This window comes from Rhinoderma darwinii, chromosome 7 (assembly GCF_050947455.1).
Source record: "Rhinoderma darwinii isolate aRhiDar2 chromosome 7, aRhiDar2.hap1, whole genome shotgun sequence".
NCBI lineage: Eukaryota > Metazoa > Chordata > Amphibia > Anura > Rhinodermatidae > Rhinoderma > Rhinoderma darwinii.
Window position 1 is genome coordinate 64,129,741 of NC_134693.1, and position 64,729 is coordinate 64,194,469.

At 43.6% G+C, this 64,729-nt stretch overlaps 1 protein-coding gene across 2 annotated transcripts; it reads left to right on the forward strand.

The window, feature by feature from the left end:
- The first annotated feature begins 2,018 nt into the window (after window positions 1–2,018).
- LOC142657210 (uridine-cytidine kinase 2) lies at window positions 2,019–58,092 on the forward strand. Of its 2 annotated transcripts, none has more exons than XM_075832260.1 (7): window positions 2,019–2,148; window positions 18,813–18,972; window positions 24,433–24,529; window positions 34,672–34,814; window positions 42,163–42,260; window positions 47,676–47,724; window positions 57,123–58,092. In XM_075832260.1, exons 2-7 carry the CDS (start codon window positions 18,885–18,887, stop codon window positions 57,263–57,265), a joined length of 618 nt encoding a protein of 205 aa, XP_075688375.1. In that variant the 5' UTR covers window positions 2,019–2,148; window positions 18,813–18,884; the 3' UTR covers window positions 57,266–58,092. The 2 variants fall into 2 exon arrangements, with proteins under 2 accessions (XP_075688375.1, XP_075688374.1); XM_075832259.1 differs by lacking the exon at window positions 2,019–2,148 and adding an exon at window positions 2,155–2,283.
- Window positions 58,093–64,729: the final 6,637 nt, after the last annotated feature.

Genomic DNA, 64,729 nt, shown 5'->3' on the forward strand with positions numbered 1-64,729 from the left:
TACAATGCAAATATGCCACATGTGAGTGAACCCTAATAGAAGCACAAGATGACAGATTTCAATGGTGACGGATCAGGTGTAAATGATTTGCGTTTGTCATCGTTGTGTAAGGGTTCCTTTGCTTTGACGGAATGAATAGCGCTGTCGACTACGGTATTGATTCCGTCACAACAACGGAACCCTTACACAACGGGTACAAACGGAAACCATTTGCACCGGATCCGTCACCATTGAAATTAATGGTGATGCAAACGAAACCTATGGTTTCCGTTTGTTTGTATTTCGTTCATGGGTTCCCCTCACGGAAAGCTCAGACGGAACCCATGAACAGAGTCCCGACGCAGATGTGAATGAAGCCTTAGGCCTTATTCACACGAACTTGTCCGTTTTGCGCGCGTAAAAAACACCGCGTTTTTCCTGCGTTGCAGTTCCGTGTGACATGCGTGTACGGTGTGTGTCTGCGTTTTTTACGCGCGTATATGTCATCCGTATGTCACACGTCAGCAAAATAAACTGAAGGTGTTTTTCTTTTTCTCATCATTTCTTTAGCAACTGTTGCGTGAATCACGGACAGCACACGGATGTGCGTCCGTGTGCTGTCCGTGATTTTCACGCACCCATTGACGGATTAAATTGCATAGGTCCATGTGACGTGCGATTTTTTTAAAGCGCGTAACACGGACGGGAAATACGCTTGTGTGAATAAGGCCTTAGAGACACTCCAGCGATTTTTTTTTTTTTTTTTTGGCGGCCATCATATTTCTAAAACAACGTGCCCGGTAAGAGAATGGCCTGACCATCATTTTACCAGGTGTACTGTACAAACGGTAGCAATAATAATAATAATAATAAAAAAAAAAAAAGCTGGCGTGTCTCTTTAGTTACATACTTAAAAAACGGCGCTTAAAAACCACACGCAGAAGAAAAAAATTAAGTAACAACCATGACAAAAATGTCACTGGCAACATTATTGGCGTATTATATACCGGGTGGATGAAATACGTTGAGGTACAAAGGACCTCATGCAGACGACCGCATTGGTTTTGCGGTTCACAAAATCACGGGTTCGTTGCGGTCCACAGCAGTTCACCAGTATTGGTGTATCCGCAAATCTGGACCATAAAATGACATGTCCTGAGTTAGGCCTCATGCACACGACCGTAGCCATGTGCACGGCCATGATTTTCGGGTCGGCCAGCCACGGAGTGACAGCCGCGTGCCGTCCGCAAATCGCGGGCCGTGCACATGGCCGCGGCCATTATTTTCAGTGAGCCTGGACCGCAGAACGAGGCCGTAATAAGGCTTGCCCGTTCTTTCTGATGTGCGGGCTCCTGGGCCATGCACAGACCGTGGAAACCACGGTCGTGTGCATGGCCCCATAGGAATGAATGGGGTCGCAATTCTCCCGTAGATTTTCGGCCGCAAAAGCACGTTCGTGTACATGAGGCCCGTAGCCAAGTGCACGTCCGTGATTTTCGGGTCGGCCGGCAGCGGACTGTCAGTCGCGAGCCGCCCGCAAATCGCGGACCATGCACTTGGTTGTCGCCATTATTTTCAATCAGCCCGGACCGCAAAAGACGGCCGTAAATAAGACATGTCCGTTCTTTCTGCGGTGCAGGCTCCCGGGCCATGCACGGACCGTAAAAACTACGGTCGTGTGCATGGCCCCATAGAAATGAATGGGGCCGCAATTCTCCCGTGGATTTTCGGGGGAATTGCGGCCGCAAAAGCACGTTCGTGTGCATGGGGCTTTATTGCGGTCTGAATTTGCTGCCTCCACACGGAATCGTGTAAACCACGGTCGTGTGCATGAGGCCATAGAAATTAGTGGGTTCGCAAAAACGCTAATAAATTGCACACGCAAAAGCATGATTGTCTGCATGAGGCCCTGGAGCAGACCCTGCAAGCAGCCTACATCCTGGCAGCTACTTATCTCTGACATCTCCAGGAAAAGGAGGATGAAAGACAGTATGACCGCTGACATCCACATTCCCCACTCTGCCAGCAGCAGCCTGGCATTGTGCCGACCAGTCCGTGTATAGGGGGACACACTGACGGGGTCTAGATCCAGCCTCCACCGACTCCTCATATAAGAGATGAGGGCATCGTCATGAAGAGGAGGAGCAGGCTCACTCGTAGCGGAGAGACGTGAGTCACACACTGGAGGGAGGGCTCACTCGGGGAAGCATGGCCGGGGACAGCGAGCAAGTACTGCCCGAGCACGCGCCAAACAACGGACAACCGTTCCTGATTGGAGTTAGCGGGGGCACGGCCAGCGGCAAAGTGAGTTTCCTACTGCCCTGGGGCTGATAGTGTGCGGGATGAAGGTGGGCAGGCCTGGGGTAACCACATATGACAGCCGGGCACGTTGCTGGGTATCATGGAGGAGCGGGATGAATGGTGAGATCGCTCGGTGCTGTCATTATTGGCGCCTCCTGACAGTCACTGAGACACGGACGCGTGTTGTCCGCGCCGCAGAACAATGCGGAGCAGCGAACAATGCTCCTGCGCCCCTCATCATATAACGAGGTCACCGGGCAACAAAGGTGCTTTCCAGCAGTGTGGAGCAGCCGCACATGGGGGGTGGAGACAAGGACAGGTGTGAGGGCAATTACCGCAGACTTATATTGCGCCATTTATTATGGATTATTTGCAGACCGTATATATTTTCCTTGCGTTAAATTGTTTCTATCATATGTATGTGATGCCCACAGGGTGCCATCATGTGAATCGCAAATATCTGTTAGAAATGGTTGTGTCACTTCCACATGAATCTTTTTAGTGCTGTCTCTTGCACTATTTAATGTATCATTGCTCAATACGGTAACTTTTTTTGTAAATATTGACCGCAAGAACCGTAGCTAATGACGCTATTCTGCTACTATCAGAAAAATATGGAATACAATAAATAAAAAATAAAAAAACACCTGGTCGTAAAAACGATAAAGAGAGAGCCTGGCCGTGTGATGATGATGATGATGATGTGGTTGGAAATCTGAGTGGTTTCCCCAGTCTGCTAACGTGTGCGACACGCTGCATCCGGTGTCGTTGGAAGGATCTGGTTAACCCCATGTAGTCGGGCACATGAGACGCTGGTAGGGAATGCGTGAAAGTCTTTATACGTTTGTGGTATTGTGGCGTGGGCTCTGCTGCCCCTTCCGTATATCAGGTTTCATGTCCTTATTTCATAGTGTTGGCAGTGGCGCAGTGCCCCTGAATGAACACATGAGTAATCCATACCGGGAATGTGTGACATGCAGTGATGCCATTATCTCCCATGTCCACTCTAGTTATGAGAAAGTTACTTCAGAAGAAGTTCTACAACGTAGAGGGATTATTTTTCACTGAAGGTGGTATATATATTTTTTTTTTTAACATTCTCTTTTTCTCAGCGGATGCTCCAGCTGAAACTGCACCACAATTTGGCGCGACTTTTCGGCCGGAATTCTGTGTACTTTTATGCAGTGTATCCGCCCTGTGTTAACATACCCTTAGGCCGAGATCATGCACAGTTTTTGGCCCAAAACCAGAAGTGGATCCAAAAGCAAGAAAAGGTATAAGGGTATGTGCACACGCTGAGTCAAAAACGGCTGAAAATTCCGGAGCTGTTTTCAGAGAAAAAATTTGCCTGGAAACATAACGTGACAAATGCCTCCCATTGATTTCAATGGGAGGCGGAAGTGTTTTTTCCCGCGACCGGAAAAAACGGCTCGTAGGAAAAAGCAACATGCCCTATCTTCGGGCGTTTACGCCTCTGACCTCCCATGGACATCAATGGGAGGCAGAGAAAGCGTGTTTCGCTGCGTTTTTGCCCATCGGTGCTCAACGGCTGTGGGTGGAAAACGGCGTGCAGGCAGAGCAAAATCTGCCTCAAAATTCCAAATGGAATTTTGAGGCAGATTTTCTGCCTGCAAGCTTAGGCTTAGGCTGGGTTCACACTGAGTTTTTTGACGCGGAAACCGCGCCGCAAAACTCTTCAAAAACGGGCCGAAAATGCCTCCCATTTATTTCAATCGGAGGCGTCTTTTTCCCTCGAACGGTAAAACCATCTTGCGGGAGAAAGAAGGGACATGCTCCATCTTCGGGCGTTTTACGCCTCTGACCTCCCATGGACATCAATAGGAGGCAGAGAAAGTGTGTTTCGCTGAGTTTTATGCCCGCGGCGCTCAATGGCCACAGGTGAAAAACGCTGCGAAAATCGGCATGCAGGCAGAGGAAAATCTGCCTCAAACTTCCAAAATGAATTTGGAGGCAAATTTTCCGCGTGCAAAAAAACTCTGTGTGAACCCGGCCTTAGAGGGGTTGTATGTGAGATGAAAAAACATGATTACTTAAAAAAAAACAAAAAACTTTTCTCTCCTAAAACAGCGCCACTCTTGTCTGTGAGCTGGTATTGCCGGAACTCATTATAAGGGCGGATTTACACGAACATGATATACGTCCGTGCAACGCGTGTGATTTTCAAGCGCCTCACACGGACCTATGTTAGTCTATGGGGCAGTGCAGACTGGTCCTATATTTCTACGTTTTTCGCGCATCACGCACCGATTGATGTCAATGGGTGCGTGAAAATCACGTACACCACACGGAAGCACTTCCGTGGGATGCGCGTAATTCACGCAACAGCAGTCAAAAGTATGTTTGGAAACAGAAAAGCACCACGTGCTTTTCTGTTTACAAACATCCAAACTGAGTGTCCTAATGATGGCGGCTGCACGAAAATCACGCAGCCGCACATCCTTTGTGATGACACACGGAGCTGTTAAGTGCCTTTTGCGCACGCAAAACGGCGCGTTTTTTTGCGTGCGCAAGAACGCACACGCTCGTGTAAATCCGCCCTAATGGCTACAAGTTCAATATATAACTTTTACACAACTGTATCATAGTATCCCCAATATGACCGATCCCCGCAGATCTCATCAGGTGCTTGCTGCAATTTCAAGGTGCCTTGGTTCCTGGGGTTTGTATAGTATTGTCTTATGGCTGAGTTCTATGCCAGCGCGCAGCTAGAGTTCACTTCAGTTTGCGGCGCACAGACAGTCCAAGATGTTACTGATTTATTAAGAGGTGGGCACCTCTTAATAAATTTGTCACACCAGTGGGCTTCGGTCTAAGGCCTCATGCACGCTTACGTTAGCCGCTGAACGGCCGTTATTGACTGTCCCGTCACACACGGGCTGCACACGGATGGCTTCCGTGTGCAGCCCGTTGTTTCACGGACCAAATTCAATGAGAAGGCTGAGACTGTTCCGTCAAACGGGCAGGAGTAGGACCTGCCCTACTTTTCAAGGAACGGCCGCCCGGTTCCGTTAAAACAACGGAAGTGTGCATGGCCCCATTGAAATGAATGGGTTGCGGGTGCTATCTGTGACCACAACGGATAGCACCCTGAAGAATAAAACTAAAGTGGGCATGAGGCCTAAGACTGACATGAAACTATAGTCTTAGTAAATCTGGACCTATGAGTTTAGTTTTGTTTTCTGATGTCTTGTACAATAAGGGGTTTTCCTAGATCTGCTTTAGGGCATGTCACTAAGAACCTTGTCAGCAGAAAATGATGAATTTGCCTTTCTTGGTTATCTAAAATTGATTCTAGTATATGGCCAGCTTTATGCCGGGCACCCACAAAGCATAAACACTGCAGAATTCTGTGAAAATTTCGCAGCATTTACAGTAGCAGCAAAGTGGATGAGATTTCTGCAAATCTTCGCTACGTGCTGCGGAAACTGATCTGCGGTGCGGCTTTCAAATCTGCAGTATGTCCATTTATAATGCGGGTTCTGTGCGGCGATGCTACGTGTTTGGGCCATAGGCTTGAATGGGGAGCATAAATTCTGCACTAAAATACGCAAATTGAGTTTTGTACGGCGTTACACAGCGGAAACACCGTAAAAAACAATGGAAATCTGCCGGTATACATGAAGTTTTCTACATCCATGCTTCACACGAAATCGGCAGGAAAAAAAACGTGACAAATACAGTTTCCGCAGCAAAACGCATTTCTCTGACTGATTTACCTGCGGTTATTTGAGATGCCGCTGCAGATGTTGCAGAAAATCGACAGCGTATTCTGCCTGTGGGAACGTACCCCTACATCTAGTGAGATGCCCCAAGACATAAAGGTCTTGTGATGTAGCTAGGTAAGGGCCCTTTTACACCGGCAAACAAGTGTTCATATGAACGCTCATAGCCCTGTGTAAACAGGGCAACGATCAGCTGATGAACAAGCAAACGCTAGTTGAGGGGCTCATTGGGAGCTAGCGATCTGTGAACGCTCGTTTGCCCGATAATTGGTCCGTGTAAAAGGGCCTTTAGGTGGGCCTGTCCTGTGCGTTGTCACACTGTGTGTCAATATTGCAGCCTTGGGGAATTAGGTCAAGTCTTCACATTATTCCCTTTTCAGTCTCCTCCACCTCTGTAGAGACAAAAGGATGTGAGTGAAGCAGAGCTTAACCTCTTAGCTGCTGTATCAATTGCAGTGACACATAGAAGAACTTCAGAAGGCCTGATTTACACGAGCGTGTGCGTTTTTCGCACGCAAAAAACGCGGCGTTTTGCGTGCGCAAAAGGCACTTAACAGCTGTGTGTGTCATCAGTGTATGATGCGCGGCTGCATGGTTTTCGCGCAACCGCCATCATTATGACACTCCGTTTGAATGTTTGTAAACAGAAAAGCACGTGGTGCTTTTCTGTTTACATTCAGTTTCATAGCTGTTGCGCGAACCACGCAGTTCGGACGGAAGTGCTTCCGTGCGGCATGCGTGGTTTTCACGCACCCATTGACTTCAATGTGCGTGATTCGCGAACAGCGCACAAAGATAGGACATGTCATGAGTTTTACGCAACGCACTCGCGCTGCGCAAAATTCACGCACTGTCTGCACTGCCCCATAGACTAATATAGGTGCGTACGACGCGCGTCGCACGCGCATATATTACGCTCGTGTAAATGATGCCTAAGGCTGGGTTCACACGACCTATTTTCAGGCGTAAACGAGGCGTATTATGCCTAGTTTTATGCCTGAAAATAGTGCTACAATACGTCGGCAAACATCTGCCCATTCATTTGAATGGGTTTGCCGACGTATTGTGCAGACGACCTGTAATTTACGCGTCGTCGTTTGACAGCTGTCAAACGACGACGCGTAAATTGACTGCCTCGGCAAAGAAGTGCAGGGCACTTCTTTGCCACGTAATTTGAGCTGTTCTTCATTGAACTCAAAGAAGAACAGCTCAAGATTTACGAGCGTCTCAGACGCCTCGCAAAATACGAGGAGGAGCTTTTACGTGTGAAACGAGGCAGCTGTTTTCTCTTGAAAACAGTCTGTCTTTTCACACGTAAATGACAGCTAGCGTGTGAACATATACCCTAAGTCTTCATCAGAAAAGCCAGTTGACTGAAGACTTCAGATTTCTTATAACTGATACCAAAGTATTTTGCCAGCTGTATTGTCATTTAGTCATGTGTTCCTGTTATGTCGCACATGCTGAATTTTTCCTAACGGCTGTCACACGGCCGTTTTCAGAACAATTAAGTTCTATGGGTGTATTCACATGGCCGTTTTTTTAGCGGCCCGTGAAGATTAGCCATCTAAAATAGGACCTGTCCTATTTTTGGCTGTTTTCACGGCCAGACGGCTCCCATAGAAGTCAATGGATCAGTTTTTACTGGCTGTCTTTCAGGAAACGATCCTTGTAACGGCCGGTAACAACTGATCCTGGCCGAGGACTCCCCGCACACCGCTACTTTGAGCGCTGAGCCTGGGGAAGCCCTTGACGTTACTGTCCATGTAAGGAGAGTGAAGTCAGGGCTTTCAACAATGGAGTCCCCGGTCAGAGCATCGTAAGATCTCTGGCCGGGGACTTCAGTCTTGTAGATAGCGCCACTGTAGCTTCCTGTAGGAATGGAATCCCCGGCGTCACTATGCATATATGGACAGTGACGTCATGGGGTTACTCCTGGAGCTCAATCCCTGGCCCGCTCTGGCAGTAGATTCGGCTCCTGGAGAAGCCCCCGGCGTCACTATCCATATATGGACAGTTACGTCATGGGGTTACACCTGGAGCGGAATCCCTGGCCCGCTCTGACAGATGATTCCGCTCTCCTGACATCACTGTCAGGGGCTCAGTCTATGAGGAATCCTTGGCCAGAGGGATTTCAGAGTCCCATCATTATACAATTTCTTACTGATTAGGCCTGACGATAGTGGGGCAGCCACGTGACTGGGCAACATTGGCACCAAATGGAGCTATTTCTTTAAAGTAAATCTACAAATAAACTGTGTTTTATACTCCCTTTCATCTAGTTTAACGTACGTTCGGTAGGTTAGTAAGCAGCAAGATCAGACTACATAGGGTTTGCTGTTACCAAGGAGTCACTTAGGTCTGCATTGGAGCTATAGACCTAAAACAATAGAACATTTTTAATTAAATGGGTTTTCCTATATTGGACACTTATGGTATCTACACAAGCTATGCCGTAAATGTCCGATAGATGCCGGTCCCAACTCTGGAAACTGCTACGCTGTTTCTGTAACTTCCTTTGACGTGAATGGGAATTACTGAAGCAGCGTAGCTTGCTGTGTTACAATGTTTCCATAACTCACATTCACTTTTATGAGAGTTATGGAAACAGTTTAGCTCAGTGAGCTCGGCTTTTTCCGTTACTCCCGGCCACCTAACCAGGAAGTGTCCCTCCCGGAGTAAGCTAGAACAGCGTTTAGGGGGTCAAGTTCTAGAGATATGTGCGGGTCCCAGAAGTGGGACCCGCATCTATCGGACATTTATGGCATATCCTGTGGCTATGCCATAAATGTCCAAAATGTGGGGGAGGACCTTAAAGACTATTTGCAATAGGGATACCGGAATTTGGACTTCGATACCGATACTTCGTTTAGTATTGCGATTTCGATACTTTGCCAACAGTAATAAAAAAAAAAAGTTCTTTTGTTTTCTGATGTCAGGTGTGATGAATTTTGAATGTGCCTCACATTAATAGTAATTAATCCCATCAAGTTTCTCAGTCATAATGGGTTAATGTGCGAGGTACATGATGGGGCTAATTACTATTAATGTGAGGAACATGGAGGTTAAATTCATCACACCTCGTGATAGAAAGCAGTTTTTATTTTATTTTTTTACAGCGTACACATCATAAATGATGCAAATAAATTATTGTGCAGGTTATTATGGCCGTGCCAATACCAAATGTGTGTATATTTTATGTATTGAGACTTATTTTAATGTTTATTGTAAAAAAAGGTGTATGTGTATATTTTTTTTAATTTAACATTACCTTGTTTTCACTTTATTTTTAAACTTTAATGTACTGGCATATATCCGATATGTGCCAGTACATTAGGCTGTGTACTGATAGTACACAGGCAGTTGTTAGGACATACCTAAGTATGCCCTAACACCAGGAAATATGGTAGGACAGCCCTGGGGTCCTTCAATGGACCATGGGCTGTCTGCCCATATATGGTATGTCCCTCAATCGCATCACAGGGAATTTCTGTGACTCGATCCATCCCCCCCCCCCTTCTCACTTCCTCTTGAACGTTTCAGTCAGCTTTGAATGCTGCATTCAGGGGAATAGTGGCGGAGAGGAGAGGTTTCGCTGATCTCCGCCGGTATAGAGCGGGGCTGCAGCTGTGTAATACAGCCTTTGCCCCGCTCCTGATATAAGTGCGAGCGCAGTCAGCAGGAGATGATGCGGCCGGCGCTGCAGTAATGAGTGGCGGTTCAGGCACTGAAGACAGAACATGGGGGTGTTTTGTAGTGCGCCCGCCATGTTCTGTCTTCAGTGCCGCTTCTCATTACTGCAGTGCTGGCTGCATCGCATCATCCTGATGGCGCGCACTTGTCAGGAGCGGGGCAATGACTGTATTACACAGCCGCAGCCCCTCTATCATACATTCATGTGTTACTATACTTAGCTGTGCGGCTGCGCAGCTAAGTATCGAAATAACGGTATCGAACTTTTTGGGGATGCAGAGTATCGAAACAGTATCAAACTTTTCATGCATCGTGCATCCCTAATTTGCAAAGTTGCTTAATTCTTCATTTTGGAATGGTCACAAAGGCAGATGGAAATGCTGCGAATTTTACACCGCATTTCTGCAGCAAAATCATCGGCTCTTGCTGCGTGTGGGTTTCACTCGTACATTGACAAGGGTGTACATTTAGGCCGATTTCCCACACGTTGGATATGCTGCGTAAAAACTGTGCAGCGTATCTGACCTGGAACCCACAGTGCCTTCTGTCCGAAAAATCGCACCATTGTGGTACGCAGCGCTTAAAGAGAAAAAAAAACGTTGATCCTTACTGCCTCCCTCTTTTCTGCACGTAGTCCGGCCTCCTACGATGACGCTGCAGCCTATGATTGGCTGCAACGGTCATAAGGGATGAAACGTCATCCCAGGAGACAGGACTGCAAGAAAAAAGGAGAGCGTTCTGGGTATGATTTTTATTTTATTTCCGTGGTGTCGATTTTTGCAGCGTAGTCACTGTAATTGCGCCACAAAAGTCGCAACACTTGGCCTTCTGTTGCGGGTTTTCCATCCCCATTGAATTCAATGGGGAAGACCCACAACAGAAAATCAACAAAAACACCGCAAAAATCCACTGTGCTGCTACTGTAAATACTGCGGAATCTCCGCACAATTCCGTTGTGGAAATTCCGCAGCTTGTACGCTACGTGGGAACCCGGCCTTAGAACAGAATGAGCCTTCTGCGGATTTAAAATTTTCCATCCAGAAAATGTTCAGCAGCAAGTGGATGAGATTTGTTCAAATCTCATTCACATGGCTGGGACTAATCTGCTGCAGGTTTTCTGCGTGGAAAATCGGCATAATGTCTGTCGTGTGTGAATCCAGTTTAAAGCCTCCCATAGACCTTCAATTTCCTTGCACAAAATCTGATACAAAATTAATATTTATACAGCTGCTATATGTACTTTCCATTACGAAGACTGAATGAGTAGGTTAATATGAAGTTGTCTACATGTACAATTTTAGTCAGTATAGGGGGTTTTACACAGGACGATTATCGGGCAGACAAGCGTTAATATAACGCTCGTTGCCGATAATTGCCCTGAGTAAACAGCAGCGATCAGCAGATTAACGGGCAAATGCTCAATCATCTGCTGGTCGTATCGTTTTAAAAAGTACAATATTATCGTTGTCGGCAGCACCTCTCCCTGTGTAAACAGGGAGACGCGCTGCCAACATGATAATGGATGGGGACGAACGGAGTAACGACTGCTTGTCCCCATCCATAGCTCCGTGTGACGGGAGCAAGCAGTTTTTTTTTTTTTCTTCTCTTGGGGCGTGTTCCCACAGTCCGGATACACTGTGTAAAAGCATGCAGCGTATCTGACCTAGAGCCCGCAGGGAATTCTGTCTGAATTACTGCACCAAATTGTGGTGCAGGTTTTTGTCTGGAATCACCACTGCTGACAACAGGTTAAAAAATAATAATAATTGGCGTTGCCGTAGCAACACATCCCTCTGTTCAGCCCCAATTCTGTTGTGGAAATCCTGATTTGTTTACGCTACGTGGGAACCCAGCCGTAGGCTTCATTCACATCTGCGTCGGGGTTCCGTCAGACCTTTCGGTCAGTGGAACCCACGAACAGAAACCAAAAGGAAACCATAGCTTTCCGTTTGCGTTACCATTGATTTAAATGGTAACGCATACGTTGCTAATGGTTTCCGTTTGTCTCCATTCCATAAGGTTTTTGGCGGAATCAATAGCGCAGACGACTACGCTGTTGATTCTGCCAAACCTAAACCATACGAAACAGACAAATGGAAAAATTAGCAAGGGAAGTGTTACCATTGAAATCAATGGTAATGCGAATGAAAAGCTATGGTTTCCGTTCATGGCATTAAAAACAAAATAAAAATACCTTTGTTTCAATATTGGTGTGCCGGATATTCTTTTATATTTATGTCCTATATTTGGCCGTGTTTCACGCAGCACGCACCCATTTAAGTCAATGGGTGCGTGCAAATCGCGCTCGGCACGGTGAAGCACTTCCGGGTGCCGCACGTGATTCGCGCAACAGTAGATAGATAGATAAATGAATGAATACAGAAAAGCACCACGTACTTTTCTGTTTGTAAACCTAAAACCAGAGTGTCATAATGATGCCGGCTGTGCGACAATCATGTGCTGATGAGATACTGACCTTTTGCGTGCGCAAAACGGACACATCCTTGTGAATAAGGCCTTAAACTTGCAGAAGGTCCACAACCTTAGAATCCTAGTGCAGCTGATCGCAGAATAGAAAAGACGTTGAAACGTACTGCCCACAACTGTGCTGTGCATTATCTGAGGTGTTAAAGGGGTTTCCCCAGGCTTTTTATTTATGTAACATATATACCGTATTTTTCAGACTATGATGCAAGACGCACCCAGGTTTAGACCACAAAAAAAATTAGATTTTTTTTTTTTTTTTTTTTTTTAAAAACACATTTTTTACTACTTTTACAAAGCAAAACCTATTCGTTAAAAAAAATAATTGTTCTTTCACCACATTCTGAGAGCCATTTTTTGGTACATACGATTTTTCTTTTTTATCACTTATTTCATAACTTTTTTTACATTGTGCTTGGGGAAAAATGGGAAAGGTGTTGTTTGTTTTTTTTTTAACACGTTTTAGTAGTTGCCCTAGGGGACTTGAACCAGCGATCATTAAATCGCTGGTACAATACACTGCAATATATGGATGAATTACAGAAATCGCGTAGCTCAGCGAGTTACGCTGTTTCCATAATTCGACCACGAACTTCTGTTTCGTACTGTATAATTTTGTTCAGTGCAGAACAGCAGTTCCATGTGGAAGCAGAGACAGGACAGGGCCGACCAGGCACTGACACGGCGGCAGGGCAGCGCTTCTTCCTGCAGCACGACGTGACGTCGCCACTACAGAATCTATTCAACGATTCTGTTAAACAGAATTGTGAGAGCCCTTGAGGGTGAATTAATCGAATTAATTAGATCGCCCAGCCCTAGTTCATGTATGTCATTTTTGTTACTCAGTCTAGTAGAATCCGAGTATTTTACCCATTTCTGTATACATGTCTAGTTATTTGTAGTGGTTGAGAATTTCCTTTCACTACACTTTGTGCTCTTGCTTGAGAAAGGAAACATTGACTGTTTACCAAAACCGTGTTATTACGTTGGAAAAACAGGAAATTTGTACTATAAATTGCAATGTATTCCTGTCCTAAAACTGCCAATTTACAGACTGATTCAATAGGACCTGTCCCTGTCCTCACAGCTGTTGTCCCCAGAAGATGCTGGTGGCTTACACTGCCCTTATTCTCTGTAGATAATGGCGCTGCTCACTTTAGAGGTTAAGCTCGATGGAAAAGCGACTGAATTATGTTTGTAGCATGTTCATGCTGGAGGATGCTTAACAAATGCTATTCACCATGTGATTAAAAGTAAGCTCGTTTAGGTGGCTGTCTGCTGTGGACAGTCCTTTTTTTGTTGGAGGTCACCTATACAGACCCCTCCAGCCAACACCCCCCCCCCCCCCCCCCCCCCAAAAATAAAAGCTGATCGCAGGATGTCTTGCTGCCAGGCCGCAAAAGATCAGTGGTAATTTGCAGGGGAAACTGGGAGCGGGTATTGAATTCCCCAGTGGCACTGCCAAAGGGGAAATTAAGCATGAGTGTAACATGTCCAACCAGGAGCAGTAGGGGTAGGTAAAAAAAACCTCTAAGGCCAGGATCACACTCAAATTTGTTTTTGAGCCAAAGCCAGAAGTGGATCCTAAGGGAAGGAAAGATATGAAGAAAAGACTGCCGTATCTCCTTTCTTTTGTGTACACTTCTGTGTTTGGCTGAAAAAAAAAAAATATCCCAGAACTGCATCTGTGATCTTGGCCTGAAGCTGGATTCACCCATACTGTTTTTGTTGCAGTTTTTTTAATATGAGAACAGGAGTGGACGCAAGACAGATGAGGCATGTTAGGCCCCTTGCATACGGTCTTGGCCGTAATCTCGGTCCGTGATTACGGGGATGGCCACGGACAGCCACTCACATTTGCAGGCTGTGCTCCCATTATAAAGTATGGGAGCATGGTCTGTAAAATCAAGAAATAGGACATGTCCAATTTTTTCAGATCATTTCTACGGCCCTGACACCTTCCCGTAAATATACGGGAAGGTGTCCGTGGGCAATAGAAATGAATGGATCCGTATTTTGTTCCGCAATTATGGTCCGTGTGCATGGGGCGGTCAAACCCTTCTGCATCCAATGTAAAATTAAAGCTGGGCGTTGGTCTCTGTCATGCAGATCCAATTAAGTAAATTTTTCTGGTTAATGGAGGAATTGAAATTTTCCCAGTGATCCAGTCTGCACAGTTATATCTTCAAGTTTTCCTATACTGGGAAATGAAGGAAGCGCCACAGATAGTAAAGTGTTGCTAGGGACTTGTATTTCAATGAAAGATTTATTATACTCCCATCTAGGGCTAGGCAACCTGGGGAAAAAACCCGAAATTCAGCGCAGATAACCGAGGTCCTCTTGCGCATTTTTTTTTTTTTTCCGGCTTCCTATAGTCGAGCAGGGGGAACGTCCATCCCCTGCTCTACTACTCACTGTATAACACTAGCCACTCACAGCTCAGCTCGCATGTATTCAGAGTCCACTGCACAGCTTATGTCCACGGTCTCCTCCATGCCCACCTCCTTTACTTCTTGATTAGCCTCAATGTCCACGCGTTGCGGCGATCAGACCGCGCCCGTCCTAATGGTATATACACGGATGATGGGGATTATAAACCGGGATGATGGCGGACTGTGTGATGGGCAGCTTCAGGGGTATATTATATACCGTAGTAAACATCAGACTCAGGGTATATATATTCAATGACGTGGCATTCAAAAAGGATGTGGCCTAAAAACTGTTAATTAATCAAGGTTACATGTTCAATTAATCGTGATTTAGGTCCTGAGCCCGCTCCATCGAGCGAGTGTCGGCTGTGTGTTAAAGCCAACAATTCCAGGTAACGAGCGCGATCCCTCTTGTTTAAGCCGTTAAATGCCGCGTTCAACAGCCATCGCGGCATTTAAATGACAAAGCAGGGAGGCAACCCCCTGTAACGTCCCAATGCCCCCCCCATCTCTGCCATTGTTTGGAATGACAGCCTGGGGGCCTGACTAAGTCCCCCAGGTCCGCCGTCTTTGTACTCCTATGAAGCCCTACCACGGGTATATGACTATATATATCGTGCAAGCGATCTAAATATCGTATCGTATATCGTGCAAGCGCTGGTTAAAGTCCCCTAGGGGGACAAGTAAAAAAATAAAATTAAAAGCTCAAAAAAAATCCTTTTCCAAATTTCCTTCAAGCACAATGTAAAAAAAATTACTATTACAATATATCATTATTTAGTCCGCACGGAATTGCTGTTTTTTGGTCCCTTCATCTCCCACAAAAAATGAAATAAAGTCTCCCGTACCCCAAAACGGTACCAATATAAACTACAGCTAGCCCCGCAAAAACTAAGCCCTCACACTGCTAAATCGACAGAAAAATAAAAATGCCTCTCAGAATATGGCGACAAAACTCAAATTTTATTTTTAACAATCAGTTTTTTCCTTGTAAAAGTAGTAAAACAAAGAAAACTATATAAATGTAGTATCGCTTTAATCGTATTGACCCGCAGAATACAGTTAACATGCTGTTTTTACAGTACGGTGAACGCTGTAAAAACAATACCACCCAAAAGGTTGAAGAATTAGTTTTTTCCTATTCCACCCCACATGTATATTTTTTTTCCCATTTCCCACTACATTATATGGTATAAAAAATGGTGCTGTGAAAATCGACAACTCGTCCCACAAAAAACAAGCCCTCATACGGCAATATTGATGGAAAAATAAAAAAGTTATGGTTTTTGGAATGTGGGGAGGAAAAAACAAAAGTGAAAATCCGAAAAATGGCTGCGGAGGGAAGGGGTTAAAAAAACAAACCGTATATCATAAACTATCAGTTAGACCATTTCCCATTTCAGTCCTCGCAGCCCGACTCACACCAATGGCTTCATCTGGTGCTTAACAGCTCTGACACACGACCGCGAAAAACTGTTTGTGTGTCGGCCGGACCTCCCGATCTTGTTTACAATGGGAGGCAGAGGCATGGTTGGGGTGTTTTTGTTTTTTGTTTTGTCCCTCCCCCCCCCCCATTACTCGTTTGTGGGGCAGGGGGGAAGCGGCATGTCCTTTCTTGCTGCCTCTGACTTTGAAATCAGTGGGAGGCAGAAAAAAACCTGTGGCACTAGTTTCCGAGCTATTCGTGGAGTTTTTGTGCCCGCGGTCCTTGCATTAGCTTTAACCCCTTAGCGCACTGGTGCGGGGGGTGATATTTGGAGTGCGCTCCATATGCTGCGGCTGTGTTTTACAGCCGACACTCCGGACTAACTGCCAGGAGCAGCGATCACGCTGTTCCTGGATGTTTAACCCCTCAAATGCTGCAGTCAATCGTAAACGCAGCATCTGAGGCGTTGAAAAGAGGGGGGGCCCCCTCCGACAGCTCACCCCCCCCCCCACAACATTATTAGGGGGTGACTATGGCTGTTATGGCAGCCCAGGGGCCTAATGAAGGCCGCCAGGGCTGCCTTCACTATGCCTCTGTTAAGCCCTCCCTGTGGCAGGGCTTAACAGATGCCTGTAAAAATGACGATGGCATTAGTATTGCAGTATATTGTACCAGCGATCTAACAATCAAGTACCCTAGGGGGTCTAATAAAATGTGTAAAAAGAAGTGATATAAAGTTTTTAATAGTGAAAAAAAACAAACCCCTTTTCCCATTTTTCCTCTAAAGTAATGTAAAAAAATAAAACAAGTAAACAAAATTGGTATTGCTGCGTCTGTAAAAGTCTGAACTATTACAATATAGTGTTTAATGCGCACGGTGAAGGCCGTAAAAAATAAAAATTGTAAACCGCCAAAATCGCTGTTTTTTTGGTCACCTTAGCTCCCAAAAAAAATGTAATAAAGTGATCAAAAAGTCATATGTACCCACAAATGGTGCCAATAAAAACTACAGCTCGTCCCGCAAAAAATAAGCCCTCACACCGCTCAATGCACGGAAAAATAAATACGTTTACGGCTCTCAGAATGTGGTAAAACAAAACTATTATTTTTTTTTAACAAAAAGTATTGTTTTTTTAAGTAGTAAAATATAAAAAAATCTATATAAATTTGAGATCACCGTAATCATATTGAGCCACGGAATAAAGTTAAGTTGTTGTTTTTACCACACGGTGAAAGACGTCAAAACGGAACCCAAAAAATAATGGAGTAATAGCAGTTTTTCTCAATTTCAGCCCGCAAATAATTTTTTTTCCGTTTGAGTACTTTATATGGTACTTTAAATGCTACCAATAGAAACTACAACTCCTCCCGCAAAATATAAGCCCTCACACCGCTCTATTGATGGAAAAAAAAAAAAAGACGTTATGGCTCTTGGAAAGTGAAAAATCCAAAAATTTCTGTGTCCTTAAGGGGTTAATGGGTAAGAAGGTGGCAAAAAAAGCACAGGGGTAGATTAAAAATCTGCCTCAACTCCTAAAAAAAAATGTTTTCCTGCTGCAAAAAAACTGTGTGAACAGGGCCTGCAAACAAACGTTGTGTGTATTCAGCATTAGACATGGGTCAATGTGCCTTCCTGATCCCAGGCTGTGTAAATATATAAGGTACTTAATTAAAAGTTAAGCCATTTATTTATTTTTGTTCGAGTCGTCCCCGTAGAGGTTTCCGAATATAAACAAAAAACCATTCTATTTTTTCTTTCCTCATAACTGAGGTTCTTTAATCTTTTTGCTGTTTTTCCAGATCCACGAAGCCGTGCGCAGATTTACACTGCACATTCTAGATTCCCTTCCTTTCCGTTCAGTATTTTGTTGGCTTTGAATTGGTATTGCAAGCTTCTCTTTAGATCTACACCCAGCTTTTCCATCTTTTATTGGCCCGTCTTTTTTAGGCTATCTACACTACTATGTTTGGCGTAGCTTTGCTGTGTCAGGTTTAGTTGTGTGTGTCTGAATTCTGACGGGATGCGCTATTTGTCACCAAAGCCATGTTGAAGAATAAGGCATGAAAGTATCCTCATCTCAAAACAGACAAAGCCCAAATGAACTTCCATATTTTTATACGTCTTTCCTTTTCTAAATAAGGGGGTTACTTGTTGGTTTTCAGCAATATTCGAAGCAGCTATTGTGTAATTGTGTGGGTGAGATGGTGAATAAGGGTATGTTCACACGAGGGCGTCCGTAACGGCTGAATTTACGGGAATGTTTCCGCCTGAAAACATCCCCGTAATTTCAGCCGTAACGGCATGTGCAGGCGCTTGAACGCCGCGTCCATTACGGGCGTAATTGGCGCTGCTATTCATTGGAGTTAATGAATAACGGCTCCATTTACGGCCAAAGAAGTGACAGGTCACTTCTTTGACGCGGGCGTCTATTTACGCGCCGTCATTTGACAGCGGCGCGTAAATATACGCCTCGTGTGAACAGACAAACGTCTGCCCATTGCTTTCAATGGGCAGATGTTTGTCAACGCTATTGAGGCGCTATTTTCGGACGTAATTCGGGGCAAAAACGCCCGAATTACGTCCGCAATTAGTGCGTGTGAACATACCCTAAAAGTAACTCTGTCATTTTCCAACCCGGTCACATAAATAAGCATTTTAGTGTGTGCGTGTGCGTCCGTCCGTCCGTCCCTCTATGGCTAAATCACAGTTGACTATCTGCAATTACTATAGAAATCTGTCTTTTCATTCTTGTACAGTCGTCCGTCTGTTCCAAGATTGTGCAGCTCCTGGGACAGAATGAGGTGGACCATCGTCAGAAGCAGGTGGTCATGATAAGTCAGGACAGCTTTTACCGCATACTGACCCCAGAGCAGAAGGGTAAAGCTCTCAAAGGCCAATTCAACTTTGATCACCCAGGTAAGAAATCCTTCATTATTCCCATAGTGACCCTTGGATTCTACGTTCTTCTGACTCACTACCTGTTCTCTGATCACATGGAATCGGATAACCACTGTCCTCCGATACTCTTCTTATAAGTGGAGCATTTTTATTGGTTATGTCAGTTTGGTCCTTGTTTTATCAAGATTTTAGTTACCGTATTTCTGGATTCTAAATGTCTATTGCATTCATCTGATCAGAATGATGGTTCCACCCTGTTTATTTCTTCTTTTTTTTTTTTCCTCCTCTCCTTGAGGCCAGGACAGGGCTTCCTGCCAGATGTCTCTGGTGAGCGCACATCTGACGTGGGGTTTCTTTTGTTTTGAATAGTTCAATGCTAATTTTTATCTTTACTTTGTCACCAAGCCTTCATATGTTCCAAGAAATATGAATTACAAAGTGCCTATTGGCTCAGTCTTGATAAGGAAAATTACATAGTTAGTACGGTTGAAAAAAATGACACATGTCCATCAAGTTCAACAAAGGGATGTGAAAAATGTCTACACATAGGAGCTAATATTTTTTTGTTCCAGGAAATTATCTAATCCTTTTTTAAAGCCATCTACTGTCCCTGCTGTGACCAGCTCCTGCCGTGACTATTCCATAGATTCATAGTAAAGAAGCCTTGTCGCCTCTGCAGGTTGAACCTTTTTTTTTTTTTTTCTCCAGACGGAGGGAGTGCCCCCTTGTTTTTTGAGGGGGTTTTACATGGAACAGGATTTCACCATATTTTTTGTATGTGCCATTAATATATTTATATAAGTTAATCATGTCCCCCCCCCCCCCTTAGTAGTCGTTTTTTTTTTTTCAAGGCTAAATAGGTTTAATTCTTTTAATCTTTTCTCGTAACTTAGATTCTCCATGTCCCTAATTAGCTTCGTTGCTCTTCTTTGTATTTTTTCCAACTCCAGGGCATCCTTTCTATGAACTGGAGCCCAGAACTGAACTGCATATTCTAGATGAGTCCTCACTAATGCTTTGTAAAGTGGTAATATTATATCCCTGTCCCTCGAGTCCATGCCTCTTTTAATACACGACAATATCCTGCTGGCCTTTGAAGCAGCTGATTGACACTGCATGCTGTTATTTAGTTTATGATTTACAATTACACCCAGATCCTTCTCAACAAGTGACTCCCCCAGTGTAGCTCCCCCTAGGACATATGATGCATGCAGGTTGTTGGTACTCAGATGCATAACTTTACATTTATCTACATTAAACTTAATTTGCCAATTGGACGCCCAAACAGTGTGTTCAAATCCACTTGCAAGTCACAAACATCTTCCATAGACTGAACATTACTACATAGCTTGGTGTCATCTGCAAAAATAGAAATAGTGCTATTAATCCCATCCTCTATATCATTAATAAGTTGAATGATAGTGGTCCCAGCACTGAACCCTGGGGTACACCACTTATAACCGGTGACCATTCAGAGAAGGAATCATTGACCACAACTCTCTGGATACGGTCCTTGAGCCAATTCTCAATCCAATTACAAACTATACTTTCTAAACCTATAGTCCTTAATTTACAAATTGGACGTCTATTAGGGACAGTGTCAAATGCATTTGCAAAGTCCAAAAACACTATATCCACAGCGGCCCCTCTGTCTAGGCTTCTGCTCACCTCTTCATAAAAACAAATCGGGTTGGTCTGACAACTTCTGTCCTTAGTAAAACAGTGCTGGCTGTCAATTATAATACACTTTTTTTTTTTTTTTTTCTTTTGGGCACATAATCCTGTATATAGTCCCTCAATAGCCCCTCAAACATTTTCCCCACGATGGATGTTAAGCTTACTGGACTATAATTACCCGGGGAAGACCTAGAGCCCTTTTTGAAAATAGGCACCACATTTGCCCCTGCGCCAGTCCCTTGGCACTATACCAGTCACTAGAGAATCTCAAAATATTATGAAGAGGGAAACAGAAATAACTGAACTAAAATGATTCCTTCATCCCTCAGTGATAATCTGATTGTAGAATTCTAGACCTGTAAGGCCCTGTTCACACCTTTTTGCAGGCAGAAAATTCTGCCTGTAAAAAGCAAAAAAAATTTTTTAACTGGTTTTGCACCACAGGCGTTTTTAGACGTGAATTTCACCTTTGCCTGTTGAAGAGGTAAAAAAGAACAAAAACAAAGGCCAAAAAACACGAGCAGCTCTTGCTATGAAGCACGTCGGCCGTTCGTGGCTTTTTTTTTTTTTTTTTTTTTTGTGTCCCATTGATTTCAATGGGGTTTTTGAGGCGAAAATCTCCAAGATAGGGCATGTCGCTTCTTTTTCCTGCGAGGTTTTTTTTTTTTTAGCCTTGGTAATTAGGGATTATTGATTAATTTAACCCCTTAATGACCAGCCCATTTTAAACCTTGATGACCAAGCTATCCATCGTCACATTCCAAGAGCTATAACTTTTTTTTTTTTTTTTTCTTTTTATTATTTTTGCGTCTACGTAGTTGTGTAGGGTCTTGTCTTTTGCGGGACAAGTTGTATTTTTTAATAGCACCATTTTGGGGTACATATTTAACTTTTTGGGGCGTAATAGAAAAAAACCCACCACTCTTCCCTTTTTTCTTTTTTTGCGTCTTTAATCGACGCCATTTACCGTGAGGTATAAATAACAGTAACTTTATTCAGCTGGTCGTTATGATTGCAACGACACCAAATTTATATAGTTTCCTTATGTTTTTTTACTACTTTTTAAAAAAAAATATTCTTTTTTTTTTTTTTCTCAAAATTCTGCTTTTGTGTCTCCATATTTGAAAAGCCATAGCGCTTTTTTTTTTTTTTTTTTTTTTTTTTTTTTTTTTTGCAGGACGATTTGTAGTTTTCTATCGGTGCCATTTTGCAGTATATGCAACTTTTTGATAACTTTTTATCGCCGTGTTTTGAAGGCAGGGTGAACAGAAAACAGCAATTCTGCCTTTTTTTTTTTTTTTTTTTTTTTTTTTTTTTTAAATACAGCGTTCGCTGAGCGGCTCAAATAACATAATGGCTTTATAGTTGGGGCTTTTGCGGTCGCGGCGATACCAAATATGTGTAACTAGGGGACTTCACTATGCGGTCTTCCGATTGCTTTTATAATACACTGCAATACTTCTGTATTACTACCTGTCCATTTACAACGAACAGATCTGCTAGGCCATGGCAGAGGCATGGCCTAGCAGGCATCCACTACAGGCAATCCTGGGGGCCTTTATTAGGCCTATGGCTTCCATAGAGGACACTGGCACCCTGCGATCTCATAGTGGTGTGGGAGAGGGAGCTCCCTCCCTCTCTCCAAAACCACTTGATTGCGGCGCTCGCTAAGGGGTTAAACGGGTGGAATTCGATCCGCTCGTAGCTGAGAACCCCCTGTTTAAACTACTCTCGGCGCCGCAGATTTATTATGCAGCGCTGTGAAAAGGCGTATGCATCAGAATAAAGCCATAATGGGCCATGGAAAGGCGTGTTGGTGGTCACCAACGAGCTAATTATGCAACAAAGTGTAGGGAGATGTTGTTCATCAACCGAACCATTAAAAAATCTGCAATAGGGTGTTAGTAGTATTTTGTTAAAAAATCCTGGGAACCCCTTTATGAACAGCTTGTTCCATGTGAAGTCCAAAAAAATCTGTGTAAGCTTAAAGGGAACCTGTCACCAGCATTTAACCTATTAAACCAGCAATCCCTGGTGGAAGTGGGATTAAAAAAATCATTTTTGTTACCTATAATCTTCTAAGTAGGCTCTATATCTTTCTAGTGTTCCTGCGCCGTATGCTAATGAGCGTAAGAGCCATGACTTTTTGACTGAAGATATATCTCCATTCCTCAAGCCTTTCTGAGTTAACCCTGCCTCCTTACTGTTTGTTTTGTTTTTTAAAAACCTAAGAGAATAGCATGACAGAATAAAACATATACAAACTTAAGTCATGGTAATGAAATCAAATAAAAAAACTAACGATATTGATGTTGCCAATGTAGTTAGATGTCAACTTAGACTGCACAGACATTAACCAGACATTAACCCAAGAACAATGATACAGACAGTCTATGAAATTTGCTTCCCCAACCACATGGCATTACATTTACCCTCTAGAGCAGGGGTCTCAAACTCGGCCGGGTAAGTGGGCCGCATATAGAAAAAATGGGAAGTTGACGGGCCGCATTGCTTTCAAATTTGATACAAAACTAATAGATTAACAATAATTTTGTAATTTGAACTACTATAACATTATATTAATAGAATAATACTACATTACTATGGGTTCTGCCGCAGCGCCGTCAGGTGCTTGCCTAGAGCTGTAGTCCCGCTACTAGCACTCTGCCTTGCATTCCAGTTCTGCTCCAGACATCACTGGGACTCCTGCTGTGGGGAAGCCCCTGATACACTGTCCATATATGAACAGCGATGTCAGGGAATTCCAGAGCAGAGCCTATACTAGCGCTCTGCCTGGGACTCCGCTCTGGGGAAGACCCTGACACACTGTGGAATTCCCTGACATCGCTGCCCATATATGGACAGTGTGTCAGGGTCTTCCCCCAGAGCGGAGTCCCAGGTAGAGCGCTAGTATCGGCTCTGCACCGGGACTCTGTGGAATTCCCTGAGATCGCTGCCCATATGTGGAGAGAGTCCCGGAGCAGAGCCGATACTAGCGCTCTGCCCGGGACTCCGCTCTGGGGAAGACCCTGACACACTGTCCATATATGGGCAGCGATGTCAGGGAATTCCAGAGTCTCGGAGCAGAGCCGATACTGTGTCCCGCAGGCCGCAGATGACAGCCCCAGGTGCCGCATACGGGTCGCGTGCTTGAGACTTCCTGCTCTAGAGCACTACCCGAGAAACATAGCAAATTGGAACATATAGGGCGATGTTATTGTGAGGATATAGAACACCTTTTATCCGTATGCTAACTTACTTACTTTTGATTGACCGCTCCTCGCCTTCCCCCAGCACACGAAATCCTGCGCTTGTGCATCGATCAATGTTCTGGAGCGTGCGCACAACGGGACACCATAGCAGCGCATGCGCAGTAACTAGGTTTGAGGCCCGGACGAAGCAGGGAAGGGTGTCAGACCATACATGATGAGCGAGATCTCAGCCAAAATTTCAGCATTTAGGGCGGGCCAGTTTTTGGCGGTGGGCGGGCATAAGATGAGTAAAAGAGACTACTGTATTATTAGCATAAAACACGCAAAATGTTTACGGTCGGAAGAGGAGTATAGGAGAGGGAATAATGGCAATGAACTTTTGACAGCAGCGGCCAGCGAGGGGTGAGGAGAGTTCAATAGGTGAAATGCTGGTGACAGGTGCCCTTTACATTTTTCCCTGGGTTTAGGTTTTGGGGTCTCTACCTGTATGAACAGCAGGAGTTTCTACACACTCTTCAATCTAGAACAATACATGGCCCTTGAAGTTGGTTTTAGCTCAGTACCTGACCACTCACCATTTCTTCTACAGATGCCTTTGACAATGAACTAATCTTGAAGACTCTCCGAGAGCTCATGGAATGGAAAACTGTGCAGATCCCAGTTTATGACTTTGTTACCCACTCCAGGTAAATGAAATACAGGCTTAGACTGCTTTTTAGCCGACAAGGATTGGGGATATTTATTATTGTCCTCAATAGATTGAGGTATATATCCCAAAAGCATGGGGCTGTCTGTAAAAATGTTTTACCAAAAATCTGTTACTAGACCAACTTTTTGATGATTGGGAAATCGAATGGCTCTACTAGTGGGTGCAATTTGTAAACAGTCGATGAGTGGTGATTCCCCCCCCCCCCCTTTCCCCACTTGTCAGTTAAAGCGTACCTAACTTTTTAGATGACTTTTTTTAGAAATGGCTGTCACGTGTGTGTACATGAGGGATAATACCGTTTCTGACCATTATGACTTGTATCCTGCATTGTTAAGCTGGTTTTCACTTTGCAGGCTTTCTCTCTAATTCTCAGTTGTCTCTGAGCTAGTTGGTGGAGCTTAACTGCTATCATGTCTTTTCTACGCTGCACACGATTCTCCTTCTTCCACATGTATATAGAAGCTACAGCAGCATGGAGATTATACAGCAGTAATGAGTAGTGCAGTTGAGAACCCAGCACTGAAGTGAGACAGTTAGGCTGGGTTCACACACACTATTTACGGACGTAATTCGGGCGTTTTAGCCCCGAATTACGTCCAAAAATGCGGCTCAAAAGCGTCGGCAATCATCTGCCCATTCATTCACTTGAATGGGTCTTACGATGTTCTGTGCCGACGGTCATTTTTTTTTACCCGCCGCTGTCAAAAGGCGGGACATAAAAAAGACGCCCGCGTCAAAGAAGTGCCTGTCACTACTTCAGAAGTAAATGGAGCCGTTTCCCATGGACTCCATGGAAAAACAGCTCCAATTACGTCCGTAATGGACGCAGCGAAAGACGCCTGCACATGCCATTACGGCTGAAATTACGGTGCTGTTTTCTCCTGAAAACAAACTCTGCAGCGGAACTATTCCTGTCCTGCCGACAACCGGAATATAAATGGGAGGTTTGGGTGGCAGAACTACGAGCAGGACGCTGCTTTTTCCCGCTAGCTGAAATTGGCTAGCGGGAGAAAGAAGCGCCTGACTCTCATTGAAATGAATGAGGCGGTATTTTGCAGGCGGATTCTGCCTGAAAAATTCCTCCATGTGAATCTACCCTAAGGGTATGTTCACACGCAAACGCAAAATACGTCTGAAATTACGGAGCTGTTTTCAGGCGAAAACAGCTCCTGAATTTCAGACGTAATTGCAAGTACTCGCCTTTTTCGCGGCGTCCATTACGGACGTAATTGGAGCTGTTTTTCAATGGAGTCAATGAAAAACCGCTCCAAAAAACGTCCAAATAAGTGACATGCACTTCTTTGACGCGGGCGTATTTCTACGTGCCGTCTTTTGACAGCGACGCGTAAAATTACACTTTATCTGAACAGAACATCGTAAAACCCATTGCAAGCAATGGGCAGATGTTTGCAGGCGTAATGGAGCCGTCTTTTCAGGCGTAATTCGAGACGTAAAACGTCTGAATTACGTCTGAAAATAGGTTGTGTGAACATACCCTTAGACTTACCAGGAAACTGCAACATCTCTGCTTCCCTGTCCACTCCATAGACTTGCATTGACAGCTATTGTCTCTATCTCCCCACTCCCTAGAGTTCTATTGGCAGGCAGTAAAGAGACACACCATCCACTTTCTGAAGTCCAGCCCTAGTTACAGAGCAGAATTGATGGACTGCAGATTACAGGAAGGGAGACACCTAGTGGCAGTAACTTTACACAGAATTTGCATAGCTAAAAATAAATCTTAACAGTAAGTAAATCACTGATATATATCCGATTTAGTAGAAGTTGTTTGAAAAGTTAAGGCTGCTCGTTCATTGGCTGATTGTATAGATTATGCAGCAATAAATAGTGTTAGATGTGCTGCCGACATGATTGAAATGCATAAGGACGAGCGATCATGGAAACGAATCCTAGCTCCTCGTGAAAGGAGCAAACGAGCACCAATTAACGAGCTGTCACATCGCTGCTAGCTTTCACAGCCTATATTGTCCCGTGTAAAAGGACCTTTTAGCGTCCTTTTGAGACTTTGTGCGTGCAGTGTGTGACTCCTGTTATTGCGCCCGCTAGTATAGCACTATTTGGGGGGCTGCTAATAGATGCCCTCATACATAGTGTATATACGTACAAATTTAAAATGTAGAATTATTTGCTTATTTAAGGCTTTGTTCACATCTGCGTTGGGGTCCCGTTCTGAGGTTTCCGTCAGAACGGGACCCTGAGCAGAAACAAACTGACACCGACGGAAACCAGAGATTTCTGTCCATCACCTCAATGGTGACAAAGCCGGTTCCCGTGGTTTTGCCGGGAGCAATAGCGTAGTCTACTGCGCTATTGCTTCTGGCAAAACGACTGATCCGGTGCACAAAAGAGGCAAACAGAAACCACGGGCACTAGTTTAGTCACCATTGAAATCAATGATGGAGACGGAAACCTCCGGTTTCCGTCGGTGTCCGTTTGTGTATGCTCGGGGTCCCGTTCTGACGGAAACCTCAGACGGAACGTCAGAACGGGACCCCAACGCAGATGTGAACGAAGCCTAAGCAGTATATTTTGATAATTGGCTTTGAAAGGTTCAATCAACATTATAAATTTTAAACTGTAGATTCACTCTAAATATTTGCTACGTAGCTACTTAAAGGCATTGTCCAGGGTTAGAACACCATACCGATTCATGTGTTGTCTAGTATTGCAGCTTGGCTCCGTTAAAGTGAATAGGGCTGAGATGCAATACCACACACAACCTGGGACAGGTGTGGTGCTGTTTTGGGATTCCTTGACCACTCCTCTTTTAACCTAAAATTATCTAGTTTATTTCATACTTTCATTCGGTTTTGTGTTTAGTTTGCCTGGACTGTACCTCCCCCTTTAGGCCCCATGCACATGACCGTAAAAAATCTGCTGTAATTGCGGACCCATTCACTTCTATTAACCAGGGACACCTTCCCGTATATTTTACAGGAAGGTGTCCAGGCCGTAGAAGTGTACCGCAAAAGATAGGACATGTTCGTTCCTTTGCTCTTTACGAGCCGTGGTCCCATACTTTGTATGGGAACACAGGCCGAAAATGCAAGTGGCTGTCCAGCAGCCAGCCATGCCAGCAATCGTGGGCAGTGATTACGGGCACGGCCGTGTGCATGAGTCCTAAGCCACAGTCTCTCTGAAGTCTTGACTCCTCCTCAATCCTCCTCCGTCTGCATCACACTGCCCATAATTGCAGTTGGGCTGTGAGGGCTGGACCACCTTATTACAGACTAAACAGTCAGGCTGGAGTATAGCAACCAACGCTGTTTAGGAGACACTGCAGGAAAGCTTAGATTTATTTTAGGGTGTTTAAAGAGGCTCTGTCACCACATTATAAGTGCCCTATCTCCTACATAAGGAGATCGGCGCTATAATGTAGACAGGAATGCTTTTTATTTTAAAAAAAAACAATCTATTTTTACCACTTTATTAGTGTTTTTAGATTTATGCTAATGAGTTGCTTAATGCCCAAGTGGGCGTACTTTCACTTTAGACCAAGTGGGCGTTGTACAGAGGAGTGTATGATTCTGACCAATCGGCATCATGCACTCCTCTCCATTCATTTACACAGCGCATAGGGATCCTGTTAGACCCTTATGTGCTGTCTTAGGGTATGTTCACACGGCCAAATTTCAGACGTATACGAGGCGTATTATGCCTCGTTTTACGTCTGAAAATACGGCTCCAATACGTCGGCAAACATCTGCCCATTCATTTGAATGGGTTTGCCGACGTACTGTGCAGACGACCTGTTATTTACGCGTCGTTGTTTGACAGCTGTCAAACGACGACGCGTAAAAATACAGCCTCGTCAAAAGAAGTGCAAAACGGACGTAAAAAACGCAGCGAAAACGGCACGAAAAACGCCGCGAAAAATGCGAGTTGGTAAAAAAAGTCTGAAAAGCAGGGTCTGTTTTCCCTTGAAAACAGCTCTGGATTTTCAGACGTTTTTGTTGACTACGTGTGAACATACCCTAATACTTACACATTAACAATACTGAAGTGTTTAGACAGTGAATAGACATTCCACTGGATGTCTATTCACAATCTCTGCACTTCGTTACTGTTTCTATGGTAGTTACAGCCGAGGAAGCGTAATCTCGTAACCTGTCATTTACCGCGTAATCTCGCTCTGCTGTAACTACCACAGACAGAGTAACGAATACGCCCACTTGGGCATTAAGCAACTCATTAGTGTAAATCTAAAAAGGCTAATAAAGTGGTAAAAATTGTTTTTTTTTTAAATAAAAAGCATTCCTGTCTACATTATAGCGCCGATCTCCTTATGTAGGAGATAGGCCACTTATAATGTGGTGACAGAGCCTCTTTAACCCCTTAGTGACCAGCCCATTTTAGGCCTTAATGACCAAGCTATTTTATTCGTTTTTCTATAGTCGCATTCAAAGAGCTATAACGTTTTTATTTTTTCGTCTACATAGCTGTATGAGGACTTGTTTTTTGCAGGATTAGTTGTGCTTTTTAATAGCACCATTTTTGGGTACATATAATTTTTATATTAACTTTTATTAACCTTTTTGGGGGGGATTATAAAAAAAAAACTGAAATTCCGCCATTGTTCTATGTGTTTTTAAATTGACGCCGTTCACTATGCGACGTAAATAACATGTTACCTTTATTCTATGGGTCGGTACGATTACGGCGATACCACATATGTAGAGGTTTTTTTATGTTTTACGACTTTTGCACAATAAAAACACTTTTGAACTAAAATTATTTGTTTTTGCCTCGTCGCTTTCCAAGAGCCGTAATTTTTTTATTTTTCCATCAATGTAGTGATTTTTTGGGCTTGTTTTCTGCGGGACAAGACGTAGTCTTGAATGGTACTGTTTTGGGGTACATGGGACTTATTGATTCATTTTTATTATGACTTTTTTGGGGGGCAATGGGAAAAAATTGCAATTTTGCCATGTTTTTTTGCGTTTTTTTTTTTTACGGTGTTCACTTTGCGGTTTAAATTACATATTAACTTTATTAATGGAGTCATTACGGTCGCGGCGATACCACATATGTGTACTTTTTTTTTTTTTTTTATTAATCTTTTTATTTCACTTTGACTTATTTTATTAGTCCCACTTGGGGACTTTACTGTGCGATGTTCCGATCGCTGCTATATATTTATCAGTCCCCCGGCTGCCATGACACCCCATCGGAGACCCGCGATTGCATTCGCGGGCCGCCGATGGGTGACAGAGGGAGCGCACTCCCTCTGTAAACAAAGTTAAATGCCGCGGTCGCTATTGACGGCGGCATTTAACGGGTTAAACGGCCGCGATCGAAGTAAACTTCGATCGCGGACGTTGGAGCAGGAGCTCAGCTGTCATCAGACAGCAGAGCCCCGGCTCCTGCCTGCACGGGAGACCCGTGCAGGACTTAGACTAGGCTGACGTGAAAAGGCGTCAGCCTAGCCTAAATCCCATTAGTGAATCACGTAAAAAGGCGTATTAGTGGTCACTAAGGGGTTAAAGATATATATATTTTTTTTTTTTTTAAACCCCTTCCCGACATATGACATATATAGTTACGTCATAGCCGGGAAGGGAAAGTATGGAGCGGGCTCACGCAGTGAGCTCGCTCCATACGATGCCGGTGTCGGCTATATGTTACAGCTGACACTTCAGAGTAACTAGCGGCATCCAGTTAAATGCCGCGATCAATACCAACCACAGCATTTAAGTGCGAAATAGGGGGGCGACCCCTTCTAACAGCTCATCGCGTGCAACGCAATCGCGGGGGGGGGGGGGCGATGGTTGCTATGGCTGCCTGGAGCCTAATGAAGACCCCCAGGTCCGCCATCTTTGTACACCCATTAAAGAGACTCTGTCACCACATTATAAGTGCCCTGTCTCCTACATAAGGAGATGGGCGCTGTAATGTAGGTGACAGTAATGCTTTTTATTTTAAAAAAAACGATCTTTTTTCACAACGTTAGGAGCGATTTTGGTTTATGCTAATGAGCTTTCTTAATGCCCAAGTGGGCGTACTTTTACTTTCGACCAAGTGGGCGTTGTACAGGGGAGTGTATGACGCTGACCAATCGGCATCATGCACTCCTCTCCAATCATTTACACTGCACTAGCGATATAGATATATCACTATGTGCAGCTACATACACAAGCCCTAACATTACTACAGTGTCCTGATAATGAATACACATGACCATCCAGCCTGGACGTCATGTGTACTCAGAATCCTGACACTTCATGACGTCCAGGCTGGATGGTCATGTGTATTCATTATCAGGACACTGTAGTAATGTTAGGGCTTGTGTATGAGGCTGCACATAGCGATATATCTATATCACTAGTGCAGTGTAAATGAATGGAGAGGAGTGCATGATGCCGATTGGTCAGCGTCATACACTCCCCTGTACAACGCCCACTTGGTCGAAAGTAAAAGTACGCCCACTTGGGCATTAAGAAAGCTCATTAGCATAAACCAAAATCGCTCCTAACGTTGTGAAAAAAGATCGTTTTTTTTTAAAATAAAAAGCATTACTGTCACCTACATTACAGCGCCCATCTCCTTATGTAGGAGACAGGGCACTTATAATGTGGTGACAGAGCCTCTTTAAGTCATGCCTCTGGCAGCGCTTAATAGATGCCTGTCAGAATCACGATATACTGCAATACATTAGTATTGCAGTATATCGTGCTAACGATCACTGGTTGAAGTCCCCTAGGGGGACTAATAAATAAAAAAAGTAAAAGTTAGATAGATTTTTTTTTTTTTTTTTTGTGTAAAAAAAAAATAAAATATTAAAAGTTCAAAAAAAAACCTTTTCCTATTTTCCCCCTAGAGCATAGTAAAAAAATAAATAAATATACATAATTTGGTATCGCCGCGTCCGTAAAAGTCTGAACTATTACAATATATCATTATTTAACCCGCATGGTGAACGCTGTAAAAAAAATAATTGTAAACGCCAGAATATCTTTTTTTTTTTTTTTATTTTTTTTGTCCCCTCATCTCCCACAAAAAATGAAATAAAAAGTGATCAAACCGTCGCATTTACACCAAAATGGTATTATTAAAAACTACAGCTTATCCCGCAAAAAATAAGCCCTCATACCACTTAATCGACGGAAAAATAAAAAAGTAATGGCTCTTGGGAATTTGGCGACACAAAATTAATTCTTTTTTACACTTAGGTTTTTAATTGTAAAAGTAGTAAAATATAGAAAAAAAACTATACATATTTGGAATCGCCGTAATCTTATTGACCCGCAGAATAAAGTTAACATGTTGTTTTAATTACACAGTGCATTCCGTAAAAACAGCGCGCAAAACACCATGGAGGAATCAAAGTTTTTTTTCATTTTCTACCCCACAAAATTTTTTTCCCGTTTCCTAGTACATTATACGGCAAAATAAATCATCAAGTCATAAAGACGCTATGGCTTCTGGAATGTGGAGAGGAAAAAACTAAAATGAAAATCTGAAAGTTGTTTAGGTCGGGAAGGGGTTAAACAAATTATCAATAACCTGTTTCAGACTCTGTGGAGAACAACACCCACAAGTCATGGAATCCTGTAATATGAGTGGGTGTGCAGAATGCCAGTGGTTTAAAAGTCTATCAGTGTGACACGGTACTCTTCCTAACAGCTTGGCTTAAAGGGATTTTCCCATCAAACATTTATGACCGATCTACAGAATGTCATAAATGTCAGATATATGCGGGTCCCGCCTCTGGGACCCACAACTATCTCTAGAACGGGAGCCCCTAAATCTCGTTCTACTGCTCTGTGTTGTGGCTGAAGCGTGTGATTTCCGACCATCCTGTGGATATGTCATAAATGTCCCCTGATGGGGAAAGCACAGAGGGGGAAAAAAATCTTTCAGAAGTTCTAGAAAAGACTTGATTTCTTAATTTCCTTTGTAAACCCCCCCCCCCCCACATTCTTGCCTTCGTTAATAAATGCGTAGCCTAGTGGTTTACTTTTTATTGCGATGCTGCTACTTTTAGGTACTGAATGCTGTATAATCCTTCAATTTACTATTGCTAACCTTCAGATTGGCCATGGGCGCTATTGCAGTATGGGTTTTATAGCTTGCATGATTAATTCGTCCAAAAAACAGCCAAACCCTATCAGTGTGGAGAATACTCCTTCTTACAGTGTGAGTGATTCATTTACCCCTTCTTGCCCCAGGATGTTCTAGTATGTTGTGTTAAAGGAGCTGTCCACTTAATTTGTTTTATAGAATAGGAAATCCTACAGATTAATATATATTCCGATCACATACATTTCTTATACCAGTGCAGTTGCTTGTCTAAAAAAAATATAAAAAAATGGTATAGCCCACAGATTAGTCAATAGAAATGAAGCCATAGGATAACTGAATGGATTAAAGATGCATAGTTGCCAAAAGTCCAGAATTTGAGACCATTCCAGCAAATTGCTGTCCCGGCAACTTGAACTGGCGACTGCCATAGTATTCAATTGTATCTGCTTCTGGAGGATGCAGAAACCATTTAATACGGCATAGAAGGGAGCCTGCTTCCTGCTCTGCCATTCACAAGGCTACTGGCCACGTTAGGCCTGCAGCCTAGAAAATCCTGGGACAGGATACGTGCGCATGCCGATGCAATTACGTCACTGGGTTGCGCCAGCCTACGCAAGGATCCTATGACTGCCTCAAATATACAGGACTGAGGAGACTGTGTAGCTCCATTCTTTGCGGGAACGGGACTAGGTGAGTATAAGGAATTTTTTATTTGTTTGTGGGCAGTGTGGAGCACCATCTACCAGGGGCACTGAGTGTGGCACTATCTACACTAGTTTTTATGCTACCAGTAGTGGTCAGCACATATCACCTAGTCCTAGTGATAAAGTGACTGTATACAACCAGATAACTAGAGAGAGATACTGGCCACGATAGTATTTGTCAGCCAAACGAGTTCAGAAATTTTTTGTTCGTTTTATTTGTATGCAGAAATTCTGGGAAGAAAGTCACGCCCCACTAGCCACGCCCACCAGATTGCCACACTCTAAGGCCGAATTTAGACGACCGTAGTATACGTCCATGTGACAGCCGTTAAAACAACGGCCATCACACAGACGTATATTTCAATGTGGACGTTCACACGGCCGTTGCTTCAACAGACCGTGTGAAGGGTCCTTTCTAAAATAGAACCTGACCTGTTTTCTTCCGTTTTTCACCGATCCCTTGATAGACTCAAGTCTCAGGGATCTGTGAAAATGGGTCCCGCACGGGTGCAAATCTGTTGTGAAAAACTGCAATTTTTACGGATGCTTTCTATGGCCTTGGACACCTTCCCGTAAATATACGGGAAGGTGTCCGTTGGCCATAGAAATGAATGGATCAGTATTTTGATCCGCAATTACAGAATAAGTAGTCCATTGTTCAACTTTTTCTACGAGGGGAAAGAAAACGTGTTACAAATTCATTGCTATTAAGGTGTTCTGTGGGATATATATTTCTCCTTTTTAGCCCTTTTATTGAAGTCTTTTGTGACATGGCTGCAGTAAGGAAAGCCTTATGCTAGGAGGGAGCATGTGCGGACATGTAAACATTGTAGTGTTAGCGAGCGCGACTTTTTACAAGTCACGTGTAATGATTCTGCATGAAATTTCCTCTGGACCGCTCAGAGAATGTTGTCGCCTACTGTAAGCAGTCTGTGCAGAGGCTGCTAGAAACAGTGGAGGTCTCCTACCATAGACTGGATTCACACCTCCAGTAGTATCCGTCTTCCTTCTATACTTTTCCTTCCTTTTTTGTATTCACTACTGACTTTGCCTCAAACTGTATGAAAACTGCATTGGGGAATTTAGCCTTAGGTTATGTTTACATCTGGTTTCCGTTCTGTCATAGGAGCAGAGCATCCAAAAAAAAAAGATATTACTGACACAAACGGTGCCCGACAGAACCCGTTTAGTTTAAGGAGTTCCGTCGATTGTCCCTTGTCTCCTGAGTGTTGAACAGCGCCTAAAGGGAGCAATTCTGATAACACTTGATCTGGATATTGCGCATAATGCATGATTATATAATCTTTTTTTTTTTTTTTTTTTATTCATATTAATTTTTTTAATTTCCCCCTTTTTTTTTTTTCTCTCTAAGGAAAGTGGAGTCTGTAACTGTTTATCCAGCAGATGTAATACTATTTGAGGGCATTCTGGCGTTTTACGTTCAAGACATCAGAGACATGTTCCAGATGAAATTATTTGTGGACACCGATGCAGACACGAGGCTGTCAAGAAGAGGTGCGTCTGATCATTTAGATGTGCACATGTGAGGATATGAAATCCATATAGTCTAAAACATCAGTTTCTCTATTTTAATTCTGTAGATATGGGTATCATATCCGTCACTACAATAATATTGATTATGGTAGAAGTACCAGCAGTCTGAGCCACCACTATTCAATGTGTCTGAAATCCTTATTGGTGATGACAACAGTTGTCTATACAAGCTTCTGAAGGTTGACAACCGTGCTTTTGTTGGATGTAATATTTTCGTTGAATTTTCAAAATTGCAAGGACAAGTTCAATTTGAGTAGGTATGTTGGCATTCATGAACACAGTAGTCACAGCCTTCTCCACGTATTGCACGGCGCTTCCGATCTGAACATGCTGATGAAGGGGCATGTTTCCAGGCTTGTCCATTAGCAGCGTTCATTGAAAAACCCTGCACTGTGTGTTTCAATGGAGGCTGCTGATAGCGGTGTCTCGTCACATGCCACTTCATCAGCAGCCATGTTCAGAATGGGGGTGCCGTACAATATGTAGAGAAGGCTGTACTAACAATATGGAGGTGCTTTACAGCGGGAGACATCGGTGCTGATCTTCTAATAACTATATAAGTAGCATATATTTCTGATTCCCAACACGTTTTGTGTGGCTAGCTCATTTAGAAACATTGGTGGTCTTGGGAGAACTCTGACACAATTTAGGCTAGGGCTACACAGCGACTCTGGCCTCTTTACCGTCCCACGACCAAGGATTGCGGTGTCCCACTGCCTGCATTGTAAGTAATGAAAGAGAATGTGGCCGGGTTACAAGCAATTTCTTGCAACTGTCATGTTACGGCAACATGCAGGTTTCAACATGGCTATATAAGTGTATGTATTTATTGTTAACCTATATTTATTGTTTTATCAGAAGAAAATAAAAGATCAGCAGCATTCACAATCATGGTCGTGTACTTCAAAAGATATGATAGACAATTACCTATACGATCGCATCTTCTGAACATGTTACATGTCACATTAATGCGACGTATAAAATCGTACATAAGTGCGGCTATGTCCGATTGCGAACATCAAAAAATGTAAATAAAAACAAATAGAAGAACCTAACGGCAGAGCGCAATGGAGCAAATCGTATATAAGCGCATCATATGGAACGAGCAAATCTAATTCCAGATGTGATGGGTTAAGATTTAAAAACAGGAAAAATATATAAGAGAGGAGAACATTGAATACAATATCTAAGTTACAGGGAGAACCTTCAATGCGGGAATGCCCCCAACGTACCCTTAAGATTCCCTGTTAAGGTATCATCGTGATGGCAAAGTGAAGGAGAAAATGATCCAGCGCTGGTGTTGATTAAAAGGGAAAAACAAGTCCCATGTTTATTTCAGGAAAATATTAAAATCGGAAGGGAGACGCAGTCCCAAGGCAAAAAAGTAGGAGTAATTGGGGTGAATGCCCAAGCCTACGCGTTTCGAACGCGGTCTGCATTCTTAGTCATGGCAGGAACGCAGACCACATGGATTTTCCAACTTCTGCTATCTGTAACAACAACTTCTCCCAATGTTGGAAGGCTGTTTTGGGAGTCATAGTAATCCGTTTAGGCCGTAGTGCCCCATATAAAATTGATATCAACCTCTTATGTGAACCTATGAACAGGGAATCCATTAGGTTCACTGGAACCTCACGTGAGATATCCAAAAGATGTTTTTTTGAACAGAAGACCTTGAGCTGGTAATATTGTAAATGCTGCTGATTCCCTAGCTGGTGCTTAGACTGGATTTTCTGCAATGATGACCATCTCTCCTCCTGGACGTGGAACAAGTCGTCCAATATTATGACCCCCTTTATCTTTCCATTTTGCCAACAATTTATTTGATCGGCGTGCTTCAAACTCCGGGTAACCCCACAATGGCATGTGTTTGGAAACTTGGCAGGAAAGACCAGTGTTTGCACAACACTTTCCATGCGATAAATGTGTCTCTTGAGAAGAGCTGATCTTTTGATGTTGGCTGAGAGAGTGGCGAATTTGGAATTTACTAATGCCCTGAGATCTCATGGATAAGCTAATTGTTTCCCCAAGATGGTATTCGAGTGGTATTCTGTGCCATGTCTCCAATCCAACAGATGTCTGCTCAGGCAAGCTAGATTATATCTCCAGGTATTGGGTAAATTAAGACACTCCCCCTCCTCTTTTCTCATCACAAACTTGTTAAGTGCTATTCTGGGTTTCTTCCCTGCCCAAATAAACTCGGTAAAAGTGGAATTAATTGTAGTTCTATCAGTATGTTTAACAAGTAAGGGGATGGTCTGCAAGGGATATAGCCGCTTAGAAAAACAAGACCTCTTAACCAAACAGCACCTTCCCAGAACTGAAAGAGGCGAACCATGCCATCTCAGTAAGGGGGGATTCACACGAGCGTGATTTGGCAGCGTGTAGGGCGCGTGGTTTTCGCGCGGCACGCAATGCCCTATAGAAGTCTATGGGGCAGTACACACAGTCCGTGTATTTTGCGCAGCGTTTGTTCGCTGCGCAAAATACGCGACAGGTTCAATAACTCTGCGTATTTCACGCATCACGCACCCATTGAAGTCAATGGGTGTGTGAAAACCAGGCAGGTCGCACGGAAGCACTTCCGTGCGAACAGCACACGAGCTGTCAAAAGGATGAATGGAAACAGAAAAGCACCACGTGCTTTTCTGTTTCCAAGCATCCAAACGGAGTGAACCCCGACAACCGAAGCTAACTTCACCGGGTTCGGCCAAACTCGGCAAAAAAATTTCCGGTCCGCGACGTCGGGAGACATTCACTGTGCATGGTGCTGAAAGAGTTAAACTGTTTCAGCACCATGGACAGTGACTTGCGATCCCAAAATACATGAACCTGTAAAAAAAAACAAAGTTCTAACTTACCGATTACTCCTGTCTCCTTCCTGCAGTCCGACCTCCCGGGATGACACTTCAGTTCAAGTGACAGCTCCAGCCAATCACAGGCCAAGCACAGGCTGCAGCCAATCACAGGCTGCAGCGGTCACTTGGACTGCCGCGTCATCCAGGGAGGTGGGGCCCGATGTCAAGAGGCGCGTCACCAAGGACGCGTCACCAAGGACGCGTCACCAAGGCAACGGCCGGGAAGTTCTCGGTAAGTAGGAACTTTATCTTTTTTTTTTTTACAGGTTTTTCGCTGTTGTGTTCGGCATTCACTGTCGAGGGTGCTGAAAGATTTAGCTCTTTCAGCACCTTGGACAGTGACGGGCGTTGACAAGCCTCATCTCTATGATGCCGGCTGCGCGAAAATCACGCAGCCGCGCATCAGACACGCATGACACACGCACCTGTCAAATGGTTTTTGCGCTCGCAAAACGCCGCGTTGTTTGTGCGCGCAAAAACGCAACGCTCGTGTGAATCTGCCCTAAGTCTGCTTGGATGTTGGAGATCAAAGGGATCTAGGGGTACGACCAAACTTGATCTCCAAATACGTGCTATTAGTTGATGCAACCTCAACCCCTAAGGATTGTAACTGGCGCTCCCCTCCTGAACTATGTATTGATAAGTCCAACAATTGACATTCAGTTGTATTTACCGTATATCCGGAATATGCGCCAAAAGTTTCCAGGGATTCAAATATTGCTGGAACATCCTGTGTAGGATTTGCAAGGAACAAGATGTCCTCCACGAATAGAGCCTCCTCCACCTCCCCTAGAAATATTTCCTTGAATAAATCTGATGAGGCAAGGTAATGAGCCAGGGGCTCCAGTTAAACAGAGGAGACAGCGAGCACCCCTGCCTTGTACCCTTGCGCAAGTGGAAGGACTGAGATAAAAATCCTGTTGTATGTCTCCTAGCCTCTGCCAGGATCTTTCTATTTAAAATAAGCCAGAGTTCTGAATGCCCACATTTACTTTTATTACAGGCAGCAGGACACCACTATCTTTGGCCATGCGACCTGTCTCTGTGTAGCCCTAGCCTTATTTTGAAGCTGCCGTCCAATGTGTGAGGGTCTTATGAATTCTAGGCTGTTGGCCAGAAGTCATTATATAGTGGTATTTTGTGGTCTTGGCTAGTTATTGGAGGTTTTGGGTCCGAACACACACACAGCGTATTCAAGGCGGATACACTGCGTCAAGCTGCGCAGCATATCCGCCATGAACATTATTACAGGGTATGTCGTCAAAAAACTGCACCACAGTGCCGGATTTCGTTTTTTTTTCCAGGCGTAAACTATCGCACATACTTACCCTCTCCCTCCTCGTGCCTCCCTGGGTGACGTTGCAGGCCATGTGACTACTGCAACCTGTGATTGGCTGCGGTGTCGCATGGCCTGCAATGTCATCCAGGGAGGCTGGACTGGAGAAGCAGGGAACTCTGTGTAAGTATCTTTATTTTTTCTTACTTGCGATTAATATTTAAGATTAAGCACATTGTGGTGGGACACGACAAGCGTTGGATCATTTGTGTCATTCAGTTGTAACTAAATGTTTTTCATAAAAAAAAATTTAACTCTGAATATAGAGGTATCAAGACTGATTGATTGTTTTTTAGGCAGTTTTGCTAAACTTCTTTTTTTTTTTTAAAGTGTTTTTGGCATGGTCTGTAGGAAATGGTCCAAATCTGCTTCAAGAAGTGATTTATTTTTTGAGAGGCTGAATTTTATAAAATTACGCCTCCCATGCACTACACCATGATCGGTTTGCAGGTGTATTTTGGAGCATAATCCGAATGTTTTATGCTCTGAAATTCGCCTGAAAACTGCATACAAGTAATCAAGAGATTGTAAATGTAGGGGCACACGCAGCGGTAGATAACGTGACCGCCATGCAATTTTTCTGCAGAGCTAATATTTTTTTTTAAGTGATTTGTTAATGTCTGCACAGTTAGTTACACGATGAATACCACTCTTGCAACTTCCATCCATGCACCACTATTTCCCACTATGTGCTTTTGTGGAGGATTAAAGGGAACCTGTCGGCTCTTTTTTGCCTAACAATCTAGCACCAGTGATCGGTAGGTCTTGGTAAAACTATGTTCCCACATACCTTTTGATTTCGGTGTATAAAACCACTTTATTGCTATATGCAAATCACTCTGAAAGTTCCACTTGGGTGGTCCGTTTCTCGCAAGTGCTACTGCTCTCGACATTTATAGCCTGCTGAACTCCGCCCCCTTGCTTAATATTACGCTATTGCCGTAGTGTGCCAACGTCCGAGTTGAGCAGGCTAAAATGGCAAGAGTAGGAGCACTTCTGAGAGAACTGCCCGCGCGAGTGGCACTTGTAGTCATTTGCATATAGCAATAAAGTTGTTTATCTGGACGAACAATGTAAAACAAAGCAATCAAAAGGTATGTGGGCACATAGTTTTACAAGACCTACCAAACGCTGGGACCAGCTTGGTAGGCAAATGGGAGCTGACAAGTTCCCTTTGAAGAATGATTGGTGGATGCCTTGTATCACTGATGCGATTAGAAAACTCCGTTTTATACACCCTATTAGGGAATTCTGAGTTATGGTATGTTCCCACAGGCCGGATACGCTGTAGAGAAGTCTGATCGTACTTAACCCAGAATATGCAGGAAATGCGGTTGAATGTTCGCACCAAATGAAGATCTAATTTGGTGCGTGTATTCTGCCAAATTAACCGCAACAGAAAATAACCGCCAGAAAAAAAGACCTACACTCACCCCTCCTAGCGTTTCTATGGCAACGCACCCTGCTCTTTCAGCTGCTCTCCTGCAGTGTAATTGGCTGCAGGGGTCACGTGATGAAATGTCCTCACAGGCGGCCTCTTTGACACAAAGCAGCACGGAAGAGCAGGGACGCATTGCTATGGCAAAACCTCAAGAGAGTATAGGCTTTTATGTAATTTTGCCTGTGGGATATGCAGCAAACTGACATTTTACTTCCCCATTGAACTCCATAAAGGAAATTGCAATAATCCCCACCGCAGGTCCATTGAGGAAGTTTTTTTTTTTCTCTGTTTTTTCAGCAGCGTGTGGATAAGATTTGTTAATCTCAACCACTGATGCTACTGTAAACGCTGTTAATTTTCTGCACATTAATCTGTTGCAGAAATTCAGCAGCGTATATGGCTGGTGGGAACATAGCCTTTGGACATGGGACCCCACTCTATAGCAGCTGCAAAGAGGATCTCCCTCTCTGGAGGCCCTGTACTGTTCACACACAGTGGCCATTAAAATCAATGGGTCTTCTTATAATTCGTTTCCCCTATGGTGGTGCTGCAGGAAAATGTAACACCTAGGCTGGATTCCCACGAGCGTGTGCTTTTTTTTTTCACAGCTCCGTGTGGCCTCCGCATATGATGTGCAGCTGCGTGGTTTTTGCGCAGCCGCCATCATTATGACACTCCATTTGGATGTTTGTAAACAGAAAAGCACATGGTTCTTTTCTGTTTTCATTCATCCTTTTCACAGCTGTTGCGCGAATCACGCTGTTTGCACGGAACTGCTTCTGTGTGACATGCGTGGTTTTCACGCACCCATAGACTTCAATGGGTGCGTGATGCGCGAAAAACGCTCAAAGAACGGACTTGTTGTGACACTTACGCAGCGGACCAACGCCCCATAGACTAATATAGGTCCGTGCGACGCGCGTGAAAATCACACACGTTGCACGGACGTATATCCCGTTCGTCTGAATAAGCCCTTAGGCCTAATTCACACGAGCGTATTTCATGTCCGTGTTACGCGCATGAAAATAATGCACGTCACACGGACCTATGCAAATCAATGAGGCCATTCAGACGTTCCATGTTTTTCTGCGTGAAACTCACTGCATGTCCTATACTTGTGCTTTTTTTGCACATCACATACCCATTGAAGTCAATGGGTGCGTGAAAATCACGGACAGCACATGGACGCACTTCCGTGTGCTGTGCGTGATTCACGCAACAGTTGCAAAAGAAATGATGAGAAAAATAAAACCACCTCCTACAGTTTATTTTGCTGACTTAAAAAAGGCTGACAAGCACCATACACTGCTGTCACACGGAACTGCAACGCAGGAAAAACGCTGCAATTTTTACGCGCGCAAAAGGGACACATTTGTGTGAATAAGGCCTTACTGCCAGGTCTCCGTGCAGATTACAGCTGATCGCTGGGGTCCCACGAGAGGGTTTCTTTGATCAGACTATTGCCAAGGGACCCTACTAAGAAGTAGGGATTGTCCAAAGTGGACAATTCCTTTTAAGACAATGGAACTCTGAGACTGGGATTTCTTTCAATATGAAGGTTGTGCAACAATCGCATATAGGATAACTTTTTTTTTTTCTGCATGTTCTTCATATTTTATAATACATGTTCTATTGTACAAGTTAGTCAATTCTGTTTTGTTCTTCCTTTTGCAGTGCTGAGAGACATCAATGAACGAGGGCGAGACTTAGAGCAGGTTCTTTCACAATACATAAAATTTGTGAAGCCAGCCTTTGAAGAATTCTGCCTACCTGTAAGTAAATACACAATTAAAGGTCATACCTCTTTAACTCCTTAACGCCGAAGGACGGATATATCCGTCCTCAGCAGCTGCTAGTTCGCGCAGGAGGACGGATATATCCGTCCTGTGATGGCGCGGGTACTCAGACTGTACCCACGCGATCAGCGGCAGTAGCACGGCTGTTATACACAGCCTGGCTCCTGCTGCAACTGCCGGAATCGAAGCACGCTCTGATTCCGGCAGTTTAACCCATTAAATGCCTCTGTCAATAGTGACAGCGGCATCTAATGTGTTTGACAGAGGGAGGGAGCTCCCTCTGTCACCCGATCGGCGCCCCCGCAAACAAATCGCGGGTCGCCGTCGGGTTTCCATGACAGCCGGGGGTCTAACAAAGACCCCCAGGTCTGTCTTCTGCAACTACCTGTTAGGCGATGCCGGAGGCATGACCTAACAGATTGCCTGTCAGTTTTACACTGACAGGCAATAATGCTTTGGTATACTAAGTATACCAAAGCATTATATATGCGATCGGCACATCGCATAGTGAAGTCCCCTGGTGGGACTTAAAAAAAAATGTCAATCAGTTCAAAAAAATAAAATACAGTCAAAATCAAATAAAACTACTTTTTTTTTGCCCAAAAAGTGGTTTTATTCAGTAAGTGTCAAAACAAATAACACACATATATGGCATCCCCGTGATAGTAACAAATTGACCAATAAAATGAACACATTAATTAAACCGCCGGATGAACGGCGTCCAAAAAAACGCAAAAAACAACGGCAAAATTATTTTATCCCATTCCCCCCATAAAAAATAAAAGTTAATCTATAAGTCCTATGTACCCCACAATAGTATTAATGAAAACTACACATTGGCCCGCAAAAATCAAGCCCACAGACGACCACATCGACGGAAAAATAAAAAAGTTAATGCTCTTGGAATGCGGCGATGCAAAAACAAGTAATTTTTTTCTAAAAGGGTTTTTATTGTGCAAACGTAGGAAAACATATAAAACCTTTACATATTTGGTATTCCCGTAATCGTGCCGACCCATAGAATAAAGTGAACATGTTATTTACGCTGCATAGTAAACGGTGTAAATTTATAACGTGAAAATTAATGCTGAAATAGCTGCTTATTTTCAATTCTCTCCTAAAATAAAGTTAATAAAAGTTAATCAATATATTGTAAGCATCTAAAAATGGTACAATTACAAAATACAACTCGTCCCGCAAAAAACAAGCCCTTATACGGCTATTTCGACGTAATAAAAAGTTACGACTCTTGGAATGAGACCATGAAAAAACAAAAAATAATCCTTGGTCATTAACGTGCAAAATGGCCCGGTCATTAAGGGGTTAAACAGAAGTGTAAATATATGAGTACTGATACAAGTAGTACCTTCTTGGCTGTCAATTGCTAGATATTAGACGTCCCCTCTGTTTTAAACGTCTTCGAGTTTAACCTGTCTAAAAATATACGGCAGTAAGAGAAAAAGGTTTGGCTTTTGTCTAGTTTTTTGCCTTTGCTGCCAGACAACCCTATTGAAAAGATTGGTTGTTGGTCCAGTTGACAACCTAGGGATAAATTGCCTGTCATTTATGAAACCACTAATTGACTCAAAGTTGAATTACCACTATGCTGACAGGAAGGGAAAAGTAGCTTGGCAGCAGTCAAGCCATGCCATTCTGAACTTTTGTAGGTTTTACGTGTTCATGGAGTCCTTATCTGCAGTCTTCTTCTTCTTCTCCTTCTTCTTCTTCTCCTTCTCCTTCTTCTCCTTCTCCTTCTTCTTCTCCTTCTTCTTCTCCTTCTTCTTCTCCTTCTTCTTCTCCTTCTCCTTCTCCTTCTCCTATTTTGCAGGTAAGAGTCCCACTTGGTGACTCCCCTGTGGGTGCTGGTTGGAAGGAATTCCCAGTTTTTCAGTGGATTCTCTTCCCACCTCTCGTGAATGTTCCCCCACCTTGGTCACCTAGTCCCTATTACCGCACCGGCAGTTGAGGATGCCTGACAGCCACACTACATGTGCGTTTTCTGAAGGGGTGACAGGCTATGCCTACGCCTTCTTTCCCCGTCCCTGCCATCGGTAGCTGTTGTAACGGTGGAGCATTGACTATGTCAGCGGGCTATATGTATGTATGATTAAAACCTAATGGTTTTTCTAACACTTATGCGCTGACCAACATACTTCAGCATTATCTTCTGTTTTTTTTAATACAAGCCATTAATTTAGGGCCCCCCCCTTGGTTTTCTGCTAGGCCGCAAGCTGGCCACACCCCCTCACACTCCCATTCGCTCTCCACCCTGCCGTTTTTGGCTGGAGGGAGAAGTTATTCTGTTCTCCTCAGACGCTTCCCTCTATCACTGGTAGTGAACGCCATAGTACACTGAGCTGTGTACAGAAGTCATACAGCACTGGAAATATTTCTACTTCACTGGGGGGGTCTGGCAGGATAGCGTGTGTTCGTGCGTTTTTTATTTTTTTTACTCCTGTCTTGTGTGCTGAAAAGGGGTCAAGGACGCAGGAATCCCAGCTCTTCTGGTGGCCTCAGACAGGCCTCACAGAGCTTGGTACGCGTATCTCCTGCTCCTGTTATCAGAAACCCCATGGCCGCTTCCTCTGTGGCACGACTTCCTTTCCCAAGGTAACTCTGCTTTACCGCGGCTACGTTTGACGGCATGGCTGTTGAAACCGTGGCTTTGAAGTTCAAAGGTTTCTATGATCCGATCATTCAGATCATGATTAACCCCTTCCCACTCCAGGACCTACTATTAGGTCACGCTAAGTAGAACGTTCGCGCTCCGTGACCGAATAGTAGGTCAAGGGAATTTCCGCCCCCCCTCCCGGCACTTTTATGAGCTGTGACAACTGCTGTTTCGTACAGCAGTTACCGCTGCTCCTTCCCCACAGACCGATCACGTTGTCCCTGCCGACTAACCCCTTAGAAGCAGTTTCCAATAGCGATCACGGCTTCTCAGGGGTTAAAGCACCATTGACATACCGCAACATTATCGTGGCCACTGATGGTTGCCATAGCAACCAATTGCCTCCGGCTATGCCATTTACGGAAGCCTAGTGGGTCCTGACAAATGTCAGGACCCACTATGCTTGCTGTCAGAGAGAAGAGCACTGAACGGTCGGGAAGTCCTGAAATCCGACAGGGCCGCGGGGTTCAGGGCTGATAAGCTGTGCAGCTTGACGCAGCATATCCGCCAGGGACACTGTGTGTGTGTGTGTGTTCTTACCCTAAGGGGCAGGTTTTTCCCCTATATATTTTCCAACGTGTTCAGGCTTTCCACGCTCCAATTAACTTTTTTGCAGGGAGTCGCACATTGTGCTCCTCCTTATTGGTCTTCTCCTCTGGAACCTTGGGATCTCAATCTAGTCCTTGATGCTCTCCAGGCTGCACACTTCAAATCTTTGCAGGAAGTTTCTCTCAGGATCTTATTCTGGAAGGTAGTTTTCCTTGTGGTGATCACCTCTATCCGTAGAGTTTCTGAGCTGGCAGCCTTGTCCTGCAAACCTCCGTTCACGGTTTTTCATAGGAACAAGGTGGTGGTACGTTCGGTGCAATCCTTCCTTCGTAAGATGGTTTCCTCCTTCCTTCTTAATGAGGACATTGTCCTTGCTTCGTTTTGTCCTGAACTTTCTCATCCACGTGAACGTGCCTTACATTGCTTGGATGACGTTTGAGCCCTTCGGGTGTACATTGCAGCTACGAAGTCATTCCGGAAGTCTGACTCCCTATTTGTTGTTCTAAGGCCCTCAAAAGTGTGGCCCGGCTTCAAAGGTCACCATTACTAGCTGGATACGGTTGGCCGCTAAAAGGGCCTACTCTAAGGGTCTGGAACCTCACTTCCGTGTCACTGCTCGTTCTACCTGGACAGTGTGACGTCAGGCTTCTGCCCTTCAGGTCTGTAAATCCGCCACCTAGCCCTCATTACATACTTTTTTCTAGGTTTTACCGGATCTATTCTTTGGCCTCTGCCGATGCTAGTTTGGCTTGGATGGTGTTGCAAGCAGCCGTGGTTTAGGCTGCTCTCATGGCTATGATTTCTCCCCACCCAAAGGGACTGCTTTAGGACGTCCCATGGTACTGTGTCCCCCATTGAATACTTCAATGAGAGAGGGCTTTACTGGCAAGTACAAATATACTGTTAATTCACTGGGGGACACAGGTCCTGCCCTATTTCTTTGTTACATTATTGGGCTTCTTGAGGTTGCTTTTCTCATTGGAAACCTATATTGTATTGTCTTATCTGGTCTCTTACTGCTCTTGGTACAAACTGAGGAGTAGGGGGCATAGCCCACTGGGCGGAGCCACGTTTTTATTTATTTTTGTTTACCTAGTGTCCGCCTCCTAGTGACAGTGGCCTATACCATTGTATCTATTGTGGGGAAAACCCCTTTAAATTTCCTGCCCTAATTAAGAGCAGCATACTATAGGTGCAGGTCTGGTGGGCGAAACATGTGGCCTTTTCCTTATTTGGAGTCCTATCTGAGAACAGGCTGAACATGTGCAGCAGGTCAAGGAATATCACACTTCACTAATCTAGGGAAAAAGGAGGACACCCTGTAAGCGTAAGCTCACACTGGTTGGATGTGCTGTGAAAAAGTCACGCTTAATTTGGTGCGATTATTTGAGTGGATTTTCTGTTGCGAAAAGTCTTTACTTGCCTCTTCTAGCGCTCCCATTGCTCCCCCAAGTCTTTACAGGTGGCCTACTGTGGTGACGTTTTATCACATGTGACCGCTGCAGCCTTTGATTGCAAAAGTCACGTGATGAAATGTCATCACAGAAGTCCGTCTCTACACAGACTAGCTGGGGGAGCAGGGACGCATTGCTATGGGAGAGCCCGGATAAGCAAGTGTCGTGTGTGTTTTTTTTCCTTTTTTAAGAACTTTAGAATATGCAGCAAATTTCGCAGCAATTCTGGCACTTTAAATAAAATGTTGCCAATTTCTAATCCACACCGCAGGTCAATTTATGCTGTTCTTTTGCTCAGAATTTTTTTTCCCCAGCATGTGGATGAGATTTGGTAAAATACTGTAATACATTGCAGACTTTCCGCCCGTAAATTTGTTCGAATGTGCTGCAGAATTTCCAATGTGTAGATATTCCAGTTCTTTCACACTGGGAGGCCTTGAAACTGCATTCATTAGAATTAAGAGCATGGCTGTTCTGTGACTGACTTTTTGTTAAAAAAATTTTTGCATAATTTTTTAAACCGTGCAGGTAGGAGGGTGGCGCAACTAATGCCCAACGTTAAATTGCGTTTAAGTCTGTTTCATCAGAAATATTGAAGGTGTCTTACATTGTAAATGTCCTGTCTACTTTGTGTTTTATGAAAACCTGCAGATGGAATTCTAGCATGAGAGCTGTTAATGCTTTTTAATCTATGGTTTGTCCTTCATTGTTTTATAGACCAAGAAATATGCTGATGTGATCATTCCCAGAGGCGCTGACAACCTGGGTAAGTGGCATGAGGTGATTCTAGGCTAAAAGGTTAATTTGGAATGTAGAAGTGTTAAGCCGCATCCTTTGATGTGTGTACCGTGACCATTTTCACAGCCACCGGTGAATTGTGCCTTTTTTGCAGATTTTTATGCAGCTTATTTATCCACTCATCACTACTTCTGCACTGTTAAGAACCGTAGAGTCTGTAACGGGTCAGGTGCCACGCACCGTTTGATCAGAAACACGAGCACAAACAGAAGTATAGCTGATCTGTTTTTTTTTTTTTTTTTTTTTTACCCAGCTCTTCTCATGAGGCCGGGTTTACACGAGTGTGCGTTTTGCGCACGCAAAAAACGCGGCATTTTGCGTGCGCAAAAGGCACTTAACAGCTCCGTGTGTCATCACCATATGATGCGCGGCTGCGTGATTTTCGCGCAGCCGCCATCATTATGACACTCCATTTGGATGTTTTCATTCATCCTTTTCAGTGCTGTTGCGCGAATCACGCTTGTCCCACAGAAGTGCTTCCATGCGACATGCGTGGTTTTCACGCACTCCTTGACTTCAATGGGTGCGTGATGCGCGAACAACGCACAAATATAGGACATGTCGTGAGTTTTTCGCAGCGGACTCACACTGCGCAAAACTCACGGACTGTCTGCGCTGCCCCATAGGCTAACATAGGTCCGTACAACACGCGTGAAAATCACGCGCATTGCACGGACGTAATACACGTTCGTGTAAACAAGCCCTAACTGTTACAAGTTATCAATTAAAGTGGTTGTCTCATGAAGAGAACCCTTTTCTAAATAGAAGCTGGTGTGGCAATTGGCTAGGGAAGCTACACACCAACCGGTAAACTATGGAATGCATGGATGTGCCGGGTCCTCTTGATCTGTCTAGTCCTACGCTATCATTTAGGCATGATGTAGCTACCAAACCTCTAGTAAAATTGAGTTTGGCAGGAATTACTTTTATTTCATGTTAAAATGTGCCAAGTAACTTGCCATATAGCAAACTTGTTTGTATAAAAAGGACAAGATATTAGATTTGTTTTTACTCATGTAAATAGAATGGTGCACAGTCTACATGTATCAATGTGCAGCACTGGTATATGCATTCCTTTCTGTCCATGTAATTGTGAGCATGTTCTGTCTCCTCTTCAAACTGTATTTACGGTCTTGGTGAACTCCTGTAATACTGATTTTAACCCATTCGTGACCTCCGCCGTAGGTACAGCTGATGGGCGCTATTAGAATATTGTGCGTGCTTAGGAGCTGAGCGCTCACCATACCTGGCAGGTGTCCGCTGTTTCATATAGCTGACGCCTGCAACGGCCAGGATTGGAAATAAGTCCAATCCTGGGCGCTTATTGTCGTGGTTAAACGGCTGGGATCAAGAGTTTTATCTCCGATCCTGGCTGTTGCAGGCTCCCTCTGTCCCCTGATCTCCCCCGCCCCCACCTGCAACGAAATCCCAGGGTGCCGATTGGTTGCGATGGCAGCCCGGAGGCCTATTAATGTCCTCCAGGTCTCACTTCTGTGATCTACTATTAAGCCTTTCTGGTGGCAGGGCATTTTAGTAGAGTACAGACAAAGGCAATACACTTAGTATTGCATGAGTGATGTAAAGATTGCAAGGTAAATCCCCTATGGGGACAAAAAGACGAAAAATATTTAATAAAAAATAAACTTTTGGCCGTTTTTCTCTTAAAACAATAAAAAAAAATATCAGAATTGTATTGCCGTGTCTTTAAAAATCTGATCTACTAACTTTTTTCCTCCCCCCCCCCCCCCCCCCCACCACCACCTTTACATCATCAATCTAGACTTATCTAGGGCTTGTTTTCTGCAGGATGAGTTGTACATTTCCACAGTACCATTTACTGCACCATATAATGTAGTGGGGAAACTGGAAAAAAATCAGGGTGGAATAGGAATTTATTCTGCGGGTCGATAAAATTACGGCAATACCAAATTACTATAGCTTTTTTTAAATACTTTTTACAAGGAAAATAAATGACTGTTAGGGTATGTTCACACGGCCCATTTTTGGACGTTTTTCCCGCAGAAAAATCGGAAGCAGAACGCCTCCAAACATCTGCCCGTTGATTTCAATGGGAAAACGGCGTTCTGTTCCGATGGAGCGTTTTTCGCTGCGTTTTCTTACGCGTAAAAAAAGGCAGCGAAAAAGTGCAGGTCACTTCTTGGGACTCTAGCGAAAAAAGCTCCAAACACTGCTTCAAAAACTTCTGAAAATCAGGAGCTGTTTTCCCTTGAAAACGGCTCCGTATTTTCAGACGTTTTTGAGTTTGTGTACATACCCTTAAAAATAAAATTTCCGTTTTGTCGCCATATTCTGAGAGCCATAACGGTTTGTTTTTTTTCTGTCGATATGAGCGGTATGAATGCCTGTTTTGCGGGGCGAGCTGTAGTTTCTATTGGTACCATGTTTGGGTATATCAGACTTTTTGATCACTTTTTAGTCCATTCGTTTGTGGGAGATGAAGACCAAATAACAGCGAAGTTTTTGTTTTTTTTTACGCTGTTAACTATGTGGACTCAATAATGAGATATTGTAATTTTTTTTCTTTCACTTGAACCAGTGATTGGTGGATCTCTTGCATGATATACTGCAATACTAATACTAATGTATTGCAGTATATCGTTATACTAACCCTCTCCAATGAAGCCCTGAGGCAAGGCTTCATAGAAGTATGAAGATGGCAGACCTGGGAGGGCCTTCATCAGGCCCCCAGGCTGCATGCCAAACATTGGCACCCGAAGAGCGCGTTGCTGTGGGGCCGTTGCAATGTTACAAGGGGCTGCCCCCAGTTTTTTGTTTTTTTAAATGCGGTTGCTATTGACCGCGGCTTTTAAGGGGCTAAATGAGCGGGAACACAAGCGTCGGCTGTAAGATACAGCCGAAACACTTGTTTTATGGAACATACGGCAGATGTCAGGAAGGGGTTAAAATATAACTTCTTTAACCAGCAGGGAAAATGCCATAGGGAAAAAATTCACTGACAAACTTCCTTTTTTTTTTTTCTTGATCACCTAGCTTCCCACCAAAAAGTTGTATGCATCCCCGAAACTACAGCTCTCCTCACAACAAAAAGCCCCAACATTGCTTCATTGACTGAAAAATAAGTTATTGGTCTCAAAATATAGCAATACAAAATATATAATTTTTTTAACAAATTCATGTTTTTAAAAATAGTAAAACCTAAAGAAAAATATGTATTTGGTATTTCTGAAATCCTTCTGACCCAGAGAATAAAGTTAACTCCTTAATGACCAGGCATGTTTGTACCTTAATGACCAAGCCAGATTTGTCAAATCTGGTATGTCTGACTTTATCAGAGAATAACTCTGTGAAAGTTTTGAATATCCAAGTAATTCTGACATTGTTTTTTCGTCACATGTTGTACTTTATTTTAGTGGTAAAGTAGACTGATAGAATTTGCGGAAATTAATTAAAAAATAGAAAAATGGAAGAAATTTTGTAAAAATTACCATTTTTCCCTATTTTTTTAACTGCAATATGTCACATGTACACACATACTGTACAATTTTTTTAATTAAATATATATTTCCATCTCTTTACTCTATTTTGGCAGCACTTTTGAAAAAATAAAATAAATTTTCAGCAATTTAGAGGACTTACAAATTGAATAATTTTATAAATTTTGAAGTACATTTTTGTTTTCCTGCACCAAGCCAGGTTTTCAGAGGCTCATAGGTCTCAGAGTGATGGAAACCCCCACAAATGACCCCATTTAGAAAACTAGACCCATTAAGGTATTTACCTAGGGGTATAGTAAGTATTTTAACCCCACAGTTTTTTGTTAAATGTAATACATAGCAGGTGAAAAAAAAAATTCACTTTTTTTCATAAAAGTATCAGTTTGAAGACCAATTTCTTTGTAAAGCGACCATGAGAATGAAGAAACACACCACAAAATCTATCACAGTGTTTCTCCTGTTTTCAAAAATACCCACATTGTGGCCCTAATGCGTTGTTTGGACACACGGCAGGGCCCCAAAGGAAGGGAGGCTTTCAGGACTCCTATTTTGCTTGAAAATGTTTTAGGCCCCACTGTACATTTGGAGAAGCTTTGAGCTGCCAGAACGATAGAAACTCCCCATAAACGACCCCATTTCGAAAACTAGACCCCTTAAGGTATTTATCTAGGGGTATAGTTAGCATTTTGACCACACAGGTTTTTCGCTAAATATATTGGAATTAGTCTGTAAAAATTAAAATGTACTTTTTTTCTGAAACACAGAAATTTTTATTATTTACAAGCAATAACGAAGAAAATGCACCCCAACATTTGTAAAGCAATGTCTCCCGATTACGACAATACCCCATATGTGGTAATAAACTGCTGTTTGGACAAACAGCAGGGCTCAGAAGGGAAGGAGCGCCATTTGGATTTATGATTTTGCTGGAATGGTTTTCGGTGCCATGTCTCATTTGCAATGCACTGGAGGGACCAAAACAGTGGAAACCCACCAAAAGTGACCCCATTTTGGAAAAACCTTCAAGGAATTTTTCTAGGGGTTTAGTGAGCATTTAGAGCCCACGGGTCTTTTGCAGAGTTTATTAGAATTAGGGTGCGAAAATTAATATCAAAATTTTTTCCCACTGAAATGTTGCATTTTCACAAGGGATAAAGGAGGAAAAAAACAATTTTTTATAAAGCAATTTCTCCAGAGTACGGAAATACCCCACATGTGGTCATACGTTTTTTCATTAGAAATGAATTAACCTTTTCAGGACTGATCCATTTTTTGCTTTCTTATTTTAGATTTTCACTCCCCGCTTTCCAAGAGCCATAACTTTTTTTTATTTTTCCATCAATAGAGCGGTGGGAGGGCTTACTTCTTGCGGGAGGAGCTGCAGTTTTTATTGGTACCATTTTTTGGTACATAAAAAGTGATTCAAAAGTTGTATTAAATTTTTATTTTTTTTTATTTTTTTATAGAGCGAAGGTGACAAAAAAAAACCCAGCGATTTTGGCGGTTTCAATTATAATTTTTTTTTTTAAGGTGTGCACTGTGCAAATTAAATAATGGTATATTGTAATAGTTCGGACTTTTACGGACGTAGCGATACCAATTTTGTTCATTTTTTTTACATTACTTTAGAAGAAAAATGCGAAAAGGTGTTGTTTTTTTTTTACTTAAAAAAAAAATAAAAAATTCTCACTACTAATTATAATTCTTCTACACATTTTATTAATCAATCCCCTTAAGGGACTTGATCCAGCGATCATTGGATCGCTGGTACAATATACTGCAATACTAATGTATTGCAGTATATTGTTATTCTTACAGGCTTCTGTAACAGAGCGATCCCTGTACCTGTCCGTTAGTCCCGGGTGTCAGCTGTAATACACAGCCGACACCCGCAGCGTATGGAGCGGGCTCAGCACGTGAGCCGGCTCCATACATCAACCGCCGCACCATGACGGGCAATTAAGTCATAGTGCGCAAAGGGGTTAGTGCACAGCGGATGGTTCAAAGTGAAAATTGCAATTTTCCACTCATATGCCATTTTAGTGCATAGTATGTTGTGCCACAGAAGACAAATACCTCATAAAACGTTAAGCGGGTTCTCTCGGGTATGGCGACGCCATATATGTGTGAGCGCAAACTGCTGCTTGGGCACACTGTAGGGATCAGAGGGGATGGACGCCATTTTGCTTTTGGAGCGCAGATTTTGCTTGGTAGTTTTGTTTGGGGTTTTGCTGGAATTTCAGTTATGATGTGGGGGCATATGTAATCTGTGCAGAGAACATCAGGGCATAATAAGAGGGTATAATAATGCGATAAATAATAATTCATAGATATGTGCCCGGTGTTGCACTGAATAAATGGCGCCCGATCTTATCCACTTTTGGACACTCTGCACATTTTGCATCGTTATATTCTGAAAGCCAGAACTTTTTTATTTTTTTCACCACCGGAGCTGTGTGAGGGCTTATTTGTTGCTGGACAATCTGTCGTTTTCATTGGTACCATTTTGGGGTACTTCCTTTTTTTTTTTTTTAATCACTTTTTTTATTCAATTTTTTGCAATCCTGAGCAAAAAACAGGAATTCTGACACCGTTTTTTAGGTTCTTTTTGCGGCGCTCACCGTACGCTATAAGTGACATTTTTACTTTATTCTGTGTGTTTGTACGGTTACGGCGACCCCATATGTATATAGGTTTGGTCCTTTTTTTTTTTTTTTAGCGTTTGCACAATAAAATGACTTATTTATAAAAAAGAAAAATAATTCTGTCGCCATATTCTGAGAGCCATAATTTTTTTTATTTTTTAGTCAAAAAAGCTGTAAGTGCTTGTTTTTTTGCGGGACGGATAGAAGTTTTTTTATTGGTACTATTTTTGGGTACATGCGACTTTTTGATCACTTTTTTTTTTTTTTTTATTCTTGGAGCGGTGGTGACCAAAAAATAGTGATTCTGTCGCAGTTTTTTATTGATTTTTTTTTTTTTTTTTTTTTTTTTTTTGGGGTGTTCATCGTGCGGGAAAAATAACATTACAGTTTTATAGTTGGGGTCGTTACGAACGCGGTGATACCAAATATGTGTACTTTTTTAACGTGTTCATTTTTTTTCTATAATAAAAGTCTTATAGGAAAAAAAAAGCAGTGTTTGTTTATAGAACTTATAACTTTTATTTTTACACTTTTTTAAAAACATTTTTAATACTTTTTTTTACTTTTCCCACTAGGGGACACTTAGTCTTGCAGCTTTGATCGCTGCTAGAGTACATTACACTACACACGTAGTGTAATCTACTCCAACTGTCATTGTGACGTAACTGTCACACTGACAGGAAGCCGAGGAGGACCGGCCGGAGGCTGTTCCTCCGAGGCTTCCTTACATGGCAACCCGGAGGTCATTATCTGACCTCCGATTGCCGTGACAAGCATCGGTAGCCCCCACGATCACTTCGTGGGGGTTGCCGATGTGCTTTAAACCACTTAAATGCGGCGACGGCAATCCGTCGCCGCACTTAAGGGGTTAATTGCCGAAAGCAGCGGCGATGGTCCGCTGTCCGGCGAGACTGATGTGACAGCTGTCTAGGACAGCTGTCAGCGCGGGTCTGTCACTCTGTGTTTACACAGAGACCGTTTTAAATACTGACGAAAATGAACGTCCTGGAGCGGGAACTAGCAGCCGACCAGGACGTGCATTTTCGTCCGTGGTCGTGAAAGGGTTAAGTTACTTTTACCGCAAAATGAACGCGGTAAAAACAAACCCCCCCCCCCCCCCAAAATTATGGCGGAATGTTTTTTCTTTCCCATTTCCACCCCATAAAGGTGTCCGTACACTGTATGGTAAATTAAATGGTACCATTAAAAATACAACTCATCCCACAAAACAAGCCCGCGTAGTGCTATATCGATGGGAAAATACGAAAGTTATGGCTATTGGAATGCAGGGATGTGTCCTTTTTAAAGGGTTAAGACATATGACCAGATCGGGGTATTTGTTTTGTTTCTTTACAGCCCACATCCCATAAGATTCCAGTTATTTCATATTTCTCCTTGTCAAGCAATAATTGTGCCTTGTCTGAAGTATCTGACTCTGACAGTGATACTTTGATAAAACACAAGAAACCTCTTAAGTAGCCTTGTGTAAAAACTCTGGGGGAAGCCGTCTGTGTTGGATGGAATGTCATAAAAATGCAAAGCGCTTCCGCATTTCCCACTTTTTGTTAGAGTTCTAACAAAAGAAAACAAACCAGAGGCCCAGTTCACACGCGTCTGAGAACGCGCCAAAAAATGGCTGAAAATGCCAATGAAATTGATTTCAATGGGAGGCAGACGCGTTTTTTTTCCCGCGAGCGGAAAAAAACGGCTCACGGGGAAAAGAAGGGACCTGTCCTATCTTGCAGCGTTTACGCCTCTGACTTCCCATTGACATCAATGGGAGGCAGAGACAGCATATTTTGCGGCGTTTTATGCCCGCGGCGCTCAGTGGCCGCAGGCGAAGCGCTGCGAAAATTCAAAACAGAATTTAAAGGCAGATTTTGCTCCTCCAAAAAAGCCTAAGGCTGGGTTCACACAGTGTTTTTTGCAGGCAGAAAATTCTGCCTCAAAATTCCGTTTGGAATTTTGAGGCAGATTTTGACCTGCCTGCACGCAGTTTGCCGCGTTTTTCCGCTCATGCCCATTGAGCGCCACGGGTAAAAACGCAGCGAAATACGCTTTCTCTGCCTCCCATTGATGTCAATGGGAGGTCAGAGGCGTAAACGCCCAAAGATGGGGCATGTCGCTTTTTCCCGTGAGCATTTTTTACCGCTCGCGGGGAAAAAACGCCTCTGCCTCCCATTGAAATCAATGGGAGCCATTTTCAGCCGTTTTTTGATGCGGTTTCCGTGTCAAACTCTGTGTGAACTTGGGACTAAGGGCCGTTTTACACGAGCCAATCTAGCAAACTAGTGTTCATATGAACGCACGTTACCGATCATTGCCCTGTTCTTCGGCTGATTTATATTGTTTATGCAGCAAAAAATATTGTTGTTGGCAGCACATCTCCCTGTGTAAATAGATGTGCTGCTGACGTGATGGAAATGTATGGGGACTAACGTTTGCTCGTCCCCATACATTGCTGCTTATTGCTCGTTTTCACAGCCCATGTCAGGCCGTGTAAGAGAAGCTTAAAGTGTCACTATGACATGTCAGGCCGTGTAAGAGAAGCTTAAAGTGTCACTATGACATGTCAGAAGTTTGGATTGGTGGCAGACCGAGCACTGAGACCCCCACCAAACGCTAGAACAAAGCAGCTAAAGTGTTCGTGTGAGCGCTCAGCCGCTTCGTGTCTTTTCGGCTTTTTCCAGAAATGAATGTATTGGAGTACGGGCTCATAGAAAGTCTATGAGCCCCTACACGATACATTTATTTCCAGAAAAAGCTGAAAAGACACGAAGCGGCTGAGCGCTCACATGAACACTTTAGCTGCTTTGTTCTAGCGTTTGGTGGGGGTCTCAGTGCTCGGACTCCCACCAATCCAAACGTCTGACATGTCACAAGTTTGTAAAACGTTTAGCTACACTTTAAGGGCCTGATATGCCGAAAATACCGGAAACAGTAGCGCAACGGTAATAACAAAGCACTGGTTCTGTTGTATGGCAGACACCACTGGCACCCGATGGAACCCATTGACTTTAATGAGTTCTGTCGGGGTGTCTGGTATACAACGGAACCGGCACCTCCAGTATCTTCGTTGTCCTGCTCCTCTGACTTGGCAGAACAGAAAGACCAACCTAGGTGTGAACCTGCCCCTACTGCTTCTATTTTGTTGCTTCATATGCCTGTTTACAAACAGAAATCTATAGAACTGTCAAAGTAGATATGATTTCCACTCTTACCACCTTTCTTTTTCTCTTTTCCAGTTGCGATCAACCTAATTGTGCAACACATCCAGGATATCTTAAATGGTGGTTTAACAAAGCGTCAGACCAATGGTTATACGAACGGTTACAGCAGCCATCGGAATAGGCATTCCTCCGAGTCCAGCAGCAGCCGACCTCACTAAAGTGCCCAATGAAATTGGAATCTGTATACACCTGAACCAATACATGTTCCTTGCAGATGTACCATGGAGAGAGAAGGATTGAAGCTTTTATTTGGAGCAAAATTTCCTACAGCACATTTACATGCTGACGAATTCTCTGCAAGAAAAGTGTTACTTTGACTACTGCAACCAGAACCAAACTTGCTGGAATGTGCTGGTGTCTGTACGAGAATTGAAAATCAGTGGCTTAGTATGCTGATGTTTTTGGTTTTTTTTTTGTTTTTTTTTTGTAATTATGAATTTGGGGTATGATATGGTGGCTAGGTTTATTGAAACTTGAACACTCACAGGGATTACCGTAAGAATAAAATGTATACATCTCCGTGGAATCCAATTATTTTGTATTTTGTCTCCATGTGAATTTCTGTACAACTATGTTATTTGCTACAAAAGTATTTCAAGTGTTCATTGGGTGGAAATTGCGAGCATTCATTGGGTTCTACCTGGAATGGGGATTGAGTCAACTTGGAAGTTCAATTTTGTTTTGTTTCAGCCTTTAAACTGGGTTTCTCTTACCTGATGTAACTGGTGGTTCTAAACTTGGCAGACCAATACTCCTGCCCTTCTCACATACCAGTGGTGTGGACAGGGGAAATAAAAGTTTCAATGTTTTTGAGGTTGGCAAATATTTATTGTATTTACTTTTCTATCTTTTTTTTTTTTTTGTGTTTGATCTTTACAGACATTTTACCCTTTTGTGGATCAAGTTATTATACGATCTGCTAACTGGGTGCTACGATTATGAAAAGTGCAAACATTGAAAAAAAATTAAAACATTTTTACTTGAATGAGCTGTTGTTACTGTGTTTATAACATGAGCGTGTCCAGAAAGGTTAAAATCTTTATGTATTTAAAAAGATTACTGTAGACCTCCAGCCTGCTCTCAGGTCAAATGTCACTGAGCATGAACAGTCAGTGTTGCCAATCTAGCTGGCACCATGTCGGTTGGAAAACTTAGGGCCTGTTCACATCAGCGTTTGGTTTCCGTTCAACCTTTCCGTCAGAGGAATGGACAAACGGAAACTATAGCTTCCGTTACCATTGATTTCAATGGTAATACTTCCCTTGCAGTTGGTTTCTGTCTGTTTCCGTTCCGTAAAGGTTGAACGGAAACCAAACGATGATGTGAACATGCCCTTATCTGCCACAGCTAGTGTTAACCGCCGAAGAACAATATTTATGAAGGAGACCCTGGTGCACTTGCACTCCCCATGTACATTCAGTGAGTAGTGAATTAGGTGACACTTAAGTGGAGCAGCGTGGCTGTTGTCAATGTAGTATTGTACTTAAACTTTTTAATCTTGTGTGTATACTCTAAATATGGTTCAGAAGAATTACCCCAGGTTCCCTGTAATATAGCCCAAAGTGATCATGAGCGCTTTCTATTCTGTCCTGTGAAGGCTCCTCGTGATGTGGTATCGCAATAAAACTGTACATGCCGGGCGATTCGTCTCTGGTCAAATCCTATAAACATGCAGTTCCAAGAGTTCTACCATTGTCGTCTACAGTCCAGCACAGTCATAAATGAGGCATTCGTTACACCACTCGGTTGCATAGAGTTTTTAAATGCTCCTTTTTCAATGTTAAAGAGGCTCTGTCATCAGATTTTGCAACCCCTATCTGCTATTGCAGCAGATCGGCGATGCAATGGAGATAAGAGTAACGTTTTTATTTTTTAAAAAACGAGCATTTTTGGTTATGACCATTTTTGTATTTATGTAAATGAGGCTTGACCATTTTTTTATTTATGTAAATGAGGCTTGCTAAAGTCCAACTGGGCGTGTATTATGTGTGTTACATCGGGGCGTGTTTACTTCTTTTACTATCTGGGCATTCTGACGAGAAGTATCATCCACTTCTCTACACAACGCCCAGCTTCTGGCAGTGCAGACACAGCGTGTTCTCGAGAGATCACGCTGTGTCGTCACTCATTTCCTGCCCCAGGTCCTGCATCGTGTCGGACGAGCGAGGACGACACAGCACCAGAGGCTACAGTTGATTCTGCAGCAGCATCGGCGTTTGCAGGTAAGTCGATGTAGCTACTTACCTGCAAACGCTGATGCTGCTACAGAATCAACTGTAGCCTCTGGTGCCGACACGATGCAGGACCTGGGGCAGGAAGTGAGTGACGTCACAGAGTGATCTCTCGAACACGCTGTGTGTCTGCACTGCCAGAAGCTGGGTGTTAACGAACAGAAGTGGATGATGCTGATTTGTCAGCATCATACACTCCCATTCCTAACGCCCAGCTAGTAAAAGAAGTCAAAACGCCCCGATGTACGCACATAATACACGCCCAGTTGTACTTTTGCAAGCCTCATTTGCATAAATACAAAAATGGTCATAACTTCGCCAAAAATGCTCGTTTTAAAAAAAATAAAAACGTTACGGTAATCTACATTGCAGCGCCGATCTGCTGCAATAGCAGATAGGGGTTGCAAAATCTGGTGACAGAGCCTCTTTAACATTGAAAAAGGAGCATTTAAAAACTCTATGCAACCGAGTGGTGTAACGAATGCCTCATTTATGACTGTGCTGGACTGTAGACGACAATGGTAGAACTCTTGGAACTGCATGTTTATAGGATTTGACCAGAGACGAATCGCCCGGCATGTACAGTTTTATTGCGATACCACATCACGAGGAGCCTTCACAGGACAGAATAGAAAGCGCTCATGATCACTTTGGGCTATATTACAGGGAACCTGGGGTAATTCTTCTGAACCATATTTAGAGTATACACACAAGATTAAAAAGTTTAAGTACAATACTACATTGACAACAGCCACGCTGCTCCACTTAAGTGTCACCTAATTCACTACTCACTGAATGTACATGGGGAGTGCAAGTGCACCAGGGTCTCCTTCATAAATATTGTTCTTCGGCGGTTAACACTAGCTGTGGCAGATAAGGGCATGTTCACATCATCGTTTGGTTTCCGTTCAACCTTTACGGAACGGAAACAGACAGAAACCAACTGCAAGGGAAGTATTACCATTGAAATCAATGGTAACGGAAGCTATAGTTTCCGTTTGTCCATTCCTCTGACGGAAAGGTTGAACGGAAACCAAACGCTGATGTGAACAGGCCCTAAGTTTTCCAACCGACATGGTGCCAGCTAGATTGGCAACACTGACTGTTCATGCTCAGTGACATTTGACCTGAGAGCAGGCTGGAGGTCTACAGTAATCTTTTTAAATACATAAAGATTTTATGTCCATATATGGACAGTTGTCACTGGAGCTTCCCTGCTAAGTGTCTTGTGTTCTCCCTGAGCCCACTGTTGTCCCTCATTTACCCCAGCCGCTCTCCATCAGATGTGTTCATGGCTTTAATGAGTCCCCCTGCACCAAAACAAACAGGCTCCAGTGACTTAACTGTCCACGTATGGACCGTTACCACAAAGGCTACCTAGCCAGAGAGGAAAAGCAACACATTGGTATTCAGAGGGGCAGGCAGGGGACTATGACTCTGCATTGGACCTCAGAGGGGGGGGGACAGAACATGAGGCGCTGGCTGTGTGCTGAAGATGGTGGTGAGAGGGGCAAATGCCGCTCACATCTGAAGGTGCTGGACAGGGGAGGGGTTACAAACTCCCAACAGAGTCCAGCTTGCAGGGCTTTTGTTGAAGGGAGGGTGCGGGCGGACAATCACACATCTGATGGGCTGGGGTGAGTGAGGGACAACCGTGGTGAAGGAGAGTACACTAGTCAGTGAGCGGGGAAACTGCAGTGATTAGTTATGTCAATTGAACTTCCCAATGGATCTGGGATTGCGTCCCTCACTCATATGGTATCCGTTTAATGGATATGTCCTGAAAAGGGTTATGAGATTCATGAAGTATCCTTTTACCCTTGTCGACGTATACTTAATAGCGAGATGGCCAGGTATGGAGCGGGCTCACGGGCTGAGCCTGCTCCATACAACATGGGTGTTGGCTGTATGTGCCCTCCTCGGACAGCCCATCGGCTGCGATCGCGGGGAGCCGATGGCATGGCAGCCTGGGGGGGGGGGGGGGGAACCTCAGGCCTGCCATCTTTGTACTCCTATTAAGCCCCACCTCTGTCAGGCCTTAATATGTGCCTGTCAAACACTATATACTGCAATACATTAGTATTGCAGTGTATATAGTGCAAGTGAAGTAGAAATCGGTTAAATAAAGTTTTGGGTTGGTCCTACTTATATATATATATATATATATATATACACATACATATAAAAATGTAAAGTTTTTTTTTTTTTCCATTTTCTCCTAAATTATTGTAGATAAAAAATTAATAAACATAGTTGGAGTCGCCACGGCTGTAAAAGTCTGAACTATTACAATATGAGGGTATGTTCACACGCCCTATTTTCAGCCGTTTTTTGGGCTGTAAACGCCCCGATAAACGGCTGAAAATACAGGGACTGAATGTCTCCAAAGATCTGCTCATTGATTTCATTGGGGAAAACTGCATTCCATTCACACGGGGTGTTATTTACGTGGCCGTTTTTAAAAACGACATGTAAAAAAAATGTGTGTCACTTCTTGAGCCGTTTTTTTGGAGCAGTTTTTCATTGTGTCAATAGAAAAACGGGCGTAAAAAAAGTTTGCGTAAAAAAACAAAACTGCGGTAAATAAAAGGCTGTTTTCCCTCTGTATTTTACAGCCGTTTTTTAAGTGTGTGAACATACCCTAACATTAACTCGCACGGTGAACTTTGTCGAAAACAGTAAAATTCCAGAGTCCCTTAAAAAAAAAAAAGTTATGGCTTTTAGAATTTGGTGACACACAATACATTTTACTTTTTATAATTTCGTTTTTTCCTTGTAAAGTATAATAACTATATACGTTTTGGTATTGCCATAATTGTATTGACCTGCAGAATAATGCTAACGTAGTTTAAATTGCACAGTGAACGTCTTCAGAGTGAGCTCAGAAAACAATGGCGGAATTGCTGTTTTTGTCAAATTTTCCCGCTTCCTAGTACATGCTAAGGTGCCATGAAAAACTACACCTCGTCCCGCAGGACTCGAGCCCTCCTAGGGCTATAGCGACTGAAAAATAGTTCTGTCTTTTGGATGGTGGGGAGGATAAAACAATATCCTGAAAAATGGCCTGATCGCATTAGTCTATGGGTGATGCATGCTACTGTTAGGCATCCCACAGTCTTGGTTTAACGTACATGGTGGAAGTTTTCCCCCCCCCCAAGTGTATATGTCAAAATGGAAGCCATAACTATGTTTGAAAAGAGCGCTTGCTTGACTGTATTTGTCGTCTTTCCCACTAGTACCCATCTGGAATCTGCAGCCAGTGGCTGCCTCACCTAGTGGAATGGGTGTTGACTACCCCTGCTCTTAATGTAGGTGTGGGTCCCAGAGGATGTAGATATGCCATAAATTGGGAATAACACTTTCTCTGCCAGGGGTTTCTGGATAATTTTCAAACTTCTGACATGCAAGTAAAACCTGAATAATAAAATAAAAATTTACGTTGAAACAGTTTATTTTCTAAAAGTAGATGCTCAGCACTTTTCACTCTTGGACCCTGTTTTTGCAATGTTGCATTTCAGTGAAACGCTTTGTAAAAAAAATGTATGGTTGCGGCAAAGTCTCACCCGAGCCTCAGACTCCCCACAACATGGCAGTTATGTCTAATGGAATTAAATTAAATAAAAAAATGAAAAAAACTTGATTGAAAAATAATCACCTAAATCATATATATTGCCTGAAAGAAGACAAGTAAGGCCCTGTTCACACTGAGTTTTTTTTGCAGGCAGAAAACCTGCCTCAGAATTACTGCAGGAATTTTTAGGCCGATTTTGACCTGCTTGCACTTTTTTACTGTGTTTTTCGCCTGCGGCCATTGAAGCTAATGCAAGGACTGGAGGTGAAAAACGCCCGGGGACAAGCACGGCAGTTTTTTTTTTTTTTTTCTGCCTCCCATTGATTTCAATGGGACCTCCAGAGGTGGAAACTGCAGTGAGAAAGGACATGCTGCTTTTTTTCCCGTGCCGTGAGCGGCTAAAAGCCGCTCCCAGAAAAATAACGCCTCTTCCTCTCATTGAAATCAATGGGGGCGATTGCAGGCTTTTTGTGGTGCTGATTCCGATGCGTTTTTTACTTGATGGCCTTCTAGCTGCCCCCCCCCCCCCCCACACGGTATAATGCCCCATAGCTGCCCCATAAAGTATAAGGCTGGGTTCACGCGACCTATTTTCAGACGTAAACGAGGCGTATTATGCCTCGTTTTACGTCTGAAAATAGGGCTACAATACGTCGGCAAACATCTGCCCATTCATTTGAATGGGTTTGCCGACGTACTGTGCCGACGACCTGTAATTTACGCGTCGTCGTTTGACAGCTGTCAAACGACGACGTGTAAATTGACTGCCTCGGCAAAGAAGTGCAGGACACTTCTTTGCAACATAATCTGCCTCCAAATCCACCTTCCATGTTTGAGTGACATCTCCCTGGCTGATACAACTTTCTCGGATGCGCCATTGCCTTGTGGCACTATAAACAAGGGGGGCTGTGTGGCACTATACACAAAGGGGGGCTGTGTGGCACTATACACAAGGTGGGCTGTGTGGCACTATACACAAGGGGGAGCTGTGTGGCACTATACACAAGGGGGAGGGCTGTGGATCTATCTACAGGGGGCTGAGTGGCGCAATCTACAGGAGTCTGTGTGTGGCACTATCTACTAAGGGGGGCTGTGTGGCACTATATACAAGGGAGGGGGCTGTGTGGCACTATATACAGTGGGAGCTGTATAGCGCTATATACAGTGGGGGCTTTATGGAGATATCTACAGGGGGGCTGTATGGCACTATCTACAAGGGGGAGGTGGGGGCGCTATCTACAAATGGGGTGTGACACTGTCTATAGGCGGGGCTATATAGCACTGTCTACAGGGGGCTGCAGGGCACATTCTACAGGGGGCACTATTTATAAGGGGGGCTGCTTGTGGCACCCGGTGGTGGCCCCAGTCAAGAGTTTGCTATGGGGCCCAGCCTTTCCTAGTTACGCTCCTGATTGGTCAGAATATCGGACCAGGTGCGGCAGCACAGACACGCAGGTAACTTGTGTATATACTGTGGGAGAAATGGTCATTTCATGCGTCAGTGTCCCCAGAAGCCGGGAAACTCCAGCACCTAGGCTTGATAGGAGAGACTACCCTTCTATAAAAGCCTCTCCTAAGCTCTCGATCACAGTCTCTATCCTTGCTGGTAATGACCCACATTCCATCTCAGCCTATCTGGATTCTGGAGCGGCTGGGATCTTCATACACCAGGCCTTAGTAGACTGTTTCCACTTGCCTACAATTCCTCTAGAGAAACCTCTAGCGGTGGCTTCCGTGAATGGTCATCCATTGCCAGATCCAATCTTATCCATCACTGAACCATTGGAGATACAAGTGGGTGTTCTACACTCAGAACTTAT

Bases quoted from the DNA above. Each gene is read 5' to 3' on its own strand.
- LOC142657210 (XM_075832259.1), top strand. From the start codon at position 2,188: ATGGCCGGGGACAGCGAGCAAGTACTGCCCGAGCACGCGCCAAACAAC. The intron at 2,284-18,812 runs GTGAGTTTCCTA...ATTCTTGTACAG, and splicing joins GGGGCACGGCCAGCGGCAAA to TCGTCCGTCTGTTCCAAGAT. The intron at 18,973-24,432 runs GTAAGAAATCCT...TTTCTTCTACAG, and splicing joins ATTCAACTTTGATCACCCAG to ATGCCTTTGACAATGAACTA.